At 35.3% G+C, this 72,089-nt stretch overlaps 1 protein-coding gene across 1 annotated transcript; it reads left to right on the forward strand.

Annotated features, from left to right (window-relative positions):
• Window positions 1–32,547: 32,547 nt before the first annotated feature.
• On the forward strand, window positions 32,548–58,891 carry TMEM106B (transmembrane protein 106B). Its single transcript, XM_035020652.1, has 8 exons — window positions 32,548–32,755; window positions 35,688–35,909; window positions 39,114–39,177; window positions 46,347–46,506; window positions 50,608–50,748; window positions 51,005–51,054; window positions 52,020–52,073; window positions 53,012–58,891. Exons 2-8 carry the CDS (start codon window positions 35,690–35,692, stop codon window positions 53,148–53,150), a joined length of 828 nt encoding a protein of 275 aa, XP_034876543.1. The 5' UTR covers window positions 32,548–32,755; window positions 35,688–35,689; the 3' UTR covers window positions 53,151–58,891.
• The last annotated feature ends 13,198 nt before the right edge of the window (window positions 58,892–72,089 follow it).

Here is a 72,089-nt window from a genome sequence, read left to right on the forward strand (position 1 = left end):
TATGAACATAGAAAATAATTACAGCATATTATTATATATTATTTATTTATTTAAAAGGCTATCAATTTTACATCTTGACTGTTTATAGAGCAAGGAAAAGGCATTATAGAATCATCCTGTCAATGTAGGCCATTTGTATAATAACTAGAAATTTACACAGAATCCACAATTCATTAGTATGAATGGTCATTTATCAAGCTTTAAAGACAAAATAATTAATCAGGAAGAAATATGCTTTGTGTGCTTTTAGGTAGAAATATTACATCTTCTTTGTGAGATAAATAGTATTTCACAGTAAATAATAATATCTACAACATGATTAACCTCAGAAAAATTGCTCTTAGAATCTTGACAGAAGTAAATATGTTTATATTGATGAAGCTAAATCTAAGGTTTATCTAGTAATTTCAATTCATTTTTTTAAGAAAAAAATTGACATATACTATTATTCATTGGATCTTCAAAGACAAATACTCTAAGTACGATAAACATTTATCCATTTTCTGTTATAATTTCTCTTATAATAATTCGAGCCGAATGAAAGAAATTGCAGAAATTGCAATTTCACAGAGTTCAACCTAAGTGTATAAGCAAGAAAACTTAGGAATTGAAATAAGAGAAAGAAATAAAATGTAAAGAAGAAAGCTTGTTTAGTAAAGTCAGACAATACTCTAATTGTGTCACATTCAAATTATTCTAAAAACAACTGAGGAAAATCACAAAAAAATACTAGCATCCAAATGGCTCTTACACTTTGAAAAATTTACACAAAACATTATGAGGTTTAAACAACCACTGCACATGTGACATGTAAATATTATACTTTGACTTTGTGTCATAATCAGGTAACTAATGGACAAGAGATTAATAAAACATTCTACTCAGCACTGAATAGTTAAGTATAATGAATGGATAATTCGATTACAATTTATAGAAATTAACAATGCATTTACAAGAAAAGAGATCCTTTATTTTTCTTTAAGAGTTGACAATGGCAGGGCTTTATCACCCTTTCCGGACTTAAATTGTAAAATCATATTGTAGGGACTGCTGATGGTCTATGATACCGTACATCTGAAACTGCTTTAGGTAAAAACCCAAGGAGCAATTCAGCATAAGTTACTAACAATGTGAATGTTTATCATGAATTCTAAGTTATGAATCAACTACGTAACTGACATATTTTGAGGGTCAACTATTTATAGTAATTTAGGATATTAATACTGATCTGAGAACAGAAATGAGGAAAACACTATTGATCTCAGCTTCAGTTTGATAACTTATAAAATTGGTATAATGTCAAAACCAAGTGAAATGTAATCAGGCGGGGCGCCTGGGTGGCTCAGCCATTAAGAGTCTGCCTTCAGCTCAGGTCATGATCCCAGGGTCCTGGGACTGAGCCCTGCATCAGGCTCCCTGCTCAGTGGGAAGCCTGCTTCTCCCTCTCCCACTCCCACTGCTTGTGTTCCTTCTCTCGCTGTGTCTCTCTCTGTCAAATAAATTAAAAAATCTTTAAAAAAAAAAAAAAAAGAAATTAATCAGGCAATTTGGCAAATACTGTCTAGGTTAAGACATTTATAGTACAGAACTTTAAAGTATTCAAAGCCCTCAGTGTAGGGTGTAAGACGTTATTGCTAATAAGCCTTACATAGAGTCACAGTAATCCTCAAAGAGATGGGGCTGTGATATCAGCCAGTCCTACTGCTAAATAGATTATCCTTTCTTTGACCCCTTAATTTGTTCAGAGTGTTACTGTGTTTTATTAATGCTCACCATTTTGGGGGATCAAATGTATTTTATTAAGGGAACTTGATCATTTTTTATGGGTCAAGGAGAAAGAAACACAAACATTTCCCCTTCTGGCATGCAAACTACAGCAAAATAAAAAAATACTACATGTCAAAGAACATCAGGTCTCTGGTATAGATTTTAAAACATGAATGCAAAGTCTCTCCAGTATCCAGTATTATGACAAATGTAGTTTGCTCATTTTATGACTTTGACTTCCTCAAAAAATAACGTCATGTAGTAGAAAACCTGTTATCCAGTATTCTGATTGGTATAGACCTTATGTGAATTAGCTAATAAATTTTAAAAAACAAAAGAGAAAAATATCTTTCTACTTTCTTTCAGGTGGACAGATATGGCTGAAAAATGTGAGGGTGTTTGCTAAGCCCATGGTTTTCTTCTCTGATCACTATATACTCCCTTCCCCTTGCCCACACAGATGTAGCCCTTGCCAATATGTTTCTTCTACGCACCCTAAATTCTTCAAGGCTACATGTATTTGGTTTATGGGTAGGCATTTGATCTGAGCTTGTCATATAAGAATTTCTTTCCTAAAAACTTGGATTTAGACTTAGAGGCAGCAGTTAGATTCTTTATATATATAAAATATATATGTGTATACATATGTGTATATGTATATATGTTTATATACACACATAATGTATATGTATGTGTGTATGTGTGTATATGTATGTATATATGTATATACATACTTTTTTAACTAAGAAGTGATCTATAACTAGTGTTGGATTGTTAGTTGGGCATTATAGTCTAAGTGATTTCATCCAGTTCCATGTACTAAATACCATCTACAGTTGATGACAACTATGTTAGTTATCTGTTGATGCATAACAAATTACCACAAACTTAGCAGCTTAGCAGTTTCTGTGTGTCAGCAGTTTAGGTGTAGCTTAGCTGAGTCTTTTGCTTAGTGTCTCACAAGGCTTCAATCAATATGTATTTCAGCCTGACTGTGTTCTCAGATGGGTTCTTGAGCTATAAATCAACTAGGAAATTATCTACTTCCAAAACTCTTCCAGGTTTTTGGCAGAATTTCTGTGCAGCTCTGTGTCTTAGGGCCCAGCTTCTAACTGACTGTTGGAGAGAGGCTGCCTTCAGGTCCCAAAGGCCACCTTCAGTTGCCTGCCATGTGGCCCTTATCTGTAGGGAGTTCACAACATGACTTTGCTTATTCAAGGCCAGCAAGAGAATCTCTTGAGGCTGCTAAGATACTTATATAACATAATCATGGGAGTGACATTCCATTATCCTTATCATAGTGTATTTATCATAAGCAAGTCATAGGTTCATGGGTTCTGCCTACAGTCCAAAGGAAGGAGTTTCGGGAGCCTAACTCATTAAAGGCCTCCCCTAACAACCCAATGAATATAGCTTGCTTTGATCTCTCCCCTAGGCTCTAGACTACCCTACATCTCTACTTGGTGTTGAATAGGTATGCCAAAATGAAAATGTTAAAAAATTTTTGTCTTACCCCATATATAACCCCCAGCCAAACCTGTTTCTCCATTTCAGTTGATGATACCACAATATACACTTTTCTCAAGGCAAAATCATTGGAGTCATGATTTACCTCCTCAGCCCACCTACTATATTCAATCCATCAGTAAATGTAGTTGGTTCAACCCTCAAATCCTAAATATAACCACATATCATATATCATATGTATTACTCACCATCCTAGTCTTCTTATAAGTCTCCTAACTCTGGTTCCCTATAATTGATTTTGGCACAGAAAACATAATTATATTTAAAATAAGAATAAGAGAAAGCAAAAGAGGAAAAAAAAGATAGAAAAGGAAAGATGAGGTAGAAGAGCACAAGAAGAGGAGGAATGTGAAGGAGAGAAAAGAAAGTTGAGAATGAGGTGTATGCGAGAAAAAGGAGGAAGAAGAAAGGAGAGGTGGGGGGCTGAGAAGAAGGATAGACAACTAGGAGAAACTTGAGAGAGAACAAGATAAAGACACAAAGGAGTTAACCTTCTTTCTCTCTTTATTACCATCCACAAATGATCTATCACTAAATCCTATCAATTCATCTTCATCATATATCTGAAATCTGTCCACCGTCACCTCCACCACCACTACTCTAATACAAGCTATCACCTCTTGCCTGGACTACTTTAAAAGCTTCCTAACTGGACAACCTACTTCTGTTCTTGCTGTATCCCACAATCCATTTGTCATGTAGCAAACATAGCAATTATTTTAAAATGTAAATCACATGCTATCATTTCCCTGCCTACTCCTCCTATGGCTTCCCATTATACTGAGCAAATAACAACAACTCTTGATGAGCTGAAACCAGGCTAGTTCTTTGACCCCCATTCTGATTACTGTCCCCTTTGCTCATTCTTCTGCAGGCACACGGGACAACCCTCAGGCTGGCATATACCTCACACTCTCCTCTTCAGAGCCATTGCTATTCCTCTGTGAGATGTTCTTCCTACACATAGCTGGCTCCCTCCCTTTAATCAGGTTCCTACTGGAACACCAACCTTTCAGAAAGACCTACATAAACCATCAGCCCTTTGTCCTCTTTTACTCTAATTTATATGTCTCCACTGCACTTACCAGTATTTGACATTTTAGTATATTGATCCCTATTGATTTTTCATCAGTGTTCTCCCACTTCCCCATAGGTACGGTCCCTGAAGACAAGGACTTGTTTTGTTTACTTTTGTATTTCTATTATCTAGAACATAGAACTTCTATGTCTAGCACATAGAAGGCAGTACTATTTGTTGAATGAATACAAAGCAACAATAAATCTAGACTTATTCTTAAACCTCTACCTGTTTGTTAGCATGAGAAAATATAAGCTAAATGTCCCTACTATCCAAGTTAATTTATTTTATTTATTTATTTTATTTTATTTATTTATTTGGCAGAGAGAGAGCAGGTGAGCACAAGCAGTGGGAGCGGCACAGAGAGAGGGAGAAACATGTCCCCTGTTGAGCAGGGAGCCTGATGTGGGGCTCGATCCTAGGACCCTGGGATCATGACCTGAGCCAAAGGCAGTCGCTTAACCAACTGAGCCACCTAGCCCCCCCCCCAACTTAATTTAAACTGAGACTGATTCAATACTTTTAGAAGTCCCTTTAAGTTATAGTAGATCATTTGGACAAAAAATGACTGTCTCCATCTCCACTTCTCTCCCTAAAATGGTGATTAGGGACATGGATGACTAGGGAATGAGGCTCCTTGTGGCAGTAAGAGACCCGTAACTCTTAGCTAATAAATTTGTCTTTTGTCTAGAATATTTTCTGCAGTTATTTCCTCCTGTTTGCTGTTTGCTTCTTCATGCTACCTATATTTGACTTGTTTTTGCTACAGAAAGTATTAGAATTATAAATATTTTTATTTGTATAGATAATTAGCGATTTTTTTGATACTTTAGAATTTCTGATCATAAGTGGTTATGTGTTGCACACTGTTTGCTATAAAATATTCAATAGAAACTTGATATTAATTCCTGATCTTAAAAAAGCATGTACTTGAGTTGAATATGATCAAAGACACTGATTCTGCAAAAACCATTCCTTATACTTTTACCTGTGAATGTCTAAACTTATTTAAGAAAAAGAAAAGGATTTAGCCTGTATTTTGAAGATTATCAGCTGATGAATACTATTGTTTGAATTTTCTTAAAAAATGGATAGAATATGATAGTATATTTAGATCACAAACCTGTTTTATGATCAAAAGTATACAGAAAATTTTGTTCTGATCAGCATTGTCTGCCTAAGTAAACGGTTTTATTTCTAATATAATGAAAAGTTTTCTTCTTGAGAAAAAATAATTTATCCTTTGAAGATAAGCTTTCTCCCTTATATATTATTAAAAAAAAAAAATCCAACTTTGCTTTAATGGATGAGAGCTGGGTGATGTGTATTGACTCAGAAACAAGGATTTAGGTTGCTGTAATCCATACCATATTTGCTTAGATGGTGTTTTGAGAACCAACTCAAACCATATCTTTTCCTTCATAACAGCCAGCAAAGCTATAAAGATAGGGGCTCTTCAGCAACGAAATCTTGGCCCAGGAAACATTATCAGTGGCCTTATCCATCCACAGTTTTAAGATTCTTCTACCCTGCAAGCACCCAAAGGAGTGATTGGTGCCATTTCCATGTTTTGCCTTGTTTCCACTACCTCTAATAAATGGATTTTTGTACTTTCCTTCTAAGTGGTGTTAATGAGTTCTTTATTCACATGAACAATGTTGTTACGTAAAAAGAATTAGAATAGACTTTCTATAATTAACTGCTACAAGTTGCCCACAGCAGATAAATACATAAAAGTAATGCAGGAACCATGAGAAGTCTTAAAGAGTAGGGGAGAAAAGAAGAGGAGTGAGAGAGCAAATTGGGATTAAAGAGATGGAATTCAGGGGGCAGGCCTTGGTTTCCAAAGCTACAAAAAGAGTTGTGATACCTTTTAAGGTTTTAGCAAAACAAACAAAAAGACTTTAGCAAAACAAAGAACCTAGCATAACAGCAGAAACTATAAAGATAATTCTTTTAAGACAGTTGGCACCAAAGAACAAAGACCACCTAAAAATAGTATTTTCTATATTTTTGGCACTGTCTAAGCTAATGTACTAAAAGTCACATGAGTTCTTCACCTTTGTTCTCATCATTAATTCCTAAAGTTGTCAGCAACAACTTTTCATTTGAGTGTTTAAAATTGTGTTTATTACTTGACAGTTATTGAATTCCAAAATAAAGTCATCACTTCATACATAATTCTGTTGTCCAAGTAAGGCTGAATTTAAAATAAATCATATTACAAATAGTCTCCCTTACCATGAATGCACTCAACTTTCTGGTGTATAAAAAATTAAAAATAAAGAGTCAGTAACTCTTAAATATTTTAAGTGGCTAATGACCCAAGTATATGATTTTCTACCAAATCTATTCATCATTATCTTATTAAGCAAGCCAGTTCTTGAGTAATTTGGAATTTTAATTTTTTTTTTAATTCTGGGTTTTTAGCAGATTTACCACAACCTTCAAGTATTGAGTTACCAGAGAACTTACTAGGCCAGTTCCCATAAATATCAGTTACATGTACATATTCACATATCAGACACAAATATATCTCAGGTTCTCAGTTTTACACTAGATGTCTCCTACATATACCACAAACACCCAAGAATTCAGCTCCTATATACAGAATTTTTCCACACTGATCTGAACAGACAATTCCAGATAAATAAGGACTTTAAAAACAGAGGAAACACCCAAAAAAATGTAGAAAAGTAAATTTCTTTAACATATATTTCGCTTGAAATACATGAGTTTAACAAGTTTCAGCAGTTCTCCAAGTGACAATGATATACTTCCTATATCAAAAAAATTGTATAATACATATAAATGCATGCATTGAATTTCTAAAAATTTAAGGTAGTATTCTTAAATACAATTTTATGTAACTTCAGTTTACCAGTTTCCTTTTTTCCAGTTACAAAGAATTCTTGGAGGTACTTTACCTTCAGATAAAAAATATGGCATACCAGTTGCATATTTAATTATTCTTCAATTTCAGCTTTATATTTTTAATATTGAATGGTAACTACTAATCTAAGGGGAGAATGAGTTAACTAAAATTTTATACTGATGGGTACATTATTATCTAACATAATTTACATTTTTAGGTTAGGAAACCAAATTCCATTCCACAAATAATTATAAAGAAAAATCCAAGTTATATAATAACACATGATTAAAAATCATGTGAAAACTATCATTATGCTGACTTGACAAATTTTATGTGGTCTCCTCCAGCTTAACGTACATATAAATCATTTAAAAGAATGTGTCAAAATGCACATTCTGACTCTGTAGGTCTAGATGTAGTCTGAGATTCTAACAAGTTCCAGTAATGCTGATGCTTATAGACCATGGAACACACTGAGAAAGCAAGGGAAGGTTTTAGGAAATTCCTTACACACTGTATTTTAACTATTATAAGTATTATCCTTTTACAAGCCATGCTAACCTCCTAAATATTAATCTAAATTAGTATTTGTACTAGACACAATCTGAAGTGACTATCCAACTCACACGGATCCTTCCAGTGGCTTTAGTACTAATATTATTTCCAATTCACCTCCACCCCTGTCAAAGGATATTGATCCAGTTAGAATCATTTGATCCATCAAGACAATAAGATTCTTCCTGGATGACTGTTAAAGCGTAGTCACTTTAATGGAAGCACCTCAAAAAAAAAAAAAAAATCTCAGTTTCCTGATACTGAGGTCCTTGCAGCTGCCTTTCTGAAGTCTGGTTGATCAATTCATTTTAATTCAAGTTAACTCCAATACCTATCCAATAAATCCTCCTCTTAATTTAAGTTAGTCAAAGTTGACACGTGTCTCTTGCAACTCAATAAGCCTCAATAACACAATTTATCAGAGTAAGAATCAAAATATAATTATTATGAATATCCCCTCTACTGAACACCATAAAAAAATAAGTGCCAATGTGCTATTCTATAGAATAGCCCCTCGATGCATATGACTATTTAAATAAATTAAAACTAAAGAAAATTTAAAATTCAATTCCACTATCACACTAGTCACATTTTAGGTGTTCTGTAACTATATGTGACTAATGGCTATCATATTAGTGCAGATAAAGGATCATTTCCATCATTGCAGAAAGTTCTATAGGAAAGCTCTATCCAGAGACCGGCATCAAATAAATTAATTGGGGTTTGTGAGTATAGCTAAGTCTGGAAAAAAGATTATTTAAACAGGCTAAGATTATTTTAACATGGCCATCATACAAAGAACAAATTCATAAACTATATCTCTAAATTCTAATTTCTCTTTTCAGAAGGAAACTTCATAAACTGTCCACTCCTCTGGGAATGCTATAATATTCTTGACCCTATTTCTATGACTCTGGTTAGATGCTTATCCTATCCTTAGAGTCATTAATAAACCATATAGAGTTACTATTTGATAAAACAAATTTTCATTAACATGATAAAAATTAAGTCTAAACTGGAAATTATAAATGGAAAAAAGAAAAATTACTAATTTTTACACAAATTAGTGTAAAATCACAAATACTAATTAATTCATTATGCATATTCATATTATGTACAACATGCTAAAATATTCATATAAGTAAAATATGCTAAGTTGAGGCCATTCTCAAAGAATTTAAAATAAATCAGCCTCATAGGTTTACTGCAGACTGATGAGGAGGGCTTCAAAGGCCATTCACTTTCCATTGGTTGGGCAATGATGCCTTTCACTGACTGTATTAAGATATCACCTCGGTATTTTATTTTACCTAACTCTAAAGTCATATGTCATCATATATTTCTACATTACACAGTTAAAGTAAAATATTACATTGCTAATGTTAGAGACTAAATATTTACCCTACCATCACCCTAATAGGCACACACTCACTAAAGTGTAACATCAACCTTATAAAGGGAAGATGGGCCACATGCATACATCCATACATATACCCATGAATCTGAATTCAGACACTGCCTGAGTCTTCAGTCCTGTGCCTCCCAGCCATTGTTTTCTCCCTATATGAGAAGTTACAAGCATGAAAGCAGCCACTTTGTTTTTGTTTTTTCTTGTTTTCAAACTATACTGAATCTAAGAGGTAATAATTCTAAAAAAATCCCCTTCTTAATAAAATAACCAAATTATAGTTCTGTACCCATGTATAAACATGTCTTTATAAGAAAACCCAGAATATCCTAAAGTAAACTTACTTTGAAGACAACACTTACAAGCTGATGTGTTCTCTAACAAATAAAGCAACTTTTTTTCTGCATGACATTTTAAATGCAAGATGGTACCTATAATCTGAGTGTTATGATGAAAATATATTGACCATTTAATAGATTTTTAAATAGGCCATTTAATATCCATACCAAAGCATGGGTAATATTTAGAACACAAAGAATTCTGACTCTGGAATTTAATTATTTAGGCTTTTGAATAATGCAGGAAAGTTTTTAGAGTACAGATGATGAATTAACTAGCTGATAAAAGCAGTATGCTAATGAGACTTTGGTTCCTGTATACATCAGTTAATTTCAGTCTTTTTCATACTTCTTAAATCTTAAAATTGTGTTTGTGTGTGTATATGTATAATGTGTGTGTGTGTGTGTGTGTGCGTGTGTATGAGAGAGAAAAAGAGAGACTGAATTAATATAAATGATCCCTATATCAGGAAGAACTGCTATGAGAACATCTGTTACTCACATTGGATCAATATTATTATTTATTTGAAAATCACACTTAATCATATTGCTTGTTAATTAAGTTACAATATCCTTTAAATCTGTAGTCTATTATGGTCTCCATTATATCAAAAGCAATTCTATAACTGATAAAATAATTTCGGTGGGGCTTCCCAGCAGATTTACCAGCACCAATTCCAGGAATTAAATCAACCTATTCAACTGAATGTGATTCAATTCCATATAATTGGCCTGTGCTCTCCTAACTCAAAAAACAACACTCATTAAACTGTAATACATCTGATTACTTTATACAACAAAAGCAATATACATCTAAGTGATAGAGCAGCTGTGGCAAAACAAAATACTCTCTTCCCTTTCGGAGACCATTAGAAAACTAAAGCTGAGAGATGAGTCAAATCCATGGGGGAAGCTCTAATAGATCAGTAAAACAATATGGATAGTGCTCCTCTGCAGAATTATGATCCTGTTAAAGGAAATTTCTCTCTAGAACTGTTCTCAATGATTCCTACACTCGTTCACATTAGAATACCTATAATGTGTGACAAATGGAAAGTAAACCTGTTTCAAGTATGCATGGTCATATTAAAAGACTCTGACACTTTGCCATTATTTAAGTGTTCCTTTTCTCTCCTCAAAGTTAAAACATATGTCATGATGTTACCATTAGCATTTCATGTTTATACTATTCTGCATTTTCCTAATAAAATTATTTATTACTGACTCTCTATACTTTTGGCTTACCACTAATACAAGTTTTATTTCATACTGATATTAATATGAGTAAGGAAGTATTATTTAGCTGTACTATCATTACTACTGCTGATGATGTTTGCAAATATACAAGGTAAATCAGAGAAAGGACACCTTCAAGGCATTTCTACTGCAACAAAATGTGAGTTTTGTTAATGTAACTTTTAAATTTTTTGATGTAAATTAACATGTGAATATAAATGTGAATGTTTCAAGAGAATATTTCAGTTCAATCTATAGAAACATGTTGATTTATAGTTGGTGAGCTACAGAACAAGAAGATGAGGATTTAGAGAGAAGAGGCTTGTAGGGGGGAAGTACATGGAGAGATCACTAGAAAACCAAGAAACTGGGCGCCTGGGTGGCTCAGTTGGTTAAGCGACTGCCTTCGGCTCAGGTCATGATCCTGGAGTCCCTGGATCAAGTCCCTGGATCGAGTCCCGCATCGGGCTCCCTGCTGGGCAGGGAGTCTTCTTCTCCCTCTGACCCTCCCGACCCTCCCCCCCTCTCATGTGCTCTCTCTCTCAGTCTCTCTCTCTCAAATAAATAAATACTTTAAAAAAAGAAAAAAGAAAACCAAGATTTAAATTACAATTACATGAATAAATAAATAAATAAATAAATAAATAAATAAATAAATAAATAAATAAATAACCATTACATGAATCCTTAACCTTAAGATCTAGGTTTTGTAATAAACACTTTTCCACTGGGAGGTGGAGGAAACAAAGGAGAAAAAATGTTTACCAGATGTTGGGAGTTCCACATAAGAAGAGGAGGATCTCCTTTTCGCTGCCTCTATAGCACTGGTCATATCTATCAACGTAGCATTAAGTCAGGCCATGGGGCTCACTTTAATTAGTGTCCTCATAATTGGCTATTAATTAGCATGTTATTATATAATAAGTCTCATCATCATTGCATAGTTTATGGTTGGTTCCTTACTTTCTTCTTTCTTTAGACTATGCTTCATGAGTCTTATGAAGAAGTTCCAATGCTTACAAGAGCTCAGAGCAGTAACATGTTTTTGTTGGGGTCAAAGTATTGATAACTGGGAGGGAGGGAGTAGACAGTAAATGAGCCAACACAAATGGAGATCATAAGTAATAATGAATGACTAATAATGATGAGTGGAGCTGGTTGGTTTTCCATATCTTAGGCTTTAGCATCATTTAACTGAGTAAAATATATATGGCTCAAATTATAATAAGAAATATTCCTCTCTTTGCTATGCATTTATTCATACAACAACTATTTATTGTTCATCTATGATATTTCTGGAAATGTGGTCTCGGATAAAATTACTTTTCACCCAAACTTCCTGGTGAACATGAATTTTAGTTCCCTTGCCTTTTTCACTTACACAAGATAGGTACCTTCTGACTTCAACCTGTGAAAAATTTTCAAAAGGTGAACGAAACACTGTAATAAAAGAAAACATCCACATAACTTAAAAACACATGAAGAAATCTTGAATTCAAACACTGTAATTTGGAAAACAGCCTTTTATACTTACAAAACTTATATTTTTGCTTTGAAACAACACATGGTATGCCCATTTGCCACACCTAAAAGATGTCTAGGCTACTTATACATCTTGTTAACAATTTCATAGACCTATGACCACATGGTGATCAAAAATTCTTTCCTGAGGTATTTTGTCAAAATGAAATTAATTTTACTATTATGTGAGAAAATACTAATTTGGGGTATAGCTGAAAGTATTATTTCTCACCTAGGTTCTATGTTAGGTTCCAATATGGAAAATAGGTTAGTGGAACTTTGGAATGATTTGTGCCAAGAGGGAAAAAGTAATCTTATATAATACCAATTATATAATTAAGTATGCAGGCAATTATTATAAACCATATCATCTATTGGCACCTGGGTCTTAATATTTAAAAAGAAATCCTTCAGGTTATTTTTTCTTTATTTAAGACTATACTTAAACCATCTGTTTTCAGATAATTGTGGACAAAAATTTTGAGGTTCAAAAATCTATATAACTATGTTCAGAATTATTTGTAGGTAATGTAACTGATATCAGCATGAAATAGTTTAGAATTAATAATCTAAGGGTTATTCTTATTACACAAAAGTATCATGGTTAATATATTTCTGCTATTTTCAGCTACATTCTTTCATTCAAAATCAGTAGAATTCTGTACCCCACTTATGAGCAAAACACTTAGGCAGTTACCCAGAGAACAAAGAACATTCATAAAAGAAAAAGGTACAATGCATTTTCCCTAAAAAGAAAAATAAGCTGTATCTAGAAATATAAAACTGGCACTAAGCACTTTATAAAAATAAAGAAAAATATCAACCTTCATAAAAATTATAATAAAAACAATGCTGAAAACAGATTTTGAAGACTTGCACTAAGAATTTTAAAAATATATAAGCCAGTAGGGAACATAAGCATTGAGAAACATAGCAGAATATCTAACATACTTGGAAATCACAAGACATGAATCCAGACTTGACTAAAAGGGTGACATTCTGACAAACACCAGGGTGAATTTTATTGCAATTTCTCAGTGAAAAAGGAATATGAAAATCCATTGTCTATTGCACATAATTATGTTCCCAGTTGATTGCATACTAAATTTTATATAGTTCTCATTCTATAGTGAGTTCAGTGATTCTAAACATAAACATAAAGTGTTCATAGAATCCTAATAAAAGAATCCTCCCAGGCATATTTGCAACAATGACCTCTACGTAATTAAGCCAAGTTCTGGGGCCAGGAGTACAAGAAAACAAATAAGAACATTCTCACAGATGATTGTTTTTAACAAGGCTTATTTTTTGGGGGGTGTTCCACTTATTACATATGCATGCCTCATCTCTTGCAAAACTAAACCTTATAAGAATGTCAAGGTTAAAAGTGAGGTTCTGTAATTTTCCATTAGTCATCAGGTACTAGATTTAAACAGCAGATTGTGTCTTTCAATTGGTTTACTTGGCTGGTGCCAAAGCCTATTCAAATGTTCCCTGCCTGTTATTTACTTTTCTTTTTGTGACTCAAAGTATTGCTGCCAAGTATTCTATGAGCTCTCCAAAATATTTTAATGCAAATAGGTTAGAAATGTCATCAAGACAATTATATTAAGGAAAAAGTTGAAGTAAATCCACAAGCAAATGGGAGGGGGGGCACTTCCATGTAGATCATTAATTCTTAATAATGAGGATAATAAAAGTAAGGCACTGATGATATACTATGTATTTAACATCAGCTGGGAAATAATGATTAAGCAGTAAAAACATAAAACTGTGATTGGAAGTGATGAGCACATTCCAAGCAGAAAACAGAGCAGAAATGAAACCACAATGGCAGGAAGAATAAGACAGGAAAGGCAAGAGAGCAAGGACTGCAGAGTCCTGGCAGTGTTTGTACTTGGGATTTTTTTTGCAGAAGCCATCAGTATCCCCTTAAATAGCCATCTCAGCCAACAGTCAAGCTCATACGCCCAAGGTCAGATACTGAGGAGCTAAATTTTGCAACAAATGTCACCAGATGAACAAAAGGGCACACTTGTGTGGAATTAATCAGCCAGCTCAGCAGGACCCAATTCTCATTCCTTTTTTCTAGTATCTGACAATGTTCTCTAACTCCTCTAGATTAAAGTGCAAATGGCATGTTGCTATTATCATCTGATATCAACCCCTTTAAGCCAGTCAACTTTGCCTTTCAGTTTATAAGATTCAATCCGTATCTACCGTCTGTTCAAAATTCTGAGTATCACATGCCTATTTTATATCTCACTGTAGTCTCTTTGTCCAACCAAATCTTAAAAATAAATCAGAAAACAACTAACAGTAAATATGAAAGATATAAGATATATAATAAACAATAATTTTTATGACATTTACTATATGTATTAAATTTAAAAGTTTCATCAAAATTATTTATGATCAGATCAGGCCAGGGACATAGGAGAAAATGTATTCAAATACAGTCAAAGCATCAAATCTCTTTTATTATTCACCCTCATTATTTTACTTTTTATAAAATTGTTTCAAAATTACAGTATGCAACGCTAACATTTATTTCAAAACCAATATATGATTCCTCTATTTCATGGAGTAGCATTGTGGAGATAGTACAGTGAATGATAAAAATACATAGACACAAGAAGGAACTTTAAAGCTCACATAGGTACTAAAAGTTAGAAGAGGCAATAAGTTCAAAACCAGGAAAACAGTTTGGGCAACAGAGATAAAAAAAATAAAGCAAAAAGACCGGGCAACACAGACCAGACAAAGGCAAACCTTCATACAATAGGAATTTAGAGCCAAACTCTGAATATTAATGGGAATTATGGGATACCAACATCAAATAGGGCCCTAAACTAATGAAGTAGATCTATGAACTTATTGTTTGAGGGAAAAAATATGACGTATTGAGCCTCAGAAATGAAAAGACAAGACAGGGGCACTGGGGTGGCTTAGTCCATTAAGCATCTGATTCTTGATTTCAGCTCAGGTCATGATCTCAGGGTCCTGAAATCAAGCCCCACCTTGGGCTGTGCTCAAAGTCAGCTTGAGATTCTCTTTCTCTGTCCCTCTCCCTCTAACCTTCCCCCCACTTGTGTTCTCTAAATAAATAAATAAATAAAATCTTAAAAAAAAAAAAAAGACAAAACAAATAGCAACCTCCAGGCTGGAAGATGAAGAGAAGGAAAAATGTGCCTAATACTTTGACTTTTTTTAAGCATGAATTTTTAATTTTTTATTAAAGTCTAATTTACTTATATTAAAAATGAAGATCCTAAGTGTTTCGTTCAATTAGCTGGGCAATTGCAACCCTTTAACTATCCCCCACAACAATATAAAGAACATTTACATAATCCCAGAAAGTTCCTTTATGCCCACTTTCCTGTCCATTTCTACCTCCACCTGAGGCAACAACTTTCAGATTTCTATAACCATATATTAGTTTTGCCTTTTCTTGGAATTTATGTAAATGATTCATTGCATGCATTTTTTTTTTGCATGTAGATTCTTTTATACAACAAAATATTTGTGAGATTTATCCATGTTGCTTGTATCAGTGCTTTGTTCCTTTCTGCTGAATAGTATTCCATTATATGAATGTACAAATGTACATCATTTGGTTTACCCTGTTGATGGATATTTGTTGTTGTTTTTAATTCAAATATTAGCCTAATAAGAATAGGCTGCTATGAATATTTATGTACAAGTCTTTTTGTGGGTGTATGTTTGATGTTTCTATAGATAGGTGGGTCACAGGATAGATGTATGTTTAACTTTATAAGAAACTGACAGATAGTTGTCCAAAAAATTTATTTTTACATTCCCACTAACAACTTATGAGCATTTTACTTTTTAAGATTTTTAAATTTATTTTAGAAAGACAGCAAGTGTGCAAATGGGGAGAGGGGCAGAGGGAGAGAATCTTCAAGCAGACTCCCCTTTGAGTGTGGAGCATGACACAGGGCTCAATCCCACGACCCATGAGATGATGGCCTGAGCCGAAACCAACAGTCAGACGGTCAACCAACTGAGCCGCTCAGGCAACCCACATCTTATAAGCAATTTAGATACTCCACATGCTCCAATAGAGAGTTCCTTTGTACCCTGACAATATTTAATAGTTTACATTATTATGGTAACTTTGCTATAATTAATAAACCAATATTGATGAATTTGGTATTTTCAGGTTTTTTGTTTTTGTTTTTGGCCCTTTAAGTGGATGGACAGCAGCATATCATCGTAGTTTTAATTTGCATTTCCTGATGACTAATGGTATTCATTACCTTTTCATTTTCCAATTGTCTATTATTATGTATACTTTTGCAAGATGTCTGCCATGTCTTTTGCCCATTTTTTAATTGGATGTTTTGTCTTTTTACTGTTGATTTGTAAGAGTTTCTATATATTCACAGTCTTTTGTCAAATAATTGTATTTCCTGGGCCATAACTTGCCTATTTGATGGTGTACTTGGTAAGAAGAAATACTTAATTTTAATAAAGACCAACCAATACATCATTATTTTTCTTTCATAGTCCTGCCTAATAAATCTTTTAATAAATAATATATTTAATATGTAATTTAATAAATAAATCTTCTAATAAATCTTTTCCTGACCTAACTTGGTAAGAAGACAGTACCAGAGAATTCTCATGTACCTTATACCTAATATCCAGTGGTACATTTGTTATAATTAATGAACCAATATTGATACATTTATCAAACTTTATTCTCATTCCCTTAGTCTTCACCTAAGGTACTTTTTCTGTTTCAACCTCCCATCCAGGACACAACATTGCATTTAGTTGTCATGTTTCCTTAGGCTCCACTTGGCTGTGACAGTTTCTCAGACTTCCATTGTTATCAGAGACCTTCACAGGTTAGGTATTTTGTAAAATGTCCCTCAGTAAAGATTGACTTTTTTTGCCTCATGAGTAGATTGGGTGTGATGGTTAATTTTATGAGCCAACTTGGCTAGGCCACAGTATCAACATTCAGTCAAACATTATTCTGGATATTTCTGTGAGGGCATTTGTGAATGAAATTAATACTTAAATCGGTGGATTCTGAGTAAAGCAGATTGTCCTCTATAATGTAGATAGGACTCATTCAATCAGCTGAAGGCCTGAATAGAATAAAAGTTTGATCTCCCCAGAACAAGAGGGAATTTGGCCGGTAGATAGCCTTCAGATTGAACTGTAACATTGGCTCTTCCTGGGTTCCCAACTCTTTTTCTCTCTTTCTCAATATCAATATAGATACAGACAGAGAGGATACATCCTGTTGGTTTTGTTTTTCTGAAGAATCCTGACCAATACACTGCATTTATAGGTTTTTGGGACAAAGACTTTAAGAAGTAAAGTGCCAATCTCATCCCATTATACCAAGAGTACATACTATCAGCATGACTTACCATTCATGTTAACCTTGATCACCTGGCTCAGGTAGTGTGGGTCAGATTTCTCACCTGCACAGTTACTATTTTCCCCTCTTTCCATACTGTGCTCTTTGGAAGGAAACCATCATATGCAACCCACAGTTAAGGAGTAGGGAGTTATGTTCCACCCCCTTGAGAGAAGAATATTTACAAAAATTATTTCAAATTCTTCTACATAGGTCATTTTTCTATTCCCTCCCCCTCCCATTTATTTATTCAGTCATTTATTTATATCTGTATGAACTCAAGGATGTATATTTTATAATTTGGATTATCATCTAACATCACCTTATTTTATATTGTTGCTCAAAGTGTGCAAGCTTTGGTCTTTGGGAACTCTTTCCATTGGCTCTTCTGTTCTTTTGATACACCACCTCATTGTGGGGTTCTATGACTTGGGTGCGTGTTTTGTTTGTTTATTTCCTTAAGCAATTTCTTATTTTCTGGTACTATAAGTTTCTCCAGGCTCATCCTGTATAATTCTTGATCCAGTTCTAGAATAATCCATTTCTCCCAGGAGCTCTAGTTCCTTTTATTAAGGAACGGTATTAGAAATCAAGATCTGACTACTAGGTGTGCTTGTTGCTACTGGGGTGTTATTGCTTCCATGCCCTCTCTACTGATAAGAAAAGGAAATCTATGTGTGTATACTAACCTATGTATATACAAGAATCTGTAAACATTTCTGTATGTAACTATCTGTATCTGTATTCAGCTAAACAAGAGTTTATACTGACATATCCAATTGTAATCAATATTGCATTGATTATTGTAACCTTTTTCCCTTGCTTATTTGTAACTTTCCAATCCAATATTGAAAACCCTGGCTCCACTTGTCTACCATCCCATCACTTAATTGTTTAATTCCCATATATATGTATCTCATATATATGGTATCTGAATTGGTCTTCTGTAGCTCCACCTGAAACAATTTTATGAATACAGTACAGTATCTATGTACATTTTATTTTGCCTTTAGACCCAAAGACTTCATTCATTTCCAAAGTTACTTAGGTCAGTATCTTTTCCTCCCAATATCTTCAGCAAGGTCAGTTCATATATTTATAATAGATTTTTTGTTTGCATCAATCCTAGGCTCTCACACTTGATAAATGATTTTTTTTCAATTTACCTACCTTTAGGCTCATTCTTTGTATTGTAAATTTCTATGGGTTCTGACAATCCATAGTGTCATGTGCCCCCCATTACAGTATTATACAGAATAGTTTCATCATCCCAAAAAAATACCATGTGCTTTCCCTCTTCAACCCTCTTTCCCTCCTGCTGAAAGCCTGGCAACCACTAATCTTTTTACCTCATGTAAAACCTACCTCACTACTACCTCATGTAGTTTTGCCTTTTCCAGAATATCATGTAATTGAAATCATATAGTAAGACTTTTCAGATTGGTTTATTTTTTTCTATATAAACATCCAGTGGTTCCAGATTAAAAGATTGTTCCTTTCACTACTGAGTTGACTTTGTGGGAAATTAATCCGAGTCTAGTTCTGAACTTTCTGTTATGTTCTATTGATCTTATTTGTCTATCCTTATGGCAATGATACATTATCTTAATTATATTAACTTTATAGCTTGAAATCTGAAATTACAAGTCATTCAATTCTGTTGTTCTTTGGCAAGGTTATTTTGGTACTTCTAAGTACCTCCATTTACATATAAATTATAGAATCTGTTGACTTTATCAAAAAAGACTTCTAGGACTTTGATTTGGATTTAATTGAACCTATAGACCAATTTGAAGAGAAAATAATATCTTAATATTGAACCTTCTAATTCGTGATAATAGTATCTGTTTTAGTCTTCATTAATTTCTCTCAAATATTTTGTGGTTTTTAGTATAGGTATCTTGCATGAGTTTTACTAGATTTATTTCTATGTATTTAATTTTTTAATGCAATTATAAATGGTATTTTTAATTTTTATTTGCCAATTGTCATTACTAGCCTATATCATTACAATTGATTTTTGTATATTTACCTTGTTTCCTATGTATTTATTAAAATAATTTATTACTTCTGGTTACCCTTTTTTGGACCCATAAAATATTCTACATACAAAATCCTGTTTCTTTACAGTTTTGTTTATGACTTTGTGCATTTCAATCTTTTTCATGTTTTATTGCACTGGCTAGGAATTATAGAAAAATGCTGATGGAAGTTAATGAGAGCAGACATCCTTGCCTTATTCCTGATCTTAGTGGAAAGTCATTTACTAATTTATCATCATATATGATTCTATCTTCATTTGGTAAAATTTTTATAATGAATGAGTATTGAAAAACTAGTCAACTACTCTTTCTGCATTTATTTAGATGTCACATGATTTTTTTTATTTTGTGAATTATTTTGTGAATAATGTTAGCCACTAGCATTATTCTTTTATGTATTTCTGTATTGAATCTGCTAATATTAACAAATTTTGAATCTATGATCATGAGAAGGGGTATGGGTCTGTAATTTTCCTTTTAGGAACTGTATTTACTTGGTTTTGATATTGGTTTTATTTATTTAATATTTAATATAATTCAGTGGTAAAGCCATCTGAAATTTGTGCTTTGTGAGGTTCTGATAACAATTTCAAGTTCCTTAAAAGACAAAATGTTGCATGGATTTTTCTATTCCTTTATGTGTCAATTTGGTAAGCTGTATTTTTCAAAAATTCACTCAATTATTTAAGTTACTGAATTTACGAACATAATGCAGAACTTCTCAACTTCAACATTGAGGGCTATATTGATTTTTGTTATGGGAGGTATTTAGTGCTATATAGATTTTTGTTATGGGAGGATGCTCTGTGTTTTGTAGGATGTTTAGCAACATCCCTGGCCTATATCCATAAGATTCCAGTAGCACCTCTTCCCCCAGGTTGTGACAGCCAAACTATTTTCAGATATTCCCAAATTTCCTCTCTTGGCAAAACTGTCCCCTGCTGAGAACCACTGGCATAAAGTTATTCATAATATCTCTTAATTGTATCTTTAATGTTTGTAAGACATGTAATGATGTCCGCTATTTTTTAATGATACTGGTAATTTATATTTTCTCCATTTTTCTTTGTTAGGGGCTTATCATATTTATTAATCACTTCAAAGAACTGACTTTGACTTTGTTTTCTCAGTTGATTTTTACTTCATTAACTTCTAATTTTATATGTATTATTTCCTTTCTTCTTCTTAAGTTGGGTTTAATTTTCTCTTCTCTTTTGTTTTCTAATGTAAAAGCAATGCCTTCTCCTTTCCTAATATAGGCAGTTAATGTTATAAATTTCCATTCATAGCAGTTTTGGATGCATTCTACAATTTTGATATATTATGTTCTCATTATCATAGAATTTAAAATATTTCTCATTTTCCTGATTTCTTCTGTGATACATGGGTTATTTAGAAGAGAATTACTTAATTTCTAAATATTTTGCCATTTTCCAGATATTTTTATTACTTATTTTTAATCTATGGTCATAGAACATGTATTATATGTTCCTGATATTTTGAAATTTATTGAGACTTTTTTATGTGCTAACATATAATTGATCTTGCTGAATGTTCTTTGTGCAGCTGAAAGTAATTTGTACTTTTAATCGGTGGATTTCATATTCTAATACTATATTGGATCAAGTTAGTACACAATGTTATTCAAATCTTCTATACTTTTCTTGATTTCTGTCTATTGTTCTACTATTTATTCTAGATTTGTCTACTTCTCCATTTAATTGTGCCAAATATTGTTTTGTGGCTTTAAGTCTCTGTTAGTAACTGCATACATATTGAGACTTGTTATATCTTCTTAAACAGTGACTTTTATCACCATGAATTTGTCTTTGTATCTCTGGTAATACTATTTTTTTCTTGAAGTCTTATTTTTCTGATATTAATATGGTGATATATTCTTTCTCATGCTTACTGTTTTCATAGTATATTGTCCCTTACCTTTTTACTTTAGGTATCTTCAAATTTTACTTTCAAATAATAAAGAAAAATATAAGAACACTGCCACACTATAATTCTATTTATATCTCTTGCTACATTTTGTGCCTTTTTTTTTTAAGATTTTATTTATTTATTTGACAGAGAGAGACACAGTGAGAGAGGGAACACAAGCAGAGGGAGTGGGAGAGAGAGAAGCAGGCTTCCCGCTGAGCAGGGACCCCGATGTGGGGCTCGATCCCAGGACTCTGGGATCATGACCTGAGCCGAAGGCAGACGCTTAACGACTGAGCCACCCAGGCACCCCCATTTTGTGCCCTTTTTGACATATATCGTATTTCTACATATGTTATAAACCCAAAATATATCATTACTGTATTTACTTTAGTCATAATCTTTAAAAGCCATATATAGCTATAGATATAACAAATGAAATACATATATAATAAAGATAATAAAAAATACTTCTTTATGTTTATGCATATAGCAGGACTTCCACCTGGTATTATTTCACATTAGCCTGAAAGACTTCTAAAATTTCTGCTACAGATGCTCTGGAGATAAATATGCTCAGCTTTTTTCTCTCTGAAATAGTTTATTTTTCCTAAAATATTTAAGTATTTTTTCCTAGAAGTTTAATTTAAATTGACATAATTAAAAATATATATATTCTTAGATCACTTCAAAAATGTCATTCCATTTTCTATGGCATCCATTTTTTCTGATATAAAAGTCACTAGTGATTTTTTTTTTTTATCATCATTCCTCTGTATGCAATGTGTATCTTTTTCCTGTGACTGGTATTAAGATTTTTTGTATGATTCCCTTGGTTTGCTTTCAATTTATGCTTTTAAGATTCACTGGGCTTCTTGAATATGTAAATTGATATCTTCAGTCAGTTTGGAGATTTCTCAATTTTTCTCTCTCCAAATATTTCTTCTGCCCCCTTCTTTTTTCCTCTCCCTGGATTCCAAGTACATGCATGCTAGGTCATTTGATATTGTCCTCCAGATATCAGACACTTTATTCCATCTGTCCCCCCCTTTTTTTTTTTTTGCTCTTTATATTTGGTTTGTATAATTTCTATTAACTTTTCTTAAGCTTATAGATTCTTTACTCTGCTATATCCAGTTTGCTGGAAATACTATCAAGTGGATTTTTTTATGTCTGATATTTTACTTAGTTTATTTCTTGCTTTTCCTTTTTTTTTTAAACAGTTCCCATGTTATCCACTTTCTCTACAGACCCTTCACCATATTTATCATAGTGATTTTAAAGTCCCTTTCAGATAATTCCAACAAATGGGCCATTTTTGTATTTGCTTCTATTAACAGTTTTCTCTTTTGACCCAGGCTCACATTTTCTTTTGCCTTCACACATCTCATAATTTTTACTGGATGCTAGATATTTAAAAAAATAAAAGAGTAAGTAATATTTGCCCTAAAAAATATCTTGCCACTTTTTCTATCAGACTTCTTGTTTGGAAGTTTGAGTCTATTGAATCTTTAGATTTGCTGAGTCTGGACTTTGTTTAAGGTCTAATTAGATTCAGTTCATTTCTTTAAAATGTTCTTGGGTTCTCAGCACTGGCAAAACTTTGGAGATTACTTTGTACCTGATAGCTCACCCATCTGCTACTCTTTTAGCTCAAAATCCCAGCTTCTAGTACGGGTTGTTCTCTTTATTCCTCAGTCTTGCCTGTCTTTGTGTCTGAGTATAACTTTCTCCATCCTGTTGCCCTGCCCTCAGCCCTCAGAGGGCTGGCGCAGTACACTTGATGAAGGCCTGGAATCCCCAAAGAACTGCTTCTAGCAATCCTACTTCACTCCCTGCCTTTCACATACTACTTTGTAGCACTCTAACCTTTTGAACAGAGTTAGAGGGTGGGTGCAGACTTACTCTGACTGGAGCTCCATGAGATTGTCATCTATCATTCCAACCCACACATAATCATTAAATATTTGGCTGGCCTCCCTTTACCTCCGTTTATGGTACATTCATGTAGTGTAAAGGTACTTTATGTACCATAAACTGTTCTGTAAGAAATGAAAGCAGCTGTCATTTTCTTCTCTCTTTGGAAGTTGTTGTTGCCTTCTGGATTAAAATTTATGAAAGTCTGTGTCCTTAGTTCTCTGACAAGCTTCTTTGTTTTTTGTTTTGTTTTAAATGATTTTAAAATCCTCTCTTGCTTGTGTTTGTGAAGTGGAGCAAAAGTTTTCTGTAACTTCGTAACTCCTAATTGGGCTCTGTATTTTTCTTATTGTATAACCCTTTCAGAACACCTCCTCAAGAGTTTCTGGACCCAGTTCTCCACTTTGCCACAGTGGTGATGATCACTTATTAAAAAACTGAAAATACTTTCTTCTTTTCTCCCCTAACCATTTAATTTTACAGATTGTTCTTCCTTGCATTTATGTCATAAAAAGCTACTCCCCTGTGACTCATATCTGGCCTTGTTTCTTATTCCCCGAGTCTCTCACTCCAGTCATGTTTCCCTTCTTTTCTATCTATGCGTACTTGGGTCTCCTGTAGTTTGAGAACAAGTCTTACCTTTGGTAGGAAATATATAAGTAGAACTTACCTTAAGGTTTTCAGTTATCATTAAGCTCAATTCTTGGATTAGTACCTACCACAGATGTATTGCCCACACATTTTGCCTAGATTCTTAATTTGCATTATGCTGGCTTTCTCACTCTGTTTTAAGGATTGCTTCTTCCTGAAACTTTTTGTTTCTTTATTACTAACCATTTTGTCTAACCCTAAAATCTGAAAATGCTACTTCCCAGCTGCATTCAACTTTTAGACTTGACTAGTTGCCCAACTGAGCACATAAAACTTGCTATCATTCTCTGACTTTCTCTCTAGCTCTGGCCACTGAAGAAAAAAAAAATATCATTTCTCCTTCCTTCTATCTACCAGAACTCCAACTTGAATAGTCCCAGTGTCTTCCAAATAACTTATTAGATTTGTTGTCTCACCTGGATTGCTGTTCTGATCATTTAATATATAACCTCAAAATACGAATATAGGAGATACTAATAACAATACTATGAGAATATATTATTTGAATCTCAAATAATCTTCAATTTGGAAAACATATGGATATATGTTTTTAGTATAGTGGGCTTCATCTACTCCTTAATTACCAGTAGCTATTACTAATTTAATGGACTAGCTTGGTCTACAAGCCAGCTCATTGATCTCATTCCACCAGTTTGTCAGGATATAAAATATATAAAAAAAATCATGAAATTTTGAATTATGTATCTCTATTCTTCAGCTATATCACTGATTTTGTTTAAATTTAAAAACTCATTTCTCTGGGGCACCTGGGTGGCTTCATTGGTTGGGCGTCTGACTCTTGGTTTGGTATCAGGTCATGGTCTCGGGGTCATGGGATTGAGAACCAATTTGGGCTCTGCACTCAGCAGGAAGTCTGTCTGAGATTCTCGCTCCCTCTCCCCGCCCCTCCCCCCATAAATAAATAAATCTTTAAAAAAATAAATTACAAAACTCCTTTTTCCAAATTCTGTATTTAACTCCTTTCACAGTCTCTCAGGAAATACTCAGTGATAATCAAATCCTGTTGATTCTATTTCCCAAATATTCCTACCTATTCATCCTCTCTTCACCAGGCATCATTACCCTTGCTCTGTATCCTTCTCATATTTCTTATCTGGTCTCTCAGCCTTCAGTATCCCACCCACCCACTCCCCACTCATTTTCAGCAAAAATTCCAGAATAATCTTTCTAAAATGTATATATGACTTTAATGATTAGCATTAAGTCATAACTCCTTAATGCACAGGATCCTTCACGGCTAATTTTCTTTCTCAGTTTTCAGTCTAATTTTATTTTATTTTATTTTTTTAATTTTTATTTATTTTTTGACAGAGAGAGACAGCGAGAGAGGGAACACAAGCAGGGGGAGTGGGAGAGGGAGAAGCAGGCTTCCCTGCTGAGCAAGGAGTCCGATGCGGGGCTCAATCCCAGCACCCTGGGATCATGACCTGAGCCGAAGGCAGACGCTAAACGGCTGAGCCACCCAGGTGCCCCTAATTTTATTTTCTATTTTGTAGAATAGATTATGCTACAGTCATACATAAATATAGTACCATACTCTTATATATACCATACTCTTATAGCTCATGGCTTGTGTACAAGTTCTTTTTTGCCTGTAACTCCATTTCCAGTTTTACTCAGCTAATTCCCTCTCAAATTTCTCCTCCTCTAATAAGTCTTTATTAATCCCTAAGTCTGAACCAAATGCCATTTTTCTATGCCTCCTGTGCAAATTCTTATCATAACACTTATCACATTATGTTATAATTGTTGATTTGCTTAACTCTCTTCCCCACTAGGCTCTAAGTCATATGCCATTGAAATTAAGAACTTCCACAAACTGGGAGAAAATTTTTGCACATTACATGTCTGATGCAGAATCCATGCTTGTATTCAGAATTAAAAATTTTATAACTTAGTAAAAATAAAATAATGATAAAAAATGGACAAAATTTTGAACAGACACTTCACCAAAGATGCTATAAGAATGGCAAATAAGCACCTGAAAACATGTTCAACATCAGTAACCCTTAAAAAATGCAAATTAAAACCATAAGAAACCACTACTGGCCTATTAAAATGGCTAAACTTAACAAAAATGACCATTCTAAGACTTGACAAAGGAAACTCTTAAACACTGCTGGTGGGAATATAAAATGATATAGCCACTTTGAATCAAAGGAATCTCTTAAACACTGCTGGTGGGAATATAAAATGATATAGCCACTCTGGAAAATAGACTGGTAGTTTCTTAAAATTTTAAACATAAATCTGTCATAGACGTTCTACTCCTAGGTATACACTCCAAAGAAATGTAAGCAACATGTCTTAGAAAGATATACATGAATGTTCATAGCAGCTTTGCTTAGAGAGAAAGTTGAAAGGAACCCAAATATCCATCAATAAGTGAACAAATTGTGGTACCTCCTTATAAGGGAATACTTAGTAACAGAATGGGAGGGACTATGGTACTTGCAACAAGTTGGGTAAATCTCAAAATAAGTAGACTGAATGAAAAAATCTAGAAAAAGAAGAGTATATAATATTTGATTCCATTAATGTAAAATTCTAGAAGATGCAAGCTAATCTATAATGACAGAAAGTTTATCAGTGGAAGAATAACAAGATGGAATTACAAAGGACACAAGGAAATTTTTGTGGGTGTGAATATATCCATTATTTTGATTATGGTTATGGTTTCACAAGTACATGCATATGTTCAAGTTCTCAGGTTGTACACTTTAAACATGTACATGGGGCGCCTGGGTGGCTCAGTCGTTAAGCGCCTGCCTTCGGCTCAGGTCATGATCCCAGGGTGCTGGGATCGAGCCCCGCATTGGGCTCCCTGCTCAGCGGGAAGCCTGCTTCTCTCTCTCCCACTCCCCCTGCTTGTGTTCCCTTTCTCGCTGTGTCTCTCTCTCTGTCAAATAAATAAATAAAATCTTTAAAAATAAATAAATAAATAAATATGTACAGTTAATAGTATGCAAATTAAACCCCAATAAAACTTTAAAGAAATAAAAAATAAATTAAAAATCTCCTACACATTCCTCACCTTCTCCAGGGACTCTTCATCAATCTTTTTGGTGGTACTTGGGATAGCATTTTTCTATCATTCATATATTTATCATATTTCATTGTTTCATTGATTTACCTCACTAGATTTTAAGCAATACAGAAGGAAAGGCATTATTTTGGGGATTGATTTCTTAGAGATAAAACAGGTCTTTTCAGAAAACACACATTGTTTCAGTTCAAAGCAGAACACTGGCTTAAATGGACATTGTCCTGTACTGATGCCCAATGCCCTCTTCTATATACTAATATTTGTTACTCTATTAAAGTCATCATTATTAATTACTAGTGTTTGAAATTTGAAGACTAACCTGGAGATCAACAGAATTGAACATATGAAATTTCACACTGATGTTTAAGAACTTGGAAAAGTTGAAATTAGAATCTTAAACACACCTCTTGTAGTTATGCCAGATTCTGTATGCCTCCTCTGATTAAATCTAAAACTAACTTGGTCATCCTATGCATTTCTGTGGTTCATGAAAATTCCCAAAAATCTTTGTTAGGGGTCCCTAGTTGGAAAATATAACAAATAATAAAGTTAATAGGCTAAGTTCTACCAAACTGTCATAATTTAGGAGTCATGGTGTGGAGGAGCTTTAGAAACCTGTGTTTTTAGAAAGAGAAAACAAGCACAATGAAAATTAAAGGAAAGTTTGGGGTTAGCACAAAAATCTCAAAAGATATTAAGATAAAATGTAAGTGATATTTTCTCTCTAAAACTAAAGCTTTTTAGCTCTTTGTCATCAAAAAATCCTAGGAACTCTACTGGTGTTTTGTGTTATTGTATGGAACTGTGTTGTCTAAAAGAATATGTCCTAGCCACATGTGGCTATTAAGAAGTTGAAATGTGGTTACCCCAAACTGAAATCAGGAAAATTTCCGACTTCATATGAAAAACAGAATATAAAATATCTCATTATCTTTATTACACATGTTGAAGTAATAATTTCTTGGACATATTCGGTTATTGCAATTAATCCTGCCTATTTCTTTTTATTTTTTCTAACAGGGCTACTAGAAAATTTAAAATTACCTATATGGCTTGCATTTGTTGCTCAATTATATTTTTGTAGGACAGACAGCACAGTATAGAGAATAAACAATTTCACCCAGTGCTTGATCTGATAATTGGCATCTCAGAGGAAGAATTTCCATATATATATTAGTCTTTTTAAGTTCTAGTCATTCTATTTTGAATAGAGAATCAAAAGAAGAAAGGATTCTAAAATTTCGATAACAACATCACTGCATTCTAAAAGAGTTGGAAGGATACTGCTGTGTTAGTGAACAAATATTAAGGGGAGGTTTTTTATAAAAAAGAAGTCTCTAGGCTAGTCTCATAAGAGAGAGGTAGAGATAAAGGTAGCACCAAACTGGTCTGTATAAGAGAAATTCTCCATTTTCATCTGCAGCAGCTTGAGAAAAAGGGATTCTGGGCCTCAGAACTTATAGAAAAGCATTTGAGAAAAAGCTCAGTGGAGAGTCAGAGTGGGCCCCTGGGGAAGAGATGGAAGATTGGTCACAGGAAGTGGGAGGGGATCACTACAACATGACTCTCCGTATAAAACGAACTTTGAACTTTAAGAAAAATCAGTGTCTGATACTGTTTTAAATTGTTTCCTTCTTTGTGCTTAAATCCCTTTTTAATTTCTACAAGTCTTTGGTAATCTGTTGCACATACAGCTTTCTGTTCATTGATTTGTAGTATGATGGAAAGGAACCATGTTTAAACATTTGGGAAAGGGATAGAGAGAGAACAAAGAAGCATCCAGAAGCAGTGATTAGATAGCACTAAGTTATCAAGATTGAGCCAGGAGCAAAGCACATAAAATAATGACAGTCAATTATCAACAGAGTTGTAAGTCCTTCTTCTCAGAAATATTTAGAAAAATTGGGGAATGCACTCCCTTGAAGAAGAGGTGTAATGGAACTAACATGAGTTCTCTCCTTGGTGAGTAGAGACTACACCAGGAGGAGTTGTCACACAAAGGAAACTTTTTTTACAGCAGCTAAGGAGATCACTGTGAATAACTTCCAAAGCCGTGACTCCCTGAGTAGGGTAAGAGGGTTTGTTTTATTTAGGGTGAGGATGAATATTCAGAAATAGGAGCTTTGTCATCAGAAGGTAAGGTGGGTATAACATTGCACAGTCATTCTTAGAAAAATGGCTTATACACACAAACCTATGTTATGTTAACATAATGTGGAGACTTTAATATAATGAAGCAGAGGTAACTGTTGGATAAGAAGGGGCTATGGGCCTTTCCAAGAGCAGTTATAAACTGGATGGTGTCTTGGGTTCCTTTTCTCAGGTAAGGAATGCAGGGCCTGACTTACTTTTGAAAGAGCACAGGAAGTTTTGGGGAGTTTTACCACTATTTTATTATCTCTGATATGGTTAGGCTATATCCTGGCTTGTTAGAGATGTTAGTTTTTGCATTCTGTTTCCTTAAAATCATTAACTACTGTAATTCTGACACCTTTTGGAAAGTTCTGTAAGAAGTGTATTAGGGCAAGTAGGCCGGTAAGATCACATAAAATAGGTGGGGGCCTAAAATGACTTCTCTTTCCGAGGACCCCTACATCTTTCTCCTCTTTCTACTTACAGAAAGTTCAGGTTATTTCATTTACCTATTACTGTAAAGGGTGGCTCTAGAAGACTGGAGAATTAGGTGTTGCAGGACTTTCTCTTCGGTGCCCATGGTTCTTGGTCACACCACTTCAAGGAATGAAAAGGTAGATCAGAGTGGTGGGTAGCAAAGCAAGGTTTATTGAGCGATAGCAAAGTGATAGTACAAAGCTCCCAAAGAGGGAGGAGACCTGAGAGGGTTGCAACCAGAGTTTCTGAGTCTAGGGGTTTTTATGGGCTTGTTAGTGGGTCCTTTTAATCTGATTAACCCTCCCTGTGCCTGTCATCCAATCAAGTTTTTGTCATCTGTCAATCACATGGGAAAGGGTGGAGGACTCCTACCAGGGTGGTGTAAAATCCTTTTAAGGGTGGTTTCCTCCTAGGGCAGGAGGGCCCCTTGTCCTTGCCTACCCGCCTTCCAACTATCCTTCATCATAGGGAGTCAACGTGGAATCTCTGGTCAGGTATTTTCAGTTTCTCATCTTCTTCCAATTCCTACTTCAGATTTAATATGCAATGAGAAAATAACAACTGTATTTAACTACAGGCCCTAACTAGATTTTTAAAAACATTTTGAGGTCAGGGAATACTAGATATGGAAGTGATGAGTTCTATATAGGAGCTCCCTTTAAGACCTAGAACTTTAAATGTTTAATTTCATTTTTATTCATTCATTCTTACATGAAATTCACTGTATTATATTAGAGGATTACTTACATGGTTAGGGCATTTGTATCATTTACAATGACAATCCATAAACACCAAATCTACTTGGACATCTTTCCACCATTCCTCACCTTGGTGGCCACTGAAGCAACTCTGAAGAACCCCTATAGCCAGAATCATGGGTGTCCCATTTCATAAATGAAAATTAAAACCCATTCCTTTATTTGTTAAAATAATGATAGTACTTTTTGGACAGAGGAAATTTTTAAACCTGTAAAAAGAGAATGAATCTGTTCAGAGTTTTCTGAAAAGAAATGTGGGGTCACCTAGTACTGCTATAGGATTGAATCCTGCCTCTGTATCTCTGATTCCTAATTGTCACTTCCCAAAGCCACTTTTGAAAACAAGGAGAAATAATGGCTAGCAGGTATAACACCATTTTTGTACTGCTTTAGGTCTAAATATAGCCATCTTTATCTAATTGGGTTTTATAACCCATTTTCTTGCCACATTAGTCCTTAATTATTCTACAGCCAGGATTTTTACTCTGGTCTTAAAGGACAGACTTAAAGAAAAATCTGTGAACCCTCTTGAAAATGTATACAAAATACTGTTGTGCATCTCTGTTTTCCACTGGGGGGGGGGGGTCCCCAAGATTCTGATTTGTTGCAGCCAAGCTATTTATTTTGAAAATTCAAACGTTAGTGGAAGATGCCATCCCCTCCCCTCTTCCCCCACCTTTGGAAGATTTGGCTAAACGAAGGGCTGAAAATTATTTCATCAACGTCCCAATATGGACATTTAGGTTAAATGAACACACTTCATACAAAAATATTTTTAGCGTTCTCATTAGCTTTAGGATAAATTCCGAAGGGCGAGATTGCTGGGCTAAAGGATGAGAAAATTAAAATATTTAATACATTTTTTTAGGTTTATTTATTTTTAGTAATCTCTACACCCAAGGTGGCACTGGAACTCAGGACCCCGAGATCAAGAGTCCCACGCTGCTCCGACTAAGCCAACCAGGTGTGCCAAAAATTTTGCCTAATTGTCGGAAAGTTATGAGATTACATTTTCGCCAACATTGTGTGAGAAGGCTTATTATCTCACATGTGGATATAACTAACTTGTGTATTATGTTGACTTGTATTTCTTACTTTTACATATCTTCATATTGCACCAGCCAAACACACCGATGCCGCCAGAAGGGAAATAAAATACTGTTACTTTCTTCCTTGGTTATATGTATACTGTGACTGTGATTGTAACAATAGCTAACATTCACTAAACTTTAAATTCTCTGCAGGAATTTGAGATGGAATTTCATACTGCTGTAACCTCTGAATTAGGGGACAGGCCTGGGTGGAGGATGGTGACCCACGTGCAAAAACAAGTAAAACCAAACCAAAACAAAACCCCCAAACAGGGCTCCCACCGCGCTTAGTTTCTTTCTACCAGGCAAGAGCTTCTAAATTTTAAATAATGTGACTTTTCGGCTGCCAAACGCGCAACTACCAACCAGTTTATCCTACACCCAGCGTCGTGAGTGTGAGCGACAACTCTTAAAAGCGTGAACTAGAAGGCTGCTCAGCTGAGGGTTGAGGCAGAGAGGGTTTTTTTTTTTTTTTTCCCTTTGCAAAAGGAAAAGGCCTGATAGGAGAGGAAAAAAAAGGTGGTACCATTATTTTTAAATTTTCCAAGGCTAGGGCGGCCGACTTTTACCTTTAAGTCTTGGGAGACCAAGGTAACAAAATCTGGAGAGTGCACAAACACAGCCCCTGCGCTTCCGGTCTTCAGCAAAGCAGAGAAAGGACGCATGCGTAGTGCACGCTCCTGGGTCCTACACCTCCTACGAAAACGTTCTGCGCAGGTGCGGATGCAGGTTGCAGCAGCGCCTGGCCTCAGCTGATGCCGTCGTTCTGCCGCCCTTCCCCCCACCTCCGAATCCGCGGCCCCAAGCGCTTGTAGGCCTGCAGCTCCAGCCCCAGCGATCGGGACTGCAGACCCCGTGACCCTGTCCTCCGGCCTGTGCGCGCCGGAGCCCCTCGGGACTGCGCAGCGCCCCGCGTGTCGGTGAGCGACCCCAGCCGCGCAGCCCCTCGGTTCCTTTTTCGGAGTGGAACTGAACGGTGGCGCCCTGGTAAGAGCCGAGAGGGACGGGGAGGTAGAGGAGGAGAGGCCGCAGGGGAGCCGGGCCGGCCCGGGGACCGAGGAGACGCTCAGGGTTGGGTGATGGCGGTGTTCTGTCACCTCATACGGGTCCCAGCCTCCTGGCTAGGGCGCTCCAGGCTTTGGCCCAAGCCCGGAGCATAGGGTTGATTCCAGGCCCCCACACCTTCTGTGGCCAGCTGGCCCCTGGTTTTGCTGTTCCTGAGTTTTCTTGCACGGTTGCCTTGATCTTAACCTTTAAACTTTCCCGAGTAGGCTGTGTGCCTACTGAGTTTTGTTTATGTAGCTTCTGAAAAGTGCCGGCTTCCTTCGTTATCACAGAAGATAATGACCCATTTAAATTGGATGAAGTGCTGTACTTTTTTTTAAATCTCTCCTTGCTGTCTTAGATCCATGTTGGGTTTTCAGTAAGAGATTGTGATAAAAACATTGAATACAGGGAAGAGAAGGGGGCGTAGCACTTCTTCATAAACAAACCAGCGAGTCTCCAGGAATAAAAGTGGCTAAATATTTCTTCACTGTGAGGAAAATCCAGTAGGGAGGGTAGGATACGAAGTGCCTGACAAAGTCTGGCGCTTGTCATTTAGCCTTGCTGAAACAAACACCTGCAAGAGGCCGACTCATCAAGACAACTGTTAGATACGGATAGAAAACAGGCCCAGACTGAGAGCAACTTGATCTTGACCCTGCCTTCTGTGCCTCCCCTCACCCGCCACCAAAGCATTCTAGTGGGATGCACTTTACACTCTACACTCCTGTGTTAACTGAGATCCCAGAAGGGATGCTTCTGTGGCCACACTACTGAGGCCCCCAGTCCCTGTTCAACTGATATTCCTCATAGGTCAGTGTGTGGGGACAGTGATGTTAATTCACCCCTGAACCACCTGTGACTGGCAAACGTTGGTTTGGCTTGGATTTAATGTCATTAGACAAACCAAGAGAAGATAATGCATTTGTGGAAGTGACAGAATCATTTGTTTTTAAACTCACGTGGACAGTGTGTATGTAGATTTTTTTAATAGTAAAATTGTGAAAATAAGCATCTTCATCATTCTACACTTTTATGTTTGTCTACTAGTTGTATAATTTTTTTTATCCTGCTGTATACACTATGTTTGATGATCCCAACACTTGGATGGCATGCCAGTATTAAAAAATCAACTTTTCTTCATACTAGAGTATGAGTTGAATTATTGTCAGTTTTCCTTACAAATCACTGAGAATTTTTTTTTTTAATTTTTTGAAGATTTCATTTATTAAAACAAATAGCATGAATGCACAAGCAGGGGGAGCAGGAGGCTCCCCGCAGAGCAAGGAGCCTGATGTCAGACTTGATCCCGGGACCCTGGGATCATGACCTATGTCAAAGGCAGATGCTTAACCAACTGAGCCACCCAGGCGTCCCTCAATGAGAATTTTTAAAAGAAATGCTTATCTCTTTGTATGAATGTCTATAATAATCCATTTTTAGGAACTGATAAAAAAAGATATATGGTCAAATTTAGGAAGAGAAGAAATGTTATTTTTAAATTCTGCTTTCCCTCTTTATTAATTTTCCCACAGACTATCAGCAGATTGGATTATATGACTTTTAAGTTCCTTTTCATCCTTAAAATTTATGTCTCAGCTGCAGTGCTATTTCATTCCCCACCTGCAGAGGTTATTTTGGTATAGGTATGGTATATGTGTAGGTACTACTACTACTTGTTCTTACTTGGTTTTAAATTTATATTCAATATAAATTTAAATTTTACCCATGTTATTTTTGATACTATCGTACTAGAATTTTTAAATGTTATAAATTTTACTGCTTTGTATTGGTGAATTATATTAAATATCTTGGAATATTAATTTCATAATTTTAACTCCGCCAACTGTTGAATGAAAAAAAATGTGCAGGATTTGGTTTTTGAGTTGCTTTTGTTGTAAATGTTTAAATGTTAAGGCTAGAAATGTAGGGGAGAATGAGAAGGATTGTGGATTTTATCACAAAGGGGCATGAATTTTAACAGGCTGAAACATACTACTATGAACTTGTAACCAGGGCTTAGGGGTCCAAGGGAACCTGGCTCCAGGAGTCAGAAACAGACCAGGTTCAGCCACTCACCACTGACAAAATCCAAAAGCAGAGAGAGGAGTGGTGGTGAAACAAGAAAGGAATTTACTTCAGTGAGGCCAACATGGAGAAGACAGGGAACTGAGGTCTCAAAAATACTGTCTCTGAAGTGTGGAAAATACTTCTGAGTTTATATAAGGAAAATGTGGCACAAAGGTGGATGGGTACGTGCAAGTGCGCGGTAAAGGTCAGATCCATCATTGTCTTGGCTTCAGTCCTGTTGGTCCCTTATTGCCTCGTTCTCTTCCTTTCACAGGATGCTTTGCCCTCAGGGTCTTTTGCCTGAGTTAAGAGATAAGCTGGAAAGTAGAATTCAGTTAGAAAGTACAGACTGAGGTCTAACTGGAGGTAGTTGAAGTCTTCTTTCAAACTTACCTGGTGGTACATATAATCAGTGATCATAATCTGCCTAAACCAACTTTAGCCTTTAGCACTAATTGGTTTAAATATAGAATAAAACAAAAAAGAAGATTCTAAGAAAAGTGAAGCCCACTTTATTTTCAGAGAACCCTAAGAAAGTGTAGACTTCTGTCATATTTTAATGTTTGAAAGTCCATTCTCATCACAAGTCTGATACATCATTTTATAATATTTTGTTAGAAAAACACTTTGGACCCTTGGCTCCCTTGTTTCAGACATTACTTTGATTAAATATAATTCTAATCAAAAAGTAATTTGAATATTCCCTTGAAGTTTGCTCTATATATTAGATTGGTATAAAAATCCCATAATGTTCTTGAGTATACTTTTTTCCTTAAGTTTACCTAAGATTTTTCTTTTTCTTTAGACATGGGAAAGTCTTTTTCTCATTTGCCTTTGCATTCAAATAAAGAAGATGCTTATGATGGAGTCACATCAACTGAAAACATGAGGAATGGACTGGTTAATAATGAAGTCCATAATGAAGATGGAAGAGGTGGAGATGTCTCTCAGTTTCCATATGTGGAATTTACAGGAAGAGATAGTGTCACTTGTCCCACTTGTCAAGGAACAGGAAGAATTCCTAGGGGTATGTGTTACTGTGTTTTTCCCTTAAGAGTAATTCCAGGCATTCACACAAATAATACAAAACCCATAGATCTAAGCACAACCTTCTGTGTTTTAAAAGTCTTTTAGAATTAAAGTTAAAACTATGTATCAGTTATCTTCAGTTAAAGAGACACAAAGAAGTAAATATAAACTTTAAAAAAAAAAAAGTTAATATTCCTAGAGCAGTAATGAAAACCACCAGTCTACCTCTAGTATTTTCTTTCCCACCTGCAGTAGCAGATATGCACAGTATCTTGACTGAAATTTTTTAGACCTATGGCATCAAGAGAGGTCATAATCACATGTTTGTCATTGGGAACAATTTAAGTAATTTGGTGACCTAATATTTTTAATTCACTATCTAAAGAATAGTAAGAAGCTAGTCATTAGTTAATTTTTTTTTTTTTTTAAGATTTTTATTTATTTATTTGGCAGAGAGAGAGAGCACAAGCAGGGGGAATGTCAGGCAGAGGCAGAGGGAGAGGCAGGCTCTCCGCAGAGCAGGGGGAGCCCGATGTGGGACTCGATCCCAGGACTCTGGGATCATGAGCTGAGCCGAAGGCAGTCGCTCACCAACTGAGCCACCCAGGCGCCCGCCCTCATTAGTTAATTCTTAAAAGGAACTACATGAAGAGGGATTGTAAATGAAGGTGGACCATAGGGGGAAAAATCAGTTTGTGGCATATCATAGGGAAATTTAGAAGGGAATAATCTTAATGTGCTGTTTGTAGGCTGGACAAACTTCAGAAGTGGAAACAATAGAAATAATAAAAATACTTTGTGCTATTCTCATTTTCTGCTTAGTTGCAGTTGTAGATAACCCGGGGGAAACCTTGAGGGAAGGACAAAGTGACAATAGAAGATAATACCAGTTTATACCAGTTTCTAAGAAATGCCTTGGTTTGGGGAAGTTAATCTATGAGTTGGCCTTTGAATGTGATGGTTTTATCTTTTCAGGGATTCGCAGCTGTTAGAGAATGAAAGGATTTTTGTAAGTGAAGGGATTAGTGCCTCAGGCTCAGAGGAGGAAAAAAAGGACTATTTTAGCAATCTGGATATGTTTTTGAGATATAGCCAATAGGCTTTTCTTGGGAGCCTAGAAGTGGATTGTGGTTAGTAGGAAATAACGGTGACTCCGAAGGTATTTTTGTCTGAATAGCTGGAAGAACGGAGTAGCACTTTATTAGGATGGAGAAAAGAAGGCTTGACTGTGTATGTCCAGGGAGAGATCAGGAGCTCTATTTTAGAGAGATAAGTCTTGGGATGCATATTTGGCATCTAAGTGGAAATGTTTAATAGGTAGTTACAATAAGTGTCTGGAATTGAAGTGCAAGCTCTCAGCTGGAGTCATCAGAATATAGGTGGTACTTAAGCTGAGTTGGATGAGAGCACCAAGCTTATCAGTGTGAATAAAAAAAAAACCAACACCCTAGTGTTGAACCCTGGGGTACTGTGACATTTCAAAGTCAGTGATGGGAGAAAGATTTAGCAAAGACAATGAAAAAACAGCTAGAGTAGAAGGAGGAAATTCTAGTTTCTGGTGTCCTGGAAATAAATGTAGAAAGTGTACCAAGTAGGAGAGAGTAAGGACCTGTTAGATGCTACCGACAGATCAGGTAATGTAAGGACTGAGAACTGACCATTGGGTTTGGTGATGTACATGGAGACCACTGGAGACCTTTAGAAGAACAACTTGGCAGGTTGCATAAGCATGTATAGCATGTACAGAGTGGGATCAAGAGGGCATAGGATGAGTGAAGTTATATAGTGAGAAAATAGGTTTTTTGAGGAGTTTTAACTATATATATAAGGAAGACGAAAGATGGTAGGTGGAGGGGGCTGTGAGGTCAGGAAAGGGATTTTTTTTTTTAAGATGGATTGAATAATATGTATGCTGATGAGAATAATCCATAGAGAAAAAACAACAGATAATGTAGGAGATGGGGGAATTATTAGATGTAGGGCACAAGTGCAGGGGGCTGTTCTTACAGAGGAGCATCTGCAGTTTTATGCTTTGTAATAGGAAAGTAGAGTATATGGACACAGAAACAGATAGGTGGGTGGATGTGGTAGTGGGAGCTTATGGAAATTCTTTTGTTTGCCACATGAGCTAAGAGTGAGGACAGGGAAGGAGCTATTGGAGATTTGAAGTGAGAGGTGAAGTTATAAAATTATGATTTTAGAGACTTAGATTGAGTGTGTGAACTAGGGAATATTGTATGATGGTTGACATCATTAAAGGCCACTTGAGTTTAGTAATCTAAACGAGGCCAGTGAGCATAGTTGCATGTTTTTCTGTATCCACATTTAGCTGTATGGATATCAGCGTAGTAGCTAAAAGGTTGCTTTTAAGCAGGATTGTAGTTTAGTCAAATGAATACCACCAAACAAGACAGGATACATGTACATACAGAGAGAGACATATATACATAACAGATTTACTTGTGGGTGGAGGGAGGTAGTGTAAATGAGGGGAGAGTTTTAGAAGGGGCAGGGAGGAATAATGGAAGCATTATAGGAAGCTTTAAAAGAGAATTTGACTATAGTGCTTTAAGAGTTAATACAAAAAACCAAGTTCTGATAAGATTGAAAAATTGGTTTATTAAAGATCTATTTATCCATTAAACTTATGGATATAGCCCAACCCAAGAAATAAAGGATGGATTTTAAATTGACTTACTACAGATGGTGTGTGGCCTGAGTGAGTTGTGGAAGCCTCATTTTGTATGGGCTCTTGAAGCGTGAGACTTGTTATGTGTTGATTTTGGTTTTCAAGGAGTATAGTGTAGAAGATTTCAGGACACAAAGGTAGCAATATTTCTTCTGCTCTTTCCCAGATAACCAAGTTAGAATCTAAACAGAAAATATGCAGTTGAAAGAAGTCTTGGTAAATTCAGATCCTCTGAACACTGAGACTTTTTAGATCTTTTTCAGTAAAGAGATTACTCTTTCTCATTCTTTGTATTATTTGTATTCATAGGTAGACATCAAGCTATGAAAAATACATTATTTGTTTTGGAACTCAGCGTCTACTAGATAATTTTTGAAGATTTTGAGCAGTTTACCAGAGGAATGAGATGAGAGCCAGATGGTATTCTGGTCCTTCTAAACCAGACTTTGATAGAAAGCCACTATATTTTAAGTGATTATGTTAATAAAATTCTAAACCTGTTTTTACTTTTAGGGCAAGAAAACCAGCTGGTGGCATTGATTCCATATAGTGATCAGAGATTAAGGCCAAGAAGGACGTAAGTGATGATAAGAAAAATAGCAAATTTTTTTGGTATTTTTTTGCTTTTCAGATTACATATAATCACTCTAGTAAACTCTATTAAAATGATAAAAGTTATCAGGTTGTTAAATTATGCCATCAAAGCTTCATGTCATTTAAAAAAAGAAAAAGGATTTCTGATTGGGGTAAGGTCTTCAAAGCAGCATAGTACCTGAATTTTCTCAAATCTATTTACTAAAACAGACAAACCTAGAATAGCAGTAGGAAACAGAGAAGCATTTTCATCAAAAATGGGTGTTAAGCTTCTCCTACTCACCCCAGAATAAAAATGGAGCAAGGATCAAAACATGGTAGCAGCTGTGTGGATTTGTGAAGGGAAACAAAAAGAATTGCTTAAGGTCCTGAGAGCCCTGATACACAAATCAAATGCTCTGCTACCCCAAAAGAAGAGGATCCCACTCAGAGCACTTTCAGCAAATATTTCTGGATAACCTGTCAAAATGGAAGGCCTCTTGGTGTGCTGTACCTTGGAGAGAGTGCAGAAAAGGTCACAGAGATCCACTACAGGGCCTTAAGATCAGAAGGAACCAGACCACCTTGATCCTTCAAAGACCTTAGGAATACTCACCAGAAACTCTTGTTGTAAAAGGACAGACATCTAAGGAAAAGCCTGCTGGAGATTGAATCCATTTTGTACAGGGAAAGAATAGGGAAAAGGGAAGAAAAGGTTCAAAAACTAGAGAGAGGATCTGAGAACTATAAAAGTATATATACATATAGGCCATCTTAAAAAAAAAGAAAACAATTTTGTATTACAAATAGAACGTGGAGTTTTGAGCAGTGAAGCTAGGAAGGCCACCCTGGCTTATCCTCATCACCTAAAATGCAAGCTTCTATTAAAAGTACAAAAACATTTCATTTAAACATGAGCAACAAAAAAGTATTGCAATGAAGCATCATACAAAGACAGTGGGAAAAAAAGTGAACTGAAAATGCTAATAGATCATAGAAGCATATCAGAAAAACATGAAAACTGTAACAATATTATAAATGTTCTAAAGAAATTAAAACTAGAAGCTATGAAAGAACTGCAGGAGTCAAATTGAAAAGCTCAGAAATGAGATGACTAAACAGCATGAGGACATGAAAAGAGACTATGAACTCCTGAATTAGAAAAAATTAGTATCAGAAATGAAGACAAGACTGGAAGAACAAGTACAAATAGATACCATGGAAAGTATGGCAAAGGAAATAGAAGTTACAAAGGAGGAAATGAAAACACACACACACAAATTAAGGAAAAGTAAGATAAACACAAGCAAAGAAAATTGAACACCCATGTAATTTTGAAGCCGCTGAAGAAAAATCACAGGAATCAAACTGAAAAAATATTAAACATTCAGTTCAAGAACACTTCCCTGAGGTAAAACAGGATAGAAACCTACATAATGAAAAGACATGCCATGATCTTAAAACATTCTACCCATCCTAGTGAAGTTACTGGACTTTGAAGGTAAAGAAGAAAAAAAAAAAACAGGAAAACCCTTTGAAAAACCCCAGGCAGAAGGATCAATTAATTTATAAGGGACAAAATCAGATTGGCATGCTTCTTGACCACAGTGCTCCATACAAGTAACCAGTAGAACACCATATTTAAATATTCGTAGAAAGAAAAGGATTTGAAAAAGTCGATCTGACCCTTTATTAAATATGTAGTAGATGGTTATGAATATTCAAGAAATTAGGATGAAATTCTAGGATGAAAAAACTCTATAATGCTAGGATGAAAAAACTTTTTTTTTTAAATATTTTATTTATTTGACAGCGAGAGAGGGAACACAAGGAAAGCGGAAGAGGGAGAAGCAGGCTTCCCACTGGGCAGGAAGCCCGATGCAGGGCTCGATCCCAGGACCCTGGGATCATGACCTGAGCCGAAGGCAGACGCTTAACTGACTGAGCCACCCAGGCGCCCCTGAAAAAACTTTTCTACAGATAATTCAGAACCAGTGAGGACAGAAAAGATTAATTAATTTGACAAAGCCTAGATTAACTTTTACAAGATGAAAACAAGACCTTAATTGAGGCCAGAATATAAATGTCTGCACATTACTATTACAGATATTATGAACGACTAGTCCACAAGAAAGAAATACAGATGCCCTTTAAACATGTGAGAACATGTTCAGTCTTGCTCATAAGAGAAAAACAGATTAAAACAACATTGAAATACCATTTCTTATCTATCAGATTAGCCAGAACTCCAAATTTTGACAGTGAATTTGTTGGCAGTACTGTGTGAAACGAGCACACTCATATCTTGTTAGTGAAGAAGTATTTGGCGTTATCTAGAAAAATTACATATACATTTACCCTTTGGCTCAGGAATTCTACTTTGAAAATTTTTTTCCAAGGATAATTGTCAAATATAGTAAGTGGCTTTGTGTAAGTTATCCACTGTACCAGTGTCTGTAATTGCAAAGGACTAGAAATAATGTAAATGGCCAGTGATAAGGTTCTGGTAGACTAAGTTACACTACATCTATACAATGATAAAATGGAATGAGGAAGAACTCTTACTTTACTACAGTTGATATCCAGAGTACGTTTTTATCTGAAAACACACACATGCATACAGAGAAGGAGAGAGAAACAGTGGATTGATAAACCAAAGACTAATAAAATGATTACTCTCAGAGTTTGGGAGGGAACTTTGAAGAGGGAATAGGTAAGTAACTGAGATGTCTGTGTATATATATTTACATTGTTTGGGCTTCAGAAGTACATTTTTTTAAAATAGAACTTAAAAGATGAAATCAGAAGTAAAAAGAAAAAAAAGCAATTCCTGAAAGTTGAAACAAACTGAAACCAATGATTCTAATGATTCCAACTGTATATCCAGTTGGTGGCATAACCACAGATGAAAGAATCACTTTACATGACTTGAAAATATTTCATTTTGACTGTCAGTGTCTAGTAAGATGTGTTCTAAATAACAAAGACAACTACAACAAAAGTTTAAACTGCAGTCAATAGCTGCATTGTTAGGAGTAATATTAGTATGATTTTGAAACTTACATGAAAAGCAGATAAGTATATACTCATGCCATTAGGGAATAAGATTCTTAGCATAAAAACAAAGGGATAGAAGTACAAAATTGAATTTTATTCTTTACTTCCAACCAAGATGGAATCATCACAGGGACTAGATTTATTCTTCTAAAACAACTAAAAAACTGGACAGATAAACAATATTTTTAGATAGTGGACATCAGGCAGTACAGGACAGTGATATCTGAGAAAGGGAAAACGAATGAGGTAAGCCCTGTGATTGTACCACCGAATTGTCCAGGAAAAGATACCAGACCACAGCACAATGGAAAGAACCCAGGCAGAGTTTAGCAGTCCCCCTAAACTGAGGAGATATATGGTACTGGGAATCTAGGAGGCCAATCCAGAGTTAGTAGGGCAGACTACCAGAGGGTAGAGAGCTACACTGGGTACTCCTTGAGTATTTAGCTGAGTACTGATCAGTGTATATGTGTGAGGAAAGTACCTGAGGCTGAAGGAAGAACCTCGCAAAACAGAACAGAAGGAACAGTCCTCAGCCCACTTACGGCCAGAGATAGTTTCTACCAATCACTGTGGAAAATCTCATAATTCATAGGGAATTGTGTGGAGAGTACTCAGATTACTTCCCAAGTAAGAGAATAAATTAGCCGTAGATTAAAAGCTGCAGTGCACATGCTTAACAAAACCTAAAAGCAAACCTCGAAAGGTTCCAAATTTTTTTCAAGAAACTCAACTGTATCGCAATACAAAGCTCAAGAATATATGTAGGAATACTAAAATATCCAGCACTCAACATGGTAAAATAATGTCTGGTATCCAGTTAAAAATTACCAAGCATGTAGGGGCACCTGGGTGGCTCAGATGGTTAAGTGTCTGCCTTTGGCTCAGGTCACTATCTTCAGGTCCTGGGATCGAGCCCCATATCAGGCCCGCAGCTCAGCGGAAGTCTCCTTCTCGCTATGCCTCTGCCTCTCCATCTGCTTGTGCTCAGTCAGTCTCTCTGAATAAAAAAAAAATTACCAAGCACGGAAAGACGATGAAAAAACACAGCCTATAATGAGGAGAAACATCACTTACAGAAACAGACCAATAAATGACATAGATGAAAGCATTAGACAAGGATAGTTAAAATAGTTATCTTAACTATATCCCATAATTTCAAGAAGGTAGAACTTAAGGATTAGACATGGAAGATATTTTAAAAAGATCCAAGTAGCATATTTAGAAATGAAAACTAAACATCTCAGATGAAAACTACATGGGATGAGATTAACAGCAGATTAGACACTTCAGAAGAAGAATGAATTTGAAGACATAGCAATAGTAAGTATCCAAAATGAAATACGAAGAGAAAAAAGATTGAAAAAAAAATGAACAGGCCATCAGTGATACGTGGGACAAATTCAGGTGGCCTCTGTATACGTAATTGAAGGCCCTGAAAAAGAGGTGGGGGGCGGGAACAGAAATTATATTTTCCATATTTTACGAAATACTATGGAGGGCACCTAGGTACTCAGTCACTGTTAGGGCCTGGGGATACAACTTTAACAAAGTTATCTTTGGTAAAAGGGAATTACAATTTTGTAGAGGAGACAGACAAGTAAGCAAGTGATTACAATCTCTCTCTCTCACCTTTAGAGGTATTTCCAGAGTGCTATGAGAGCAGAGTAGTATCTATCGGAATTATTTTATGGAATTAAGGGAGGTTCCAAAGAAGATGAAACATTAGCTGAATCTTAGAAAAGTAGAAAACAGAAAGTGGAGGTGGGCAGTTCAGACGGAGGGAATAGCATGAGCAAGGACAAGAGTAACAGACTGGCAGTCAGATGTATACCTAAAGTGAACAATGCTGTTGGAAGGTGGTAGAGATGAAGCTTGAAAAAATAATAAGGTCCAGATCTTGACACCGTTAATAAGCGAAGAAATCTGAAAACTATAGGAAGCCCTTTAAGAATTTTTGGGACTTTCAGATATGCAATGAAAAAACAAAGTTTTAGTAAAATTATAATACTTTACAAACAACTCTGATTATTTGTAAATTGGGGGAGTTGTGATAAGGTAGCTAGGAAATTATATTTACTGATTGTTTTTGTCTGCATGCTTTAGTTGTATCATTCAATCCTCAAAACAAACCTGCAGATTTTAAAGTGGAGGAAAAAGTAAATTTTTTTTTTTTAAGATTTTACTTATTTATTTTGATAGAGAGAGAGACAGCAAGAGAGGGAACACAAGCAGGGAGAGTAGGAGAGGGAGAAGCAGGCCTCCCACTGAGCAGGGAGCCCGATGTGGGGCTCGATCCCAGGACCCTGGGATCATGACCTGAGCCAAAGGCAGATGCTTAATGACTGAGCCACCCAGGTGCCCCGAGGAAAAAAGTAAATCGCCTAAAAGTGTTCTAAGCAGGAAATGGCAGAAGTAGAAATGTAACTTGACTCCAAATAAGCCACATAACCTTTATAAGTACTGTAGCTCCTGGAATTCGGTTACTGTCCCTAGAATCATAAAAATTATTACTGGTAAATTTTGTAATAGAGATCTATATTCAGTGAACTAGCCAATTTTTCAATTGATAGGAAATACTGTGTGAAATATTTCTTTATTATTCATAAAATGAATCTTACATACCGTAAGATTAGATATATTTGTTACGGCCGTAATCTTGGGGTACAGAGTAAATTTGGAACATTGATCATATACTAACAACTGGAGCTGATTTATAGTCCCTAAGCCCTAAATAGATCACGGTGGGCTCACTTAGCTGTTAAGTAATTAAAAATAAAAACACTAAAATAATAAAATCAACAAAATTCAGATTTTTTTAAATCATGATTTTGAACTCTTTTTTTTTTTTTTATACCTTTTTAGGGGTTTTGATATATGGTAGGTATATAAACATGTGCTTAAATATGTGACATGTAATCCGGTAGTGATCACCACCCTACTCAGGTTGGGAAGAAATCTAGTGAGTGAGTGGAACTTCTTTCTTTGTTCACTCAAGACAACAGTATGGGCCTAGTAGTAGTGATGTAGTGAATCTTTGTTTTATTTTGTTTTTTAATAAACTGTTTTGTTCTCATTTCTTAGACCAAATACTCAAACATTTATGAAACAAAGATAAATATGAAACAAAGAGTCACTTGAAAATAGCGGTGTGGGGCATGCAAAGCTTATTATCTATTAAGGAATTTGGGAGTTGGTGGGGAAGAGAGAATGGAAGAAAGGATAAAATGAGAATTTTTTGAATGACTAGAGCATAAGGAAAAGATAAAGTAAGTGACATGCAAGACCTAGAAAGAAAGAAACAAACAGAGGTACTGTGGGCTTTGAGCTGAGAGTTATTTGTTGGAAAAACCAGGAAAATTGTATTTTGAAACCCTAATTTTGAGGGTAAACTTGTAGATAGAGGCAATTTTTATCTCTGGAGATTGGAAATAAGAGCAAGAGAAAGAAGAGATACATTTCAAGGGGAGTTAGAAGAGTAGCAAAGGCATGGAAAGTTTATTTTTTTCTTGTCTTATATCTGCATACTACCCCTTTCCTGATTTCAAAGAAAGTTTAACAACATCATCAAAGCAGAGTTGATTAATGTAAACACTGTTTTAAAAACTGAGTACATAAGTACTTTGGGATGAGAGACTTAAAGTCTTGGTGAGACTTGATGAGGCATGTGGTTATGTCATTATGTTTTTAAGGGTTTCACAGGTTCTGATGAGCAGTTACTTTAGGGAATTATAAAATTGCAAAACCCACATGTGAAAATACTGCTTTAGTGAATTCAGAAGGGAGTCTTGAAATCCACATTTTTATAAAGTTCCCCAGCTTGGTTAATTCTCGTGTGCAGCCTGGTTTAAGAAACGCTGTAGTAAATGTTCTGCAATAACCCTGAAGTCCCAGACTCCAAAAAGGTACATACAGCTTTTAAGGAGAACATTTTAACATGTAATAGACCAGACCCAACCCTACTAAATACTTTTATAATGTAAAAGGTTGGTAAAATTATACATCTTTTCCTGCTAGCATATTGGGGAAAAATTCAAGTTGAAAATATCTTCTGTGAATGTTTCATTATGTAATTTTTGATGCACATGTATTTCAATACTCCATTTTTCTTTTCAGAAAGCTGTATGTGATGGCGTCTGTGTTTGTCTGTCTGCTCCTTTCTGGATTGGCTGTGTTTTTCCTTTTCCCTCGCTCTATTGACGTGAAATACATTGGCGTAAAATCTGCATACGTCAGTTATGATGTTCAAAAGCGTACAGTATATTTAAATATCACGGTAAGTACAAATTTACATTAAAAATATTTGATTCCATTCCTTTATGATACTAAGTACACCTTTGTCCCTTTGAGAGAACATTAAATGTGACCCTGGTCAGTTTGCTTTCTGTGTGTCTGCTATTGATCTTCTCTATCATTTCTGGTTCTGCTGATAATGGCCAATAATAAGTACTGGCATAAAAAAAAAAAATTTACAGTCTGTTTACTTTCAACATTTGACTCCAACTAATTCGTAGCAAAGTGCTAAAATAGTTGATTCTGTAAATGTGATAGATGTACCATTTTCTTTTCCTTTTATTTGGTGAAATACAATTTTTTGCCATTTTAACAGGCTTCCTTTGTGGTGTTTAAGGTACAAGTGACTGTTTGATTTCTCTTATAAATTAGTATGTGGGAAAATATCTGCAGTATTTTCCTGGACAGTCCTTTTTAAAAGTATTCTACAGCCTTCCCACTCCTGAAAATAACAGACAAACCCTCAGAGAAGGCCTGCCTGTTTACATGTTAACCTTTGTTTGAAAAGAAGCATGGTTTGCACACCACTGAATTATTAAAAAGGAAAATATGTATTGGTCATGCCATTAGCAATTATGTATGGTTTCAGGCCTCAGGGTGCATCTGTGTGGCAGTGGTTTGTTTGGAAGAGTGATACTGGACTTCAGTTGGTTTTCCTTGCGGAGGTGGTTCATATGCTTGAGGTGGAAGTAGAGATAGAGAGCTAGTTGTAGTTCAGGGGAGAGGTTTGGAGGGACAGGGGTGTAGGGGAATGGTATGTTAAAGTGGAATTACTCATTAATTACAGGAAAAAAGGAACTCCCATGGGTCCATTTATTCTCATTGCTTACCACCATAAGTTGTTAATCTAAGGGCTTTATTTTTTTAAAACTATGGAAAAAACGTGCATAAAACAACACAATGCTAATTGTAAATCAATTTCATATGACTGGAGAATTGTTGAGTATTTTCTCACTTTAAGAGCTGTCTGGAATGAGGAATGTATTTTTCTTTTTGAATAGTGTTTAAAACAGTGGCCAGATTTTTTTTGACCAATCTCCAAAGCTTGTTTTAGTATCAAATATTATAAATGTATAATAAAAGTCATATGATGTTCCCTTTTAAATATCAGTTTATTTAGATGTAAATATCTTATTTTATTTTCAGTAATTACTCAGGAATTCCCATTTTTTGGGATACTAACACTTAGAAAGACTGAACAATAAATAAGAAACAGCATTATTATATAAGATAAATATTAAGTTTGACTGGATAACCGTGAGATAAGAGGTTGAGTTTTCGTTAGGTTCTCCTGTCAGTATTTTGAAAAATGGAATTATAAAATATTTCTTTTGTTTCTTAAATTGAGTAATATGCATTAGTACTAAGTACTCTGTTTTAGTAACATTTGTCTTTCTGTCTTTCTGCCTATGAATATATTAAATTAATCATTATATATTTGAAAAATACTGTATATATTTTTACTTCTACCTAGACCTATAACATATACATATATTTCCTGATAATGCGTGTATATACATTTGTATACACACATACATTCACAAATACAGTCAAATATTTTCATATGTATGTAAGGGATACACACGTGTGTAAGTGTATACACATGTACATTTTACCTTAAGTGAGATCTCATTACATTTTCCCATATTAAGTGCCCTCATGTAGTCTTTTATATGGCTGTATTACGATTTACTCAACCATTTCTTAATAGATGTTTAATTTTGCTATTACAAGTATTCAGAAAACATCTTTATACTTAAATTTTGTTTCCATTTCAGGTTATTTCTATAGGATAGATTCCTAAACAGAAACTTGCTAACTAAAGATCACAGATCATTTAAAGCCTTTGATAAAAAATCATCATTACTTAAAAGCTTATGATTGTGGGCTCTTGACTTACAAATTGAGTGGATTCTCACTGCTCTCAGCAACAAAATGTCTGTGATAGTACTAAAATTTGTCTTATTTTTTTTGTCTGTCTTAATGTTAATCTTTGTTATCTTTCTAATCCTCGGTACATCTTTTTCTAATTCTTACAAGTATGTTTTCAACCAGTTTTGCATCATTGATCTCTTTAATATTCTAATGAAAGCTATGGGCACTTCAGAGAAAGACACATACCAATGTTATTTTGCATGTACAAGAGATTCCCAGATTCTTCTGAATCCCGTTCTTTGGCCTGTATTGGAAGGTCCACTGACTTCAAATTAACAATCCCTTTCCTATAGTATCTAGAAATTAAATTGACACGGGTATTAAGAGCTAAGTAGATGAAAATTTTCATGTATTTAGATAAAGGCTATTTTTACTACATTATGGAATTTAAAAAATTCTCTGTATAACTATAAATTAATGAATAAATGTGATCATAAAATCACTGATTGCTAGCATATTTTTTTTTTTTAAAGATTTTATTTATTTATTTGAGACAGAGAGCATGAGAGGGAGGAGGGTCAGAGGGAGAAGCAGACTCCCCGCCGAGCAGGGAACCCGATGCGGGACTCGATCCCGGGACTCCAGGATCATGACCTGAGCCGAAGGCAGTCGCTTAACCAACTGAGCCACCCAGACGCCCGCTAGCATATTTTTTTATCCTTTTTTACTGAGACGCTTTTCTCTCTTCTTTCCACTTACCCTATAGTTGCATTTTTCCATCTTTCTCCATATTCGTATTAATTTATAAGTTCACATATTTAACTTTTCTTAATATTTATTTTCAAAAGAATACTATTTTGTACATATTTTATGCATCTTGGTTTTCTCACTTGTTAATACCTTGTAGAAATCTCCTAATTTTCTGACTTAGAGTTAATCTGTTCTTTTTAATGGGCTGCATAATATCCCATGTAATGATTTAATACTGTTCAGTCATTATTTTTGTAGATGGACACTTGCTTTATTTTCAGTCTTTTTTTTGTTTTTGCCACTACTGTCATTAGCATCCCAATGTTATTTCTTTAGAATAAAATGCTCAAGTAGGATTGCGAGGTCACAGGATACACATTATTTGTATCTTAATGGATATTGCTAGAATCCTATCAGAATGGCCGGAAGGCTTCACGTGTTTTCCAGGAATGTAAAAATAGACCCTTTTGCTTATATCCCTGCCAGGAATAGAATTTGTTGCTTTCTACAAGTTTTACTAGTTTAATGAATATAAAGCAATATTCCTTTTGTACTAAAATCAACTTACCCCAACTACACATGAACTTGAGAATTTTTAAGTGTTTCTTGGTTATTTATATTTGTACTCTTTTGATTTGTTTACTCATTTGCTTTGCTCTTGTTTTGCTTTATTTTTTTTTCTTAAGACTATCTTTCTATTCAGTTTGTAAGGACTCTTGGTATAGATGGTAACCATTGCAATCTGCCTTACGAATATTTTAAGATTTATCATTTAGTTCCTATTGATTTTCTTTCATGATGACTGCTTCAGATGTTTTATTTATTATCTGTTATTTCTTGACTTAACATTTTTTTCTTCATTGGCCGTTTTCTAAAATAATTTGAGATAATCATTGTGAATTAGAATTGCAAAAGTTGCCGCAGCTATTAAGTATAGAAACGATGTAGCTCCATTCCTTTCCAACAGACTTGAATCTATCCCTTTCTTCTCCAAAGTGACCCAGTGGAAATCGCTACTTACACATAAGTTAAAATAACCAATTTCTTTGGTTATCTTTGTATTTAATAGAATAGGAAGTAGCTTACTTCACAGACATCTATATATTAACATTTAGCAAAAATTCAGATGAAATTTAAAAATTATTTTTATAGAACTTTTGCTAAGATAACAAATACATTTTCTAAAATTGATTTTTCTATATTCCTATAATGTACATTTTCTGGGCCTATTTTTTTAATTGTGTGTTATCAGCATATTACATACATAGTACTCCTCATAAAGCCAAATAATCAGTTCATTTAATGTCCTGTGTTATTTTTGGCAATACTTTTCTTCCTCCTAGTAACTGAATCATGGCCACAGCTGAAGTCTTTTTATTTTTTTGAAGTCATTTTTTAAAATTAATTTTGAATACATATTTGTTATGCTTATACATTTTCTGTCTTCTTTCTTTTGCAGAACACACTAAATATAACAAACAATAACTATTATTCTGTTCAAGTTGAAAACATCACTGCACAAGTTCAGTTTTCAAAAACAGTTATCGGAAAGGCACGCTTAAACAACATAACCAATATTGGCCCCCTGGATATGAAACAAGTAAGCTTCCATCATGAAATACTTTGGAAGAGTTCATGAGTCTTAACTTTGTCTACTGTATTAACTTGAGGGAGGGGGAGGATTTCCTCAAAAACTTGACGTTTACATGTGTCCCTTCCATGTATAAGAGAAAGTCTTAGAATCAACCTTACAAAGGGAAAGATTTCTAAACTCTTTGAAATTGAGAAAGGTGTCTGAAATACTTGATGCTTTGATCGTTTTTCCAGTTGGCTTATTTTCATTTTTTGCCTTTCAGATTGATTATACAGTACCTACTATCATAGCAGAGGAAATGAGTTATATGTAGTAAGTTTTGATTTTTAATAATTTTTCTCATGAAATTATAAAATATGAAGAATAAAGCATATGGATATCTTTTGAAATACCTGCAATCTTAGCAGTCAAGAAACCACATTTGGAATACTTGTGTTCTCTCTCTGATCTTCTCTTTCTCTTATCCCCTGTCAACATACATCATACTTATGTACATTATGTGTATCTATATACTTAATATTTGCTTTTTACTTATTTATTTTTCAGATACACCATGTCACCTTTTATTTACTATGAGAACCATACTCTCATACATTTTAGTATGTGTTGACTTTTTAGTATAGGAAAACTAAAAGTGCTAGTAATTTATAATAACTCTGTTATTGGTTTGAAGTTCTGAAGCTTTTCAGTTGGGTCTGATTATTGACTCGTTAAGTTAAAAAAAAAAGGATACATTTTTATCATCATTTGATATCAGGCTAACGTAGAATTTCTGAGTAACTAACAGACTTTACTAAAATTTCAAAAGGTGAATAAAAAGTAACAATAATTTGTAGCCTGTGTTAAACAACTCTACAACTGCTATAGAGCACGTCTGTTTCTAGAATAAAAAGTCATGAAAATATTTATTACTATTTGAGCTATAGAAAATGTTCAGTCAATAAATGCTTACTTATATCTTCTTTTTTAGATTTATTTATTTATTTTAGGAAGAGAGCGAATGCACAAGCTGGGGTGGGGGAAGAGGGAGAGGGAGACAAGCAGACTCCCCCCTGAGCAGGGAGCCTGAGTCTGGGCTCCATCTCAGGACCCTGAGATAATGACCTGAGCCGAAATCAAATCAGATGCTTAACCAACTGAGCCACCTAGGTGCCCCACTTTATATCTTCTTTATAGAATCTCTATTAGCTGTAACATGGGAGGAATCATAATTAAATGATTTTAAATTTATAATATCATAGCTTGCATTTATTCACATTGTTTTTTCTTTTTAACAGTGATTTCTGTACACTGATATCCATCAAAGTGCATAACATAGTACTCATGATGCAGTAAGTATCGATCTTTTTTTAAGATATTTCTTTGTTAAACTTTAGATTTATAACATTGGCTTATAGCATACACAGCACCTTTACAGATACCAGTTCAATTGGTTTTAAGCCCTACAAAAGTGCTATGAGATAAGTAAATTCCATTCCACTTTATGAATGAGGAAATGGGGAGCTCAGAGAAGCAGTGAAGGATGGCTACTCAGCAGTGAATCTGGATCTTACAAGAATGCTGGAAAGTGGAAGGGGTTGGACTAGAGAGGAGAACAGAGCTCAGCATCCAGTTTTCTGCTGCCTGTGGTAAAAAATCCTCAAAAGTAATGAGAAGTACTGTTACTGGTTTGAAAGTTTGGTGTTATTCAAAGTCATTAAAACATTGTAGGGGGGCCCCTGGGTGATAGGTTTGGTATTTGAGCCATTGGCTGACATGTGAATAACCCTTTTCCTATGATAGAACTATTGATTTTTTTTTTTTTTTTAAGATTTTACTTATTTATTTTAGAGTGAGAGAGTGAGAGAGCCAGGAGGTAGAAAGAATCTGAAGCAGACTCCGTGATGAGCACAGAGCCGGATAGAGGGCTCAATCCCACGACCCTGAGGTCATAACCTGAGCCAAAACCAAGAGTTGGACGCTCAACCGACTGAGCCACCCAGCTGCCCCTATATAATTATTTTTAAAAGTAAAATGAACTTACATATTTTTGTCTAATGATAAGTGTTCTGGAAACATTATATTTGTCTTATATAATTATTTGAGTAGGGCTTGCTAAACCAGTCCCTAAGAGGCCCATGTCCACAATATTAAGTTATCATTAATCAGTCTCTCTCAGGAGAAAATTTGATATATAAAAGTATTCTCACTTTAGAAAACTTTTTTATATTTAACTGTTGAATGTTTCTCCCCATTTGAGTTTTAATGTTGTTGTTGTTTTCTTTTTTAGAGTTACTGTGACAACAACATACTTTGGGCACTCTGAACAGATATCCCAGGAGAGGTACCAATATGTTGATTGTGGAAGGAACACAACTTACCAGTTGGGGCAGTCTGAGTATCTAAATGTACTTCAGCCACAACAGTAAAAACTAAAACAGATGCCACTGGAGAAGAAGAAATCCCTATTAAAATTTTCCTGAACTCTGAAGGATGAGGTACTTACTTCCTGATAGGAAATCTTAAATTGAACAAACCTAAAGTTTACACTTCCATTTTAGGGGTACAGTTAAAAAGTATGTGGACTTGTACATTATTGCAACACTCTACTCTGTGTTCATGATATCTGTACCAGGATCTTTTACTTGAATCTAAATTTGCCGATTGATTTCCTTCTCCCCCTCTCCCCAGAGGGGGACATTGAGACTTCCATGTTGGACAGTAAGTAATTATTTACAATTCACAGCTTCAGTCACTACTGGAAACAATTTTGATGATGAACAGAATTTGAGAAACTTTATTTCTGAATGTTTTTATAGAATATTACTGAGAGCCTATTATTCATGACTTTTAAAAAATAACCTTTTTTCTGTTTTATAAATTCCCATTGCTACATAGTAGTATTTCAAGATATTTTAGCTTTTAGCTAAAACATTTGTAGTTTTTCATTTGTTGAAATTCTAGTCATTTGCATGTTTTTGTCAGTCTTATTTCAAGCTAATGCTTGCATAACACTAGAAACCAAAATAATCTGCAAAATTCTGTACCTAAAATTTTTTAAAGCCCCCTGTTTCACATGTCTTTCCATATAAGTTTTGTGAAATTTGTGTGTGGTCTTCAAACATAGTTAATGTACAATACTGTAAATAAACTGTGCATGGCTTTTATACAGCTTTAATAAATGTCAAATAAAGTACAGATTCAAATTGAAGTAAGTTGCTCATAAAAATAAAACAGGAAAAATGAAATTCAGAAACTTACAGAATATGAATATGGTTCCAGTTACATATGGGATTAGGCATAAAGTAGTTTTGAAATAAAGTATTTTGATGCTCCACTTTTTTTTTAATGTTGCTTTTCCTATTAACAAGTTGTGGAGACAACTTTTCACAACTCCTAGGTACCCAAGTCACTCCCGTCATCCATTTTATGCCTGTTTTAAGGAGGAAATCATGTCTTTGGTAGAAGTTATCCAAGAAATCTTGTCATTAAATAATGGTGGCTATATCAAAATAAAACCTATATTATCCTTTTTAAAAATTTAGTCACTTTGCACATCACATGGATACCATGCCTCTAGCAGTTATATTTCAAAATTTTCAATTTTTTTGTTTGGATTTTATTTAAAATTGTTTTCAAGTATAAAGTATTGACTTTTTCATTTGGATTTATTTTTGTTTTATATTTTCAATACCGTTTTCCATTTGGGCTTCTTGCCTTTTCACTTGACAAATTCTGATTACCTTGTAAATAAATTCCACTGAGGGTAGGGGCTGACTGTGATACCAAAACGAAATAAATAAATAATAAGTGGCTTAAGATTAATTTCTTTCTGTTCCCTCGCGACAGAAGTCAGGTTCCCCCTCCCCCAAAGTGCCTAACTTAGGTCTGAAACATACTATTTATCAGTCGGACTCTCAGCTCTAACACACAAGCTTTGTTTAAGTATTTGGAGCGAATGAAGCCTCTTTTCTGCCTTGAAACACTCAGGTCTCCCCTTAGCTTTCATATCATTTTCTCCACGTTTTCCTGAGTGAACATTTTAGATGGGTGGAATGCACAAACTTTTTTTTTTTTTAACTGCTTGTCTTACCTCAATCCATTGGTAACTCATCCATCTTTGCTATTAAAATCACCCCATCACATCTGTACAGACTCACTAGTCAAACCCAGTCTTAATGTGTTTTTCTTCTGCTGTGTTTTTTGACTACTCCCATTTTCCATGAAATTGCATACTTCCCTCATATATTGATTCTATTTGTTATTTTTCAAATCATTCTCATTTCACTTTCCTTCATTCTCTGTCTTTTGACATCTTTTAATGAGTATTATCTGGATCCTCTTTTGCCTCAAAATTTCTAATCCTGTGACTTTAATTAACAGTCATTTATCTTAGGGCTTCTGAGTCTTTCTGTACACCTGACTGGTCACCTCTCTACTTGAGATAAGAGTATTTCAGTGACTCTTTGTGTAAAATCATAAGATATTTGAAAAATCTTTATCATATTCTGTTCTGTTCGCTCCTTGTCCTCATGTCCCATTTACTTCAAAATCACCATTTTTTCAAAATCATCCTTCAGATATGCCTCCTTCAGAAATCAATCCTGATTTATTTTTCTGCTCTGAATCTTTTAACCTTGGACAAGTATGTAGTGTAAATTAAATGGATTTTTCTGTTGATTTGTGGTTCTGGTATCCTTTTAGAATGCATGCATAGAGTCTGCTAAAGAGACAAAGTGAGGGAACATTTGCTTTTAGTGACTTAGTTTTGAATATTTTTTCTTCATTTTTTTAAACTAAAAACTCTTTATTTTACCTACTTTCCATGAAGTATAAGGTAGAAAAACCTAGAATTTAAAATACATGAAAACCAATAGTAGAGGAAAAAAGGATCACCTGTGACTGCTTTCAGAGACGTTTAAGTAACTTGCCAGAATAAGCCTGGGACAGAGCAGGCTGTAAATTAATATTACCAAAACACATTCAGGTGAAACAGAATTTATAGCCATTAAACACAGACACAGGGAAGAATGAATGAGCATTGCCAGGGAATTTTTTCTTATATAGGGATAGGGTAGATATCGATACATTTTTTAAAACTGCTCTCAGATCTTATTCAAAGGATATGGTAAAGATGTTACATTTTTTTTCTGAAACTCTCAAGAATAATTTTCTCTTAAATTACACTTTTAATAGACTGGTCATTCTAACCAAATCCAATACTATATAACAAGTCTCTGTGTGTTGATATTCTATGTATCGAACACTATGCTCTTCTCTAGAGCTCTTTCATATATTTCTCCTTATATAATATCCCTGGTCCTGTGAGTCAGACAAAGGGGTGGCAGGATCCTCGTCTTTTAGAAGAGGAAGGAGAGGCATGAAGAAGTGAAGGGACTTGGGGAAGATCACATACTTAGTAAATAGTTTTATTGGGGCCAGATCTAGTTTTTCGGTTTCTTGTGTACGTGCTCTGTCATTTAAAAAATAAGTAAATAAAATAGAGTCCATTAGGAAGCCCTGTTGACTCAGGTTAGTATGATTAAAACTCAGAGAAAACATTCACTTAGTTAATAGTGACAATCAAAATAATACAGATGGACTAAGATTTGGGTACTTTTAACTTGGTACCTGAAATATTCCTAATGAAAAATGAGCACTTGTACAATATTTTGGTATAGCATAATCGATAGCTGATTTCTTCTGTTAAAATTTATACTCCTTGATCATTCCAATAAAGATACGGCTGATAGGTTGTCAGAGTAGGCTATTTAGTAGAGATTAATGTATTTGAGATTTGAAATAAGAACAGTGTGAAAATATTAGATACCAGATAAATTGCTTGAAATTGCTAAATAACCATCTTTACTATAGTACATAACATGTAAATGACTGTGGTTTTGAGAGTTTTTTGTGACTTTTTTGTTTGTTTAGGCCAATGAGATCATTATTTTCTCTAAGAGTTCATGACAAAATAAAATTTAGATCTTCTGAATTGTAGTTTGGAATTGATATATCCAGTACAGTGTTAACATGGAGGGAAAGTGATTGCCAAAACACAATGAAAGTATCATTATTGCAATATAATTCTGGGGGTGTGTTGTTGCAGGGCATGTCCCCACCTGTCTTCTATTACCAATTTTTTAAAAATTCTTAAATAATTCTTTATAATGATTCTGTTTAAGAAAATAGTTTGTTAGGTGCTTGACCCCAAAGTAAGTCACTGTTAGTATAAAGTCACTGTTAATATTATTATTAACAAATAATATTTGTTAACGTGTCAGATACTGTAGTAATCTCTTATGTGCATTATCTGATTCTTATTCAGAAGAGCCCTCTAAAGTAGATACTGACAATGCCCCCCATTTTTTATCTGAGGAGATCCAGTTCTAGAGAAGAAATATGCATAAGCTTGGAAGGGGCAGATTTGAGATTCAAAACATGTCTTGATTGACTCAAACATCATTGCTCTTACAATTAGCGTATTTTCTTTCCAGCCTTTGAAAATGTTTTGTTTGTAAAATTTTATTGGTTGTTGCACTTAATATATAAGATTTTGAGGTTTTTGATAGTATTTTCAAAAATACTATTAGGATACTTTATTTTGTAGATCTTTGGTATGATAAAAATGGTTTACCAATGAATTTTAAAGTTTTTAAAATTCATACTTATCTGTTATACAGTATTTTTCTTTTTAAAAGATACAAAATTTTAAATTTACAAATACACATCAGACTTCTTTGGTAAGCAGTGTGAATTGAATTTCAGGGTATTAGGTTGCAAACCACAGGTTACTTACCATAGTGTCATGATTTTTAGGTCATAATATCTGGAAGCAGTACTACTTGGCTCAAATACATCTAAGAATAATTAAGTTTTATTTCTCTTTTTTGTAAAATCAGATTTTAAATGAGATGTTTATCTGAAACTTAAGGAAAATATATGTGTTTGAGAAGATGGAGTTAAAAGACTGTTAAACATTATTTCTTTAAAAAAATTTATTTTTACATGAAAGCAATATATTTGTGATGTGCTTCGATCAAAAATTTTACTTCTATATCCCAGATCTACTTATTTAAAAGTAAAAATTTTCACTTAGCTGAAATTTCTGATTAGAACTAATATTTGTGTATTTTTGTGCTTAGTGAGAATGTAAATTTCACAGTGGATTTTTGAAATTTATCCTTACTTTGGATAAAAGCCAGTGATATATTTATAAAATTACTATAGGGATGAAAATGGTAATTTCCATTTTTTTAAAAAAACTAGTGTGATTATGTTTGTAGTTCTTTTTACACGTTTAGCACAGGCTCTAAATATCTATATTGACCCTAAAAATACTCCATGAATTAATTTAACAAATATTTGGCAAGTTTTTCATAGCTAAATAGCTCCTCTAGAAGGAAATTGTTGCCTTCTGTTTAATTACATTAATTGAAATGTGTTTAAGAGAAATGTTTTCAGCGTATTTTGTATACTAAAAAACAAAAAGGATTAGTATTGGGCCAATGGCCAAGAGGTAATATTACTACCATGTAGACTATTACTGTTCAAATGGTCCCACTTCCCCCAGAATTTTAGGAACTAGAAGTCTGGGAGATACTGTGTCAGCTGTGGTCAGGTGATTCTCAGTGCTGTTCATCTTTTAATTGTGTGAAATGGAACAAATGCGAAGTTGCAAAAGATGCATAATTTCATTATATAATGGTTTGTTTTAGGTGTAAAACATCAGCAAGCTATGCCTTGTGTTTTGTTGTATATTTCCTTGTAGAGCTAAAGTAAGATTTTGGAAAAGGATTTAAAATGCTTGCTTACTTGATCTGATCGGTCACATATTTGAATGATGGCATTACTGGGTAGAGTTCAATCCATGATTTTAATTGTGGGATAAAGAATAATACAGAATGAAAGACTATGTTTGGGCACTTACTCTTTGCTAATCATGTGTTAGCCTCCATCATAACACACTAAATTTCCAAGTTGAGCAGTTCTGTAATTGTAATTATTGTTGCTGTTCATGTAACAAAACATGCTTATGTTAGTAAAAGGAATAGAAGTGCCCCAAAATGCTATTTTTTTAATTACTTGTAACTGTTGCTCTTGTAATTGTGTATGACAAAATAAAATTTGTAAACATTTTAGCATGAAAAATAAAATTTGTATCAGTCAAGTATCTTGGTCTTACTTTCAAAATTCCCTAGACATAAACAAATCAGTGTAGATATTGAAAGTTCTTTAGCTGAAAGCTCTCAAGTCCTTTCGGTTCATCTTTGATTTATTTTTCTTTCATCCACTTAGCTTTCATTCTGTTCTCATATTCTATGTTCTACCTCTGTAATATCTCTGGAATCTGTACTTGAAATCTCTATTGCTATTACTCCCTAATTATTTTACTGAAAAAAGCCCAGTTCCTTACTGTTGGTGTTGAGAACCTTTCATTGTTTGTCCACACGTAAATTCATTTTCTTTTTTCCTAATGTTGCCCCTCACCTGTGTCCCAGCCAAATTGAGATGTTTGCCATTCCTTGGAAATAGTTCCTTCCATTTTCCGTGCTTTGCTCATTGTGTTCCCCTTTTCTGTGAAAATTATTTGACCATTTCCTTAATCCTCAATCTTATCTGTTCTTCGGTGTTCAGCCCAAGTGCCCCACACGACTTTCCCTCTCTTCCTGCATATTCAAACATTTGGTGACTTATTTTCTGAATGTGTTAAAATTGTTAAAAGAATTGTCCAATCACAAGATTTTGGTTTTGTTTTCAAACTGAACTTAAAACTTGCTTTAAACTTTTGTTTTAATATTTACTCAAACATGTTCTGCCAGCTTACAGTTAATGTTTTAATAACAATTTAAAAAATCTTATATCAATGATCTGATATTAGATGAGATTTAACCAAAAATAATGATTTATTAGCTGGGTGTGTTCTACCTAGCCAGTTTCTCAGAGGAGAAAGAAGAATCACCAGCAAATTCATGAATTTTTTTCTGGTAGATTTCTGTTCCTTTGATCGTGGGTTTCAGAATTTTTTTATTATTTTAGTCGTGAAACTTATTTTTTAAGCAATTCTAAGCATTTGACATAGAATCCCCATATGAAAGAACATAATCACTTTGACTTAGTTGGGAACAGAAAACGTGCAGTCCATGACTACTCTTCTTCCTCAATGGCCCCTGAAACCAATGTGCAGCCACTACTTTAGTGATAACTTAGTGCAACTTAACAAACTCCTTTTGTGTATGACTAGAACATTTTTAATAACTGAGCAAATACAAGCTTAAATTTATACTTTTTAACTATATTTTATGAATAGCTTTTTTTAAAGTGACAATAAAGGGGGAAAATGGAATTCCTAACTTTCTAATTAGTGATTTTCCATTACATATATTTCAAATGATAAGTCTTCAAAAGGAATTAAAAAAAAAAGGGTTGAGACTTTGGGCAGTGTGTATCATCTTAAAGTGATTATATAATGAATTAATGAATTTCAGATTCATGAATAGAATATATTGATATCATTTTTTTAAATTACCAGAAGAGACTAGAACTACAAAGAATTCTAATCCCATAATCTGCTTCAGATAAATTTAATTCTTAAAGGTACACTTCCCAAACAAAACTGAGTTTCCTGCCCTGTTGATAATTTGTGAGCAATTATGTCTACTGTATAGAACAAATACAAATGGGAGATACCAGGCATATATAACAACCTAGGTAGAGTTAAGAATAAGGTTAAAGTCAGATTTTTTTTTTATAGAGAGTGTTTACGCAAATGTAAACTTTCATATATCTGAAATGGTCTAATTTGAGTAAAAGCTTTTTATCCCAGAAGTTATTTGTTCACATTATAAATTGTAATTTTTTAAAAATTACATCCCTACTTGTTTATGTATTAACTTTGTGTCTTTACCATAACTTTTTGTGTTTTTTTCGATTAAGCAATATGGAGTTTTCTAAAGCTGCATTATTTGAATATTCACATTATTTATCACACTTTAAAATAGCACCTTCTTCAAACAGTATCTTCCTCGTAGAGGCCGCTTTTAGGCAAATGGGCTCTAACAATGGAATGTAGAAAGGGCCACAGCAACTACCTGGCTGAATACAGACTGGCCCCTCAGGTGACCCACCCCAAAACCTCGAAATATCCATAGGTCCTGACTGACCAGTGGGCTGCTTACAACCAGACAGAGTTCCCAAAAAAGGGAAGATACCATCTGTTGCCATGCCGCCTCCCCCTCCCCCTTTAAAAACAGTCCCCACCCACTGCCTCCTTATATACAGCCTTTCCTTCACTTGGGCCCACTGCCCCTTGGCGGTGTGTTCAGTAAACTTCTTTGCTCAGCTTTGGGTGAATTCTTGCACTTGCTGTGCCCCCACCCCACCGGCTTCCACCTGATTGTCGCCCCACATTTGGGGCCCTCCATCTGACCCAGAGACACCCCATTTAGACACCACATTCCTTCCTAAAATACTAGCTATTTTATAAGCCTATGCTTGGTTAAAAAAACAAAACAATACAGGGGCGCCTGGGTGGCTCAGTTGTTAAGCGTCTGCCTTGGGCTCAGGTCATGGTCCCAGGGTCCTGGGATCGAGCCCCGCATCGGGTTCCCTGCTGGGCGGGAAGCCTGCTTCTCCCTCTCCCACTCCCCCTGCTTGTGTTCCCTCTCTCGCTGTGCCTCTCTCTGTCAAATAAATAAATAAAATCTTTAAAAAAAAAAAACAAAAACAAAACAAAACAATACAAAACCAGAGGGATGCTTTTAACACCCCGGAACTGTGGAATCCCCCCATTCTTCTTTCTTTGCCTTTTATTTTTTCTATAGCACCAATCACCATGTAAAATACTATATGATTCACCGATACTAGAGTGTAGCAAACATGAGAACAGGGATTTTTGTCTATTCTGTTGACTGCTGCAGTATCCAGTGACTTGCCTACCGCTCACATATTCGTCAATGAAAGAAAATCTTCAAATAACACAATTTATATTTTTACAGAATCTAAACAAACATTTTAATATTTTCAAGGTCTTTTATTTGTAATAGTCCACAGGAAAACATTGTTTAGATACAGAGTGGGTGTTTCGTCATTACTTGACTGTGGGTGACTTCAGTGGTAGCACCTGTGACATGATGCAGAGAGGAGGCCAAACATTGCTGTTATATTAAAAAGTCAGCTCCTGGGTGCCTGGGTAGCTCAGTTGGTTAAGCAACTGCCTTCAGCTCAGGTCATGATCCCGGAATCCTGGGATCGAGTCCCACATCAGGCTCCCGGCTCAGCGGGGAGCCTGCTTCTCCCTCTGGCCCTCTCCCCTCTCATGCTGTTTCTCTCTCTTTCAAAAAAAAAAAAAAAAAAAAAAGCTCCTCCTCTGTGTATACGTCTACCTCAGGTCACACTGACAAAATTTTACAATATGAAGAAGACCGAAAGACCACAGTGATTCATTTAAATAGTCTGTATTTACTATTTAAATTGCCAATAATTTTCATGTCACCTACTGTGATTGTGATTTATAATAAGTCATGGATTTGGTCTTCATCGCATTCCCAGCACTGAGGTCCTAAAACCCTTGGAATTTCTTAAGTGGTAAGAGTGATGAAAGTTCCTTCTGTTATTTATAACAAAGCCCCTTTAAACCACACCGGAGTTTATGTTAATGAGGTGGTATTTGGAAAGTCCCTTAGGATGGGGGCTGGTTGCGAGGAAACCGGCTCTGGGAGTTAGAGGTTGGAATTGTCACCGCAACCCCTGAGATTTTTGTGGAGCGGACAGAGACTAGAGATGGAGCTCAATTACCAGTGGCCAGTGATGTAAGCAGTCATGTTTGTGTAATGAAGCTTCCATAAATACCCAAAATGACACGGTTTGGAAAGCTTCCAGGTTGGTGGAGGCGTCCAGATGCTGAGGGGGTGGCAAATCTCAGTTCCATGGGCACGGAAGCACCAGTACTGAGGACCTGTATCTCACCCAATGTACCAGTTTATCAGGCCGCTCATCCGTATCCCGTATAAAAAACCGGTAAACGTAAGTAAATGTTTCCCTGAGCTCTCTGAGCCATTTTAGCAAATTATTGAATTTAAGGAAGGGGTCACTCGGGAACTCCAGGTTTTAGCCAGTGGGTCCAAAGTGCAGCCAACAATCTGGACTTGAAATTGGTGTCTGAAGTGGGGGCAGCGTTGTGGGACTGAGGCTTTAACCTGCGGGATCTGATGCTATCCTCAAGTAGATAGTGTCAGAATTGAGTTAAATTTGTAGGATACCCAGTCCGTGTTCACTGAAAACTGGAGACTTGCTTGGTGGTGTGGGAAAGCAAACCACCCACTGATCACTTTTTATCCCTCAAGTATTTTGCTTCTTATCCATATCTCTGATAGGAAACAAAATGCCCCGATAGGAAACAAAATGCTCTTTTAACTAGAAGGCTTTCTGAAACTGGGTGAGCACTATTTCTGCTATGTTACCTGAAGTGGATGATGGCCGCTGGTAACTCACAAGAGACAAGGAAAAATGAGCTAATTTTATAAACCAGAAATGTGATTCTCAGATGCAGAATATTAAAAAGCCAACACTTTCTGCAAGAGCCATTCAGCACTCTGGGGGAAATTTGATCTGTAGGAATAATAAGCTATAATGATAATAACCAAGTGCACCTCACAGGGGTACTAAGCTTTAATGACTCAATATTTGTGGAACCCTTTGAGCACCTCCGAAGTTATAAGCATAAATGAATAAGTAGGGATATCATATACCATAGTTATTTCTGCATTAAATCTCTCCTGATAATTTCTTATAATATCTTACAAGGTAAGCACTGTATGAGGCTAATATATGAACAAAGTTATGGAAGAAATAAAGTACAAAATAATACACAGTAGTGATTTCCAATGAAATAATTACACTCATATTAGTGAAAGAGAATGGAGTCATTAATTGCACCTCTATTCCTAGGCTGTAAAGTAGGAAAATGAAAATATGGAATAGACACTATATAAATGACTATAAAGAATTTGAAAGAATTTTTTAATGGAGGAGACAGCTAATATTTTTTAAAGTAAAGAAATTTTCTGTTTATTAAGTAATAGAAATTGTATACATTTACTTTATACATCTTCTATTCCTCCTTTCCAGTCTCCCCTCCATCACTAACATTACTTATACAATATAATAGTACTTTTAATGTTCTTAGGTTTTAAGAAAAGTTTCACATCCCTGTATATCTTTATCATATTTCCCAAAATGCACCACTGTGATTGTAATATTTCCCTCCTTTAAACTTAGGTAGCTAAAGATAGAATACATTGGCCCAAACAATCTCTTCAACAGCTTTTGCTGTAATACTGTGTTCTCCACCAATGAAAGATTAATTTTTCTCAGTGAGTATCATCTTTTAAAATAAAAAATCCTGAGAGTATTCTGTTGAGAAGATTGCTCTTCCCATCCTTGCTTTTTGCCTTTCCCTTAGGTGACATCACTTTCCTTAAGATAAAGGGAATTTCTAGAAGGAAAGGGAAAATAATAATAAAATAATAATGAACATAGTTAACTGCTCTATGTGTTGAACGTCCTAAATTCTGTCCCTCTGGTAGCACTATGATCAGTATATTTCTTAGACTTGGATAACAGAGGTCTCTACCCCAGGAGCTGCTGGAGCTGTACTTCACCATGTCACTCCCTATAGGGCTAAGGGCATCCAGAGACCATGTTCCACATTCTAGACCATTCCATGGGTACTTAGGACTGGGGATATGTCTGTTCCACAAACCCTGAGCCCACTTTTCAGCCCACTATACACATCCCTACACCCCAGGGGTGAAGAGACAGCTGTTAGCAGGAATGTCCATGAATCTTGAATGTGAGGGTGCCCTTTGGGCACTGGAGGCCCAAGTGCGAAGTGCCCTTGGGAAGGGAAGGAATGGGGAGGAGGAGTGGGTGGTAGAATGGAGGGAGCTGGAGTCGGGTTGCGACCAATTCCTACCATTGCTACATTTAGTTGTAGAACAAAACAAAGAAAACTCTGAAAAGTCTCAAATAGAACATGGTCTTTCAGCCTTAGGCTTCTTGCAGGATTTTTTAAGGAAGAGCCCAGGAGGTAGAGCCTGGGATCACCAAGTGGTCAGAGGATTCTAGGCCTGGACTAGACGGGGTAAAGAGAAGCATTAAAGCCTTCAAGAGGGCACCTGGGTGGCTCAGTCGTTAAGCGTCTGCCTTCGGCTCAGGTCATGATCCCAGGGTCCTGGGATCGAGTCACATCGGGCTCCCATTCCCCCTGCTTGTGTTCCTGCTCTTGCTATGTCTTTGTCAAATAAATAAATAAAAAATCTTAAAAAAAAAAAAAAAGCCTTCAAGAAATTTTCCCCTTCGTTGCCTAGGCTGCCTTGCCCCACAGTGCTTTTGGCAAAAAATGAAATTAATTTTGAAATTATGCTATCCATCTTATTGTTCCTTTACTCACATTTAAAAAATTGTTGTAAAGCTATATTTGTTTTTACAAAGGTAGAAAATATTTAACAGTTTGTTGGCCTATTTGTTGTATCTTTTATGTTTGGACAGCTGGACCTGATTACCTAACAGGGCATTCATGGCTTTACTCGGTACTAATTTTGGTATAGGACTGAGAGGAAATTGCTGATTCAGAGGAGTATTTTTATGATACTTTCATGCTACAGTGCAAGAAAAGGGAGAGAGAATGGAGGAATCTCGTGCATGCTCTGAAGTTTTCCTAAAATCACACTGCCACCCATAACAAAATGACTCTCTTTTTCTCAAAGTTAGTGAAGCACTGATCTATATATAAAAATGGAAAAAAATGATTAAATTCCTAATAAAGTCTGCATTTGTAAGTGACTATTAATATAGAAAGTCATGATACAGTGTATTAAAAATTATTATGGAACTTTCTCTTAGGCAATAGAAGAACTTTAGAAATAACCCTTCATTTTATATGTATGAGGGAGTTGAAACCCAGAGCTTCAGTCAAGGCCCCGTAATTGAATAGTGTTGGTGCCAGATTCCTAATCTCGGTATCTTTGGGTTATAATCCTCCCAAATGGCTGATCTATCATTAATACAAAATGCCCCCAAAAGCTACTTAATATCATACGTGGACTATATTTCTGTTTACACTATTTTAAGTTACACATGGGTCATGTTTCTGTTAAATTAGGGTAAACAGTCCCCTGCCCAACATCTCTAGATTCTTGGTTTGTTACATTATTGCTTACTGGTTTAACTGGAATTGACTGACTGTTACTAAGCAAATACTGTGCAAACCTGAGGAAAACTATATATAAAATGTTAACTGGGTACTTATGGTCCTTCGTTCTTCATTTCAGAACTCCTCACTAGACAATGAGGGGACTGCTGAAAGAGGTGTTTTCTTTTTTGGGGCAATATCCAACAGAAACTTTTATTCAATCCTAAAAATATGTTTGCTTTAAATCTCCGATTAGTATCACACCCAGTTCTCAGTATTTGACAAAAACATCAGGGTAGATGGTTCTGTATATACTTGGCAATGGGCTGCTTTGGTTTTTTATAACGTGAACAATTAAAAAGAAGCTTAATATTATAAAAAAATACATTAGCGATTAAATTTTAAAGGAAAATTTGTACTCTCTTTTGAAGATAATGTTTCCATTTTGTCTGCAGCAGCACTAAAAACTGATTGTGTGGGGGGGGAAATCAATAAAGTTGATTTCATCTGCATGGGAAAGGAGAATGTGTCTTTTTAAAAACTGAGGTATAACTTACGCAAAATAAAGGGCTCAAATCTTAAATACACAGCTTAAGCTTTTACATATTGAGTCACCCATTTAACCACTACCCTAATCAAGATATAGAACATTCTAGACCTCCCTGAAGATTCCATTGTGCCCCTACCCCCAGGACTCCCCCCCCCCCACCACCACACACAGCATACTCTGATCTTGATCACTACATTAGTTTTGTTACGTTTTTAACCTCATCAGTAGGGTCATATATACAAGTATTCCTTTGCATCTGGCTTATTTCACTCAACATTAAGTCTGTCAGATTCATGCATGCCGAGTGTGTCGATAATAAGTTATTTTTCATTGCTGTGCATTAATTGGTAGATCGGGGAGTATGTTTAGCATTTGTAGAAAAGGCAAATATTTTTCCAAATTGGTGATAACAGTAGAAGTTCCAGTTGCTCCACATCCTCACCCATCCTCTTTTGGTCTTTTTTTTTTTTTTAATTAAAGATTTCGTTTATTTATTCGACAGAGACAGAGATAGCGAGAGCAGGAACACAAGCAGCGGGATTGGGAGAGGGAGAAGCGGGCTTTCCGCTGAGCAGGGAGCCCTATGCGGGGCTCGATCCCAGGACGTCGGGATCAAGACCTGAGACGAAGGCAGACGCTTAAGGACTGAGCCACCCAGGCGCCCCTTAATGTCTTTTTCATTTAAGCTACTCTGGTAGAAGTGGAGTGGTTTTAATTTACATTTTTCTGATAACTATTTTGGGATCTTTTTATGTATTTATTGGTTCTTTTGATACTCTCTCTTAGGAAGTCTTTAGCTCTTATTCATTAATAATTGAATGTTCCTTTTCTCATTTAATAGTAGGAGTTCTTTAGGAGGCCTGGATGTGAGCCTGTTGATACATATGTATTGAGAATATGTTCTCTGGTTTGGCCTACCTTTTATTCTCTTATTTTAATAAACAGAAGTTCTTAATTTTAACAAATGTCAATAGTTTTATGGTTTACTGCATGCATATATTTGACTTTGTATTTTGTAGAGGTTTGGTTGTTTTTAGCTTTTACATTTAAATCTGTGACCAGCCTTGAAACACTTTTGTATGTGGTATAAAATAAGGGTCTAGGATTTTTTTTAAGATCTTATTTATTTATTTGAGAGAGAGAGAGAGAGTGATCACAAGCAGGGTAGAGGGAGAAGCAGACTCACCACTGAGCAGGGAGCCTGATGCAGGACGCAATCCCAGGACCCTGGGATTATGACCTGAACCGAAGGTAGACACTTAACCGACTGAGCCACCCAGGCGCCTGGGTCTAGGTTCCTTTTTTTAAAAAAAATATGCATAAACTAGTTGACCCAACACCATTATTGAGAAATTTGTCATGTCTCTCCCAAATTGCAGTTGAGATACATGCAAGAAACAAGCACAGATATAGGATTTTCTTTGGAGGAAACTGATCTGTAAACAAAAAAAAACAAAAACAAAAAAGAGAGAGAGAGAAAGAGGGCAGGGGGAGAAAAGAAAACCAAAAAGGGACATTCTGAAAAATGTCTGTTTGATATTAGGGCACATATTAGTTTTGAATTAACAGATAAACTCTGAAAACTGTATGTAAATATTCTAAAATAAAAAGTTTATTTTAAAATGTATGCAGACTTCTAGTTTCAACTCTGACATGTAAGGAACTTAGAAGTCATCACTCAAGATTCTTGCAACAAGAAAAATGCTGGAAAAAAATGAAAATCATGATTTATCTTGGGCTTATCAGAGAATTGAGATTACAGGGCAAACCACCACGTGAAATCTGAGGAGAGAGGCAAATACAGGGAATCCCAGATGAAATCAGCTTACCTGGAACAGAAGCTGAGCTGCAAACTGGTAAGAACACTTAAATGTCACTTTGCAGAATTGCAGGATGCAGAGCATGAACTACTTTTTTTGGGTTTTATGTACAAGTTTTATCTCCATGTTTGCTAATTTTGTCTTCTCTTAGAAAAGATTTTAATATGTATTTATAATAGGAGATATTAGCAATTTTTGAAATGTTGTGTTTTATTTCCCAAACTTTTTCCCCCCTTTAAATAAAGACCATAAGTTATAAATAGGAGAACAAGGACCCAAATTTTTAATGATAGTGCAGAGTGTTTTCTCTGAAATATAAAACAATTACAGTAAAATGTCATTTTAAAATTAGGTCTCCTTATGAAAGATTAATTGTATGTGAATACTTGGTCCCAAACCACTGAAGTTTTTCAGAAGATAAATGACTGAGCTAGTCAGGGGCCTAGCAGGGGAAAAAAAATGGTAACATTCAAATTGGGTAACTTGAGGAAGGCACCTAGGTGGCTCAGTAGGTTGGGCGTCAGACTCTGGATTTCCGCTCAGGTCATGATCTCTGGGTTGTGAAATTGAGCCCTGCTGTCAGGCTCTGCACTCAGCTGGGGGGTCGGGGGCGAGAGAGGGGAGTGTCTGCTTGAGATTCTCTCTCCCTCTCCCTTTGCTCCTCTCCTCCCCTCCACGCTCTTTCCCCCTCTCTCTGGAATAAATCTTTTTTTAAAAATGGGGTAATTTGAGGACGGTTTAATAAAATGACTTGTTTCTTTTAAGTGTGCAGATGAAGTATAGGGAAACCGCAAGAAATAGTGTTATTCCTTGGGCCTAGTAAATCCTGGCACTAAGACCACACTTAGGACAGAAGTGGAAAAGGGCTGTTTTGAGAGGGATTCTTGACAGGTACTGAGATGTAGTCGAGGGACTCCATCAACCCATGTCACCCCACAGGAAGGAAGCCAGGGAGAAAACATATTCAGACTTCATTTTCCTTCATTCCTCTAACCTCCTGCCAGGGAGGTTGTCGTAGAACAATGGAATCGGATGTCCTACAACAAGGGAGCTTGTTGACATAATCCATACACATCCAGTCTTCCAGAATACAGAGTAGGGTGAAAATAGTGTTTCTAGTTGAGCAAATAAAACCTGTCCAGCACACCAATGACTGGGTTTGTTTTTCCCTTATTAATAATCTCAGCTTGGGGATGCCTGGGTGGCTCAGTTGTTAAGCATCTGCCTTCGGCTCAGGGCATGATCCCAGGGTCCTGGGATCGAGTTCTGCGTTGGGCTCCTTGCACAGCAGGGAGCCTGCTTCTCCCTCTGCCTGCTCTGCCTGCTGGTCCCCCCGCTTGTGCTCTCTAACAAAATCTTTAAAAAATAAAAATAAAAAAAATAATCTCAACTTGGACTTTTTTCTCAAATGAGATAATAAATTGACGACACACACACACACACACACACATACAAACATGGCAAACCTTATCAAAGTGACAATGAATAAAGTTTCCAAAAAATGGACAGGGTCTTTGTTTTTGTTTTCTGTTGAATTCTCAAGTCTTTGAGCAAAGTGTAATACATAGTAGATAATAAATATTTGTGTGTGACTGAATCTTCAATTGGAAGTAGCAAGTAGGAGTATCTTTGGAGAGACACCCTCAAATTATATCATATAGGCCAATCCTTATTTTGTCTACCCAAGAGGCTGATCCTGCTGTTATAGAATGTGTTACTTAACTTTCAAATTCTCATTATATAACAAAAATTTATTGAAATATAGCAATTTTAAAATTTGAGCTACTGCTAAGAATTTTTGAATACTTTTTAAAGTTTAAGAAGTAATGTCTTAACTGATTAGTTGTTTATTCAGAGTAACGAAATATGAATTACTTTATACTAAAAAATTATATCCGTAAATTATTTTAATGGACTGGATCATTTGATTATTTACAAGGGAAATCACTACATATTTTCATTACATCTAAGCTTTTATTACTAAGCTACAAAAATTAGCAGGCTGTTGACTACAAAATTATTTTTATTTCTTATAGTCATAAAATGATAGGAAAATTCACCACATGAGACATGCTTATTTTATTTTTAATTGGGCATAAAACATGTTTAAACTAGGAAGACAAATGCCTTTATAGGTCATTAAAGAGCAATGAATTTTCAGGGCTTCATTCTAATTTAATAAGTTTGTTAAAGGATTTTTTTTTTAAGAAAAAAATGGCAAAATATAGCCTATATTGTTAAAATATATTTTACTAAGGATGCTATCAATGGAAGGGAGGTTAAAGCAATTCTGTCCTTCCTTTTATTATCTGTGTGATACAGTTAAAACATTTCACCAGTGATTTGACAAGTTGATTCTTTCTAGTAAAGGATATTAAATAGGAGATATTTCAAAATTTACAGCATTCATAAGAAATTAACTTTTGATTGTGTTAGGGTACTGAGATTTTCCATGGTTTATTCCTACAGGATTACTAAGTCTACCTTGACTCATATGGTGTAGGTAATATAACCTACTACAACAGTTGTGAAAGGCTTGGCCTACAAGAAACCTCATAACCATTACCAGTCACTCCCCATTTTTTCCTCCTCTTGGCATGCCATCATCACATCTATTTTTGACTCCATGGATTTGCCTATTTTGGGCATTTTATATAAACAGAATCATACAATATGTGTCCTTTTGTGAATGGCTTATTTTGCTTAGGATGATGTTTTTAAGTTCATCCATGTTGTACTTCACTCATGGATACATCACATTTTGTTTATCCATTCATTAATGGATGGTCATTTAGGTTGTTTCCGCTTTTTGACTCTTATGAATAATGCTGCTACGAACATTTGTGACCATGTATTTTCAGGTCTCTTGGGTCTATACTGAGAAGTGGAATTGCTGGGTAATATGGTAACTTTAGGTTTAATTTTTTGAAAAGATGACAGACTATTTCCAAAGTAACTTGCACCATTTTACATTCCCACCAGCAATGTATGAAGATTCCAGTATTTCCACATTATTGCGAACAGTTGGTATTGTCCATCCTTTCGAATATAATCATCTTAGTGAGTGTGAAGGGGTATCTCATTGTGGTTTTGATTTGCATATCCCCAATAAACTATGATGCTGATTATATTTTCATGTCCTTATTGGCCATTTTTATATCGTCTTCAGAGAAATAGCTCTTCAAATCTTATGTCCATGATGTAATTGGGTCATTAGTCTTTTATTGTTGAGTTGTAAGGGTTCTTTTATATTTTGGATACTAGCCCCTTATCAGATACTTGATTTACAAATATTCTTTCCTCTAATTGGGAGGAATGAGGAAGAAGGAAGAACATTACTAACTTATTGGAGTAAGTCAAGAAAAGGAATAGTGAGGCAGTAGTGATGGAAATAGAGAAATAGGGAAAATTTAAAGAGTTGTTTTCTATATTTGATAATAACAGCAGATGAAGGAGCTGGGCTTTGCTGTGAGACAGCGTAAGCTGTAATCCTCAATCCCCCTCTTGCTAGCTGGATAACCAAGTATTTGTGTTTTTAGAACATAATTGTACAGACAATTTTTATTTAAAAATGGTCCAGGAGCACCTGGTGGCTCAGTCATTAAGCGACTGACTCTGGGTTTTGGCCCCAGCATGATCTCTCAGTGCTGTGGCTGGTGCCCCAGCCGCTGTGCGGAGCCTGGAGTGGGGCTCCGTATGCAGTGGGGAGTCTGCTTCCTTTCTCCCTCCTCCTCTGCCCCTCCCCCCACTCATGGGCATGCATGCTCTCTCAAATAAATAATTCTTAAAAAAAATTTTTAAATGG

The sequence above is a fragment of the Mirounga leonina genome, unplaced genomic scaffold (assembly GCF_011800145.1).
Source record: "Mirounga leonina isolate KUSES-001 unplaced genomic scaffold, KU_Mleo_1.0 Mir_174, whole genome shotgun sequence".
NCBI lineage: Eukaryota > Metazoa > Chordata > Mammalia > Carnivora > Phocidae > Mirounga > Mirounga leonina.

Excerpts from the sequence above, each read along its gene's own strand:
- TMEM106B (XM_035020652.1), top strand. The coding sequence starts at position 35,690 with ATGGGAAAGTCTTTTTCTCATTTGCCTTTGCATTCAAATAAAGAAGAT. Across the intron at positions 39,178-46,346 it reads AGATTAAGGCCAAGAAGGAC|AAAGCTGTATGTGATGGCGT; the intron begins GTAAGTGATGAT and ends TTTTCTTTTCAG. Across the intron at positions 46,507-50,607 it reads CAGTATATTTAAATATCACG|AACACACTAAATATAACAAA; the intron begins GTAAGTACAAAT and ends TTTCTTTTGCAG.